Genomic DNA, 72,089 nt, shown 5'->3' with positions numbered 1-72,089 from the left:
GCTGGAGAAGAAGAGAAGGGAGGTGAGGTAGGAGGGGGCGAGGTGATGGACAGCCTTGAATCTGAGAGTGAGGAGTTTTTGCTTGATGCATAGAAATGGCACAGCTACCTTAATGAATGCTTCTGCGGTGAAGGCGCTGGCCAGAGTGTATATCCTTCGTGGTGGTGATGAAGCTATTTATTTTAACAAAGGGGGAAATCTACTTTGAGACTGTAGGTTGATAACCTTGGGCAGCCATTAGGTCTTGTTTCTGTCACTGTTTTAGAGTTACTTACTTGACCTTCTGAAGCTCTGGTTTTCCAGAGACTAAACCCTTCAGAAACCATTCAGAAACCAAGAGGTACCTGAGGCTGAAGCCATCCAATAGTGTGACTACCAGTGTCGTCTAGAAACTACTGGCACCTCAGGGTGAAAATGGGAGATCATTGTAGCTGTCAATCATTTGGGCTATGGCAAGTGGCAAGCAGCAGTCTTAGCTCCACGTAATGAGGCTTGGGTCTTTGAAGTAACTGATTGCACTCCTTCCTCTTAGGTGCCTCCATATTAGGCTATGTTTTGTTGGCTAAAGGTCCAGTTCAGCCATACTAGAGTGTTTGAGTCTTCTGTGTTTAGAGCATGCTTCCTAGAATACAATAAAAGTAACACTCTTGTCTCTGCCCTGGCATCCTGCAGTCTTACAGCTTGAAAGGAGGTTCCATGTCGATTTTTTTTTCTTCTATTCTCTCCCAAGCACATAGCATACGACTCCGAGTACATTAGTTGCTCAGTAAGCACTATAGATTAATAATGGAGAGTGTAGTTACAAAGGTACAAAGCTATGCGATGTGACAGTCTCTGTCCCATGTGTGGCTCACAATGATAATAATAATAGTGATGGCATTTATTAAGCACTTACTACGTGCAAAGCACTGTTTTAAGCGCTGGGCAGGTTACAAGGTGATCAGGTTGTCCCACAGGGAGCTTACAGTATTGATCCCCATTTTACAGTTAAGGTACCTGAGGCACAGAGAAGTTGTGACTTGCCCAAAGTCACACAGCGGACAATTGGCAGACCCGGGATTTGAACCCATGATCTCTGACTCCAAAGCCCATGCCCTTTCCACTGAGTCACGCTGCTTCTCCAATCTGTCATCTATCATCCCCACTCTATAGGTGGGAAAACTCAGTTAAGTAACTTATCCAAGGTCTCACAGCAGACCGTAGCAGAGCTGGGACTTGAACTGATGATTTCCTGACTCCCATTTCCATGCTCTTACTACTAGCCCTCGCACTTTGTTTCCTCACCAATACAAAATGAAGATACTCCCAACTTCAGATCTGTTGCCCTTGATGAATTTAAGGCAGATTGCTTGTTTTCACTAAAATTTTCAAATCCACATTTTCCCCATCTTCCTAAATGGGGAAGACTCTGGTGTATCCAAAATCTCTGCTGTGTTCAAGTTGAAAATTCTGGGGTTGTAGGTGCAGGTGTCCTTAAAGATGGCTACTGTCATGAAAACCTTCCAAACACAGAGACTCATTTTGGGATTTGGTCATCTGTAGTAATTTCACACTTCCTTGGTTATCCAAGCTACTGAGACTGCAGTTCCCAGCAGTCCATGTTTGATTGCACATAATAATAGTGGTATTTGTTATGCACTTACTATGTGCCAAGCACTGTTCTAAGCGCTGGGATAGATACAAGGTAATCAGGTTGTTCCACGTGAGGCTCACATTCTTAATCCTCATTTGATCACTGAGGGAACTGGGGCACAGAGAAGTGAAGTGACTGGCCCAAGGTCATGCAGCAAACAAGTGGCAGAGCTAGGATTAGAATCCCGATCCTCTGACTTCTGGGCCCATTCTCTTTCCACGAGGCTATGCTGCTTCTCTCTTCCAGTCCATTTTTGTTTCAGAGCCCCTCAGGTTGGTTGCCTACAAGTTTAGTCCAGAAATGGCTCTCCCAAGGAGCAAGGAAAGCAGTAAAATGTATGTGTTTTGCCTCAGATTCTTTTTTCTGAATTTTGAGTTGGAGATTTTATGTGCCCCATATCTGTTGCTTTTGCACATTTATTCCAATTTCTAAACTGAAAAAATCCTAAATAGGAACCATTTTGGTGGCCAGCCTGCCTTCAAATCAAGCCCCCAAAAGTGACTGCTGTGAATTTTCCTGACAGTTCCTCAGATATTTTATCCAGCAATGAGGTCTGAAATGTTTTAAAGGAAAATTCTCAGCAGTGGCATTTATCCACCGGTTCTCCATAAAGCTGAGGTAATAGCTTTTCTGACAACAGTCTGCTTATACATTATTCTGTCGGAGATCTAATCCGCATCCACCAGAAAAATACCTGTTCTCCAGTCAGCAATATCCACTCCCTAATAGCTGTAGATCTCCCCTAAATAGTATCAGAACTGTAAAGCCTCTGGGAGACTCTGGAAAGATATGGAAAATAAGCTGTGACATTGGAACCTAGGCTATGCAGCTTAATGTCTTTAAACTATGTTTTTTAAAGCTACTTATTCTGCAGACGGGTGTTCAGCGGCTTTATTTAACTTCTGTCCTTAGATGGTGGCTTTATAGGTGGTCATCCTATAAAGACAGGTAGTGGTGTTGGAGGTAGGGCATGTCAGTTTTGTTTTTTAGTCTTACCATTGCTGGTTTGGGGGGCTTTTTTTGTTTGTTTTGCTTTGTTTTTTGGGGGGAAAGTGGGAGGTATTAGGCCAGTATGATAAACATCAGTGAATGCAATCAGGGCTAAAATACATTCATCAGCTGATTAACAGTAATGGTATTTGTTAATAATAATAATGATGATGGTATTTGTTAAGCACTTACTATTTGCAAAGCACTGTTCTAAGCCCAGGGGGGATACAAGGTGACCAGGTTGTCCCACGTAGGGCTCACAGTCTTAATCCCCATTTTACAGATGAGGGAACTAAGGCACGGAGAAAGTTAAGGGACTTGCCCAGAGTCACACAGCTGATAATTGGCAGAGCCGGGTTTTGAACCCATGACCTCTGACTCCAAAGCCCGGGATCTTTCCACTGAGCCATGCTGCTTCTCTTACTAAGTGCTTACTATGTGCTGAGCATTGTTTATATGGCTTGAGGATCATTGGGTGCCCAGATCATTCAAGTTCAATGATAACCCCAACTCATTTTAGCCAATGGTTCAGTCCTCTCCACAGCAAGGGAGCAAATCCTCAGTAAATAGAATGGGTTGCTTTTCCCCAGCATACCCCTTTGGAGACAGGCAGCCAGTCACTGAAATAACCACAGACTGGAGATGAACGGGACAAAGGAGAAGAAAACTGGCAATGACTAGACTGTAGCCAGTGAAACTCATGTAGAATTGTGTGTTTTGTGTATTTTCACACAGTATTTTGTGATGTGGGGATTGGGTATGAGGCAGCACAGAAGGAAGGATAAGGGAAGATAGGAGTGGATTTGATTAGTTGGTGTAGAAGTGTTGGGAAGCAGTGTGGCATAGTGGAAAGAGCCTGGGCTTGGGAGTCAGAGGTCATGGGTTCTAATCCTGGCTCCACCACTTGATAGCTGTGTGACTTTGGGCAAGTCATTTCACTTCTCTGTGCCTCAGTTCCTTCATCTGTAAAATGGGAATTAAGACTGTGAGCCCCACGTGGGACAACCTGATCACCTTGTATCCCCCCAGTGCTTAGAACAGTGCTTGGCATGTAGTAAGCACTTAACAAACACCAACATTCTTCTTCTTCTTCTTCTTTCTTCTTCTTTCTCCTCCTTCCTCCTTCCTTCTCCTCCTTCCTTCTTCTTCTCCTCCTCCTCATCACTGGAAGGGTAACACACAATGATGTACATTGGTGGAAGGGGAATTAGGGACACCCAAGTAGAGATAATGTAAATAAAGCAACTCACGAATTAAAGACCTGATACCTGTTGGAGAAGGTTATAGAGATCCACTCAATACAGAGACAGTAAGTTCGGCCTGAAGTGCATGGTGATATATAAGGAGACATTTCTGCCACCAGTCTTTCAGGGGATTGTAAAGCCACATATTGCCCGTATGGTTAGGGCATTAATCATTTTGGGAAAAATTAACCTGCAGGTTTCATCCTGTGTCTTTATCATGCTACAAATTGTGTCCAAGAAAAAATTGGAGATGTAAAGAAACAACCATCTCTGATTCTGTTATTTGCAGAACAGTCACCTAAGACTGTTGGGGGACAATGGCCAACAATGGGGTTTTGGGTGCCGTACTCCTAAATGTATCACCGGTACCTATCAAGTACTTACCATGTGCCAAGCCTAGGATAGATTCAAGACAATCAGATCAGACACAGTTCCTTCCCTATACAGCGTTCACAAATTTAAATAGAGACAGCAATTATGCCCACCTTGCAGATGAAAAAACTGAGTCACCAAGAGATTCAGTGATTTGTCCAAGGTCACACCCAGCTGCAGAGCTGGGATTAGAATCCATGTCTCCTGACACCCAATCTCTTCCCCTTCCATTAGTCCATACTGCTTTCCCCACAAGGGTTGAACAATTCAGTCAGGTTATCGAATCCTACAAGCTGATGAGGTTAACTTTTGGCATCACTGCTATACCCGGTGACCTGGTAACTACGCCAACACAGCCTGGCCCAGTCACTGAAGCCCAAATTAGAGGTTGTTCTTAGCTGTGCTACTATCCTGATTCAGTAAAGTGGCATAGGTGAGGTGGGACTGTAAATCCACAACCCGGCAGTTCTTTGATCTAGATAGGTGGAAAGAGGGGAAAAGGCACTTGATTTAATTAGATCTCAGAGGGCCTGCACATATCACTATAAGGGGAAGGAGGGATAGAAGGTGAAGGAATGTGCATAAGAAGGGAAAAGAATTTGTCCTTGGGACAGAATGTGATCTTGTTAAAAACCTAGACTGTCAATGTACAACATGCACTGCTAGATAAAGATCTGCTAAAATATGACTCCCTGCTCCACTTCCTGGCGAACCTAACAGCTAATCAGTTGACTCAGATAATTACTCAGCAATTAGTCTTAAAATAATTTGCCTAAACCATCCAAGAATTCCAGGCCAGTTTTACAGACCATGCCAATTGGGGCTTGGATAAATGCCTGAGGGGTTACAAGTGGAAAGGTTAGGGATTTAGAGTGGAAAACATTGGGAGAGTTAGCTCATCTCTTCCTAACCATGAGGGCTGTTGTCCTGGGTGGCGATTCTCATGTGGTTCATCCAAGCACCTGCCTGTGTGCTGTGTGACCTTGGGCAAGTCACTTCACTTCTCTGTGCCTCAGTTTCCTCATCTGTAAAATGGGGATTAAGACTGTGACCTCCAAGAGGGATAGGGACTGTGTCCAACCTGATTACTTTGTATCTACCTCAGTGCTTAGAACAGTGGTTTGCTGACACTATAGAGTCTGCATTAGCCAGATCATCAGCTCTACAGCACTTAAGTGCATATCTGTTGTTTAATGTGTTTATATTTATGCCTGTCTCCCCTTCTAGACTGTAACTGCCTTCTGGGGCTTAGTGAGGTGCTCTGTACACAGTAAGTGCTCAATAAATATGACGGATTAATTGACTGTCTTGCCCCAGGTTACATAGCTGTCAGGAGGCAGATCTGGGATTAGAACCCAGGTCTCTTGATTCCCAGGCCTGTGCTCTTTCCACTAAGTCATTCATTTATTCAATCATATTTATTGACCGCTTAATGTGTGCAGAGCACTGTACTAAGCCCTTGGAAAGTACAAGTCGGTAACATATAGAGACAGTCCCTATCCAACAACGGGCTTACAGTCTAGAAGGGGGAGACAGACAACAAAATGAAACATGTAGATAGGTGTCAAAGTTGTCAGAACAAATAGAATTAAAGCTATGGGTACATCATTAACAAAATAAATAGTAAATATGTACAAGTAAAATAGAGTAATACATCTGTACAAATATATATATATATATATATATATATATATATACAGGTGCTGAGGGGAGGGGAAGGAGGTAGGGCAAGGGGGATGGGGAGGAGGAGGAGGAGAGGAAAAAGGGGGCTCAGTGTGGGAAGGCCTCTTGGAGGTGGTGAGTTCTCAGTAGGGCTTTGAAGGGAGGAAGAGAGCTAGTTTGGCAGATGGGCGGAGGGAGGGTGTTCCAGGCCAGGGGAGGGACGTGGGCCGGGGGTTGACGGCAGGATGGGCGAGAACGAGGCTGCTTCTCCACTGCCCACACACACTCTTCTGCCTTATTAGAAACAGAGGTCAACTGGGAAGAGGAGCTGGGGTCTTCAGACTGCTGGGGAGGGAGGATCAAGCAGAGGCTTTGCATACCACCCTCCAGAGCCTGGATGCAAAGGCCTGAGGATGACTCCAGTTACAAAAGCCAATGAATAACCAAACCTGCTAGTCATCCATGAATTCAATCTTCCAACTGTTTATTCAGTTAGCACTTATGAAAGCCAGACCCTCAATGATAAAATAATAATGTTGGTATTCATTAATAATAATAATAATAATGGCATTTGTTAAGCACTTACTATGTGCCAAGCACTGTTCTAAGCGCTGGGGAGGTTACAAGGTGATCAGGTTGGCCCACGTGGGACTCACAGTGTTAATCCCCATTTTACAGATGAGGTAACTGAGGCACAGAGAAGTCAAATGACTTGCCTGATGTCACACAGCAGACAAGTGGAAGAGTTGGGGTTCGAACCTGCGACCTCTGACTCCCAAGTCCGGGCTCTTTCCACTAAGCCATGCTGCTTCTCTAATAATGACATTTATTAAGCGCTTACTATGTGTAAAGCACTGTTCTAAGCACTGGGGAGATAACAAGGGGATCAGGTTGTCCCACAGGGGGCTCACAGTCTTAATCCCTATTTCATAGATGAGGTAACTGAGGCAAAGAGAAGTTAAGTGACTTGCCCAAAGTCACACAGCTGACAATTGGCGGAGCTGGGATTTGAACCCACAACCTCTGACTCCAAAGCCCAGGCTCTTTCCACTGAGCCACGCTGCTGCCCCTTACAGCCTCCGTGTACCAGAGTTTGTCAGGGGCACAATGTGCCTTTTCTGTAATTGTACAGGTTTTACATTAAATCCAAATTATCATCAGGGGTACCTTTACCACACACCAAAATCGCTTTAGTGGGTGGTGAATGTACCTGGGTAGGAAGCCTTGGATCAAAACAGCAAAAGATTGCTTCATCAGCTTGTTTAGAAACTGCCTTTCTACAATGGTAGCTGCTTTCTCAGCTCTCCAGCATTTGGTAGTTGAAAAGGTAGCTACTTTCAGCTCTTTTATTGGATTTTTTTAACTCCCCAAGGGCAGGGGCTATCTTCCATGTTTATCATATGCCCCCAAGCATCTAGTACAGTACCCTGCAGCTAGCAGATACTCGGTTCAGTGCCAGATACTCAAGTTCTGATAATGATGATGAAGTAGACTCACCCCCCAAAAGGAAGAATTCAAACAACTAAATCCTTTGCAGCACCACTGGATGTTCAGAGTGTAAGAAGAGAGCAAGCTTTGATTTCAGCCTTTGATTTATGAAGGATCAGGATGGGTGTGTTCCTCAGGGAATCAAGCCATTAAGGAATTGTAGTGAATTATAACAATCCTTTTAGGTCATAGATTATCCAACACTGGAATTAGATGATAGTGTTTTCCCACTCTGCTAATGCTCATGATTCAGAAGCCCCATTCAGCAATGATGGGAAAAATAACTGATTTTTGCTATAGAAGCTTTTGTAACAATTGTATCAAGCACTTACTATGTGGCAAATGCTAGGATAGGTACAAGATAAGTTAGACATGGTCGCTGTCGTGACAAGAGGCAGAACAGGTATTTCATTCCCATTTTACTGATGAGAAAACTGAGACCCAGAGAAATGATTTGCCCCAAATCGCCCAGCGGGTAAGTGGCAGAGACAGGATTAGAGCCCAGTCTTCTGACTTTTAGGGCCCATGTGCTTTCCACTAGGTCACACAAGCTTTGTAAAAGATGTGGAATTCATAAGGTCAAATTTATGTAAAGTTTTGAAAAGCAGTTAATATTCACAGTTACAAGTGAGAAATGATTCTGTTACTGTTTTTTCGCATGTTATGGCAGTTTATATGTCCCTAACTATTTTGTAGATTGAGACTCTCAGAAAGAGCGATTTTACTTGAAATATAGAAATCACTTCATAAAGAGAGAAGGGGGTTTGTCATATGGACCGCCTCAGGTCACTTCAGGAGAAAAGAATTGTCCAGAATGACTGACACCTAAAAGCCAGTCAGAGCCAAACCGATTCCAAAGAATTATCAACCGATTTCAACTCTGCTTTGAATGCTCCCTATTGAGAGCTTTACTGAAGGAACTGTTTTGCTGACCTCGTCGCTATAAAAAGTTTTAGGTTCCCATTTGTTTAATACTAAAACGATGCTGAGAGCTGGAGTCATAAAAATGTGTGCTACAATAGTGGAGAATAGAAGAAAAAAGAGAAAGCGGTAGTAATGAAAACTTTAAAGTAAATATGAAAATGATTACAAGGTTTGGATGCCGTTCTCTGCCCCTTACACTCTTACTAGTTTCTTTTATTTTCTTCTCTCCCCCTGTATCCCCATCGCCCAGAGGGCTGAACCGATAAGATAAGGACCTATTTTCCTTTGGGGAATCAGTTCCAGTAACAGCTAATCAGCTTTACCAGCGGTGAAGAACCAAGGTAAGGAGTTTGTGCCTCTGAGAGAGAACAGTTCGTCCTCACAAGAGGTATGGCTTCCGGGGGACATTTGGAAGCTTATTGATTTCCAGAGAATTGAAATTTTGGAAGTGTAGCTTGTTTTCTCTGAAGAAAGTCCAGCAGGGTGGGTAACCTTTCTCAAGTAATATGTTGCCACTTTCGGTAACTGGAAGAGGTATTTTTCTCTCTATAAAACATGTTTTGTTTTGTTGTCTGTCTCCCCCTTCTAGACTGTGAACCTGTTGTTGGGTAGAGACCATCTCTATATGTTGATGACTTGTACTTCCCAAACGCTTAGTACAGTGCTCTGCACACAGTAGGCGCTCAATAAATATGACTGAATGAATGAAAGTCCCAACCGCTCTGAACCTGGGACTGAAGTCATGGCAGTCCTCTGAGCTGTGATTTGGGTCATAGTAGTCAGCTTATTCCCAATTTTAGAAGCCCTTTTGGTGTGCCAAATTGTTGAAGACATTAGATGCAAGGACTCCTTTTATCTGGGGAAGGACCGTGGAGCACTATCATCCTTAAATCAAAAGTCAGTGGGGTGTATGGGCATGTTGAGTGATTCTGGAATTCTCAGAGATGGAAACCTCCATGTTGTACTTGCATTTATTTGAATTGTGCTGCTTGTTTCTTGCAAATCTTATGAGTTCAGTGTGAGCTCAGTAAAAGCAATTGGCAATGTATTCCTTTATGAGTGTCCCATCCCTCTTTTCATTAGGTGTTTACTATTTTACATTTCTGGTTGAAATATGAACGTTCAAATCTGGAAACGGCATTGATTTTTATTTCCTTTTTGTGGAATACACTCATGAATTTAGTTGGGCTTTACCAGGAAAGAAGTGTAGCGTAGGCATTAATAGTCTCAGTGAAAATAATGGTATATGTCATAGAAACAAGCCAAGAAATGAAATAATAATTTGAGTTGGTACCAATCCCATTTTGTTTTGCAACTCATTTGCAATATGTGGCATCTGGCAATCCGCCTCACCCTCTGAGCCTAGGGTTGTTCATTAAATGTGTTTTGTAATGGTGCCCATTCAATCAGGGTTCTTACAAATAAATTGTATAAATTGTTTACTTGTTTACATTCTTCATGGTAAATGAAATAAAGGGCCTGGATTTTTTTTTTTTTTTTTTTTGGTTAGCCAATCTAATTGAGATCTCTCGTCTATCCACTAAGAGTTCTGAATGTTGCTAAATGTAGGTTCCTTTCCCCTTTCAGGAAACACATAAGTAAAATTTACCCACTATAACATGTCACACCTACCCAAAAGAACTCATCTCTTGTTTTGTGGATGAATTTTAAAAGAAAACATTTCTTCCAAGTACTTCCTTCCCTCTTCTGTGCCTGTTTCAATGTATCAGTATGTCAGGACATTGCCAGATTGCTGTCTGTCCTCTAATGGGCACTTAGTGAAGTTTTTAAACTCCTCTGCTAGACTGTAAGCTCACTGTGGGCAGGGAGCGTATTTACCAACGACATTATATTGTACCCTCTCCAACACTTAATAAAGTGTTCTGCACACAGTGAGTACTCAAATACCATTGATTATTGGAACAGTGGACTTCTGACTAAACTTTGCCTTTTAGTGGTTTTTCCCACCTATCTGGTTTACACCTTGTACCAAGTTTTGATTGATGCTTCCTGTGGGTACATTTTTATTTTTCTATCTGTGCCACAGCTCTAAACAGATGGATGGATTACTCCATCAAGAATGATAGATGGCCCATAATCAATCATATTTTTTGAGCACTTACTATGTGCACAGCACTGTACTATGGGCTTGAGAGAGTATACAATCCAACATAGTTAACAGACATGTTCCCTTCCTGTAATGATCTGGTAGCTGAATCTCTTACCCAGTCTTGCTCTCTGTTTTCAGAGTCATTCCTGAAAGGATATGTGAGGAATTCTAAAAATCCCAGTAGGAATTCTGAGCCAAATTCTCCCCACTTCCATACAGATAGAATGTTTAGTTTGCATGATCTTGAATAAAGGTGAGAGAATGAATCCTCTCTCCTCACCTTCCCTCCCTAGTCACCACAGTCAACTGGTAAAAACATAATTGAACAGTCACATTGGCAGATCCCTTCAGTCAGATTGCAAGCTCCTTGAGACAGGGGCTGTGTATTTTACTTCTGAGATGTACGTTTCCAAATGTCTAGAACTGTGCTCCATACGTAAGCCATTAACCAAAGCTGCTTCGATGAGGGAATAGAGTTGGAATCCACACTAGTGCTGGCCACTCAGGATATGATTTATCAACTTGAAAAGTTGTTAAAGGAGCAGGTGAGGACATATATAATATAAATATATTGCTTCTCCTCAGTTCTTGAACAGTCTTGGCTCTTGGAAACAAGAGATGTTCCAAATGAAAGCTTGTGAACTTTATGCAACTTTCTTGAGATAATTATAAAGCCTGTGAAAATCAGTGAGATAATGCATATAAAGTGATTTGACCCTCAAGAAAGACAATATCAAAATCCATGGTTTTAATCTGTTTTAATTCTCAGGAGATAAGAATATTCAACCCAGGCCTAATCTTTGATATTTGAGTCTGTTCTGAGAAAAATCTTTCTTCCAGCCTGAAAGAAAGAATGCTGAGATCCTGTGCCCAAGCTGCAGCTTGTGAAGTATTAGGTGAAACACAAAGCACCTTCTGGGTTTACGGTTTGATGAACTAAGTGTAAATTAATCAAACTCAATATGGGATAGAACAAGTAATTATTAAAATGAAGGCAGGTACTTTTAAGGGGGAGAAAAGGGTGTATTCCCCAGGTTAATTTTTTTTTCCACTTAAAAATAGGAAAGTTGTGGTAGGCCTTTAAAAAAACATAATACAGCCAGGTGTGTTTATTTACAGACTTAGCTGACCTTTTGTGAAAGCTTTCAGTGCAAAAAGCAACACTTTTCCTGCATAATTTATCTTATAGTTGAGTATTTTGCACATGTAATGTCAAGTTTAAACATTTCCTTCCAACCCTGTAGCTTTGTCGTGTATTTGCAATGCTATACATTCCTGACATGATTGTGGCCGGCTGTTCTTTGTAACATGTATAATTTCACAGATGACTTTTTTTTTTTTAGTGCTGGTTTTGTTGCCATTAGATCAAGCTCCTTTTTCTGTATTAAAATTTCTTGAATCCTACAAAGCTATATCTAATGTATATACGATGCAATTAGGACGGACAGGGACTTATGAAATGGGGAAATGTAATGAATTGGAAGTCGCATGTCTGCCATCTGTCCTTTCTTGCCATTGAAACTGAATTAGCCTAGCCAACAGGGTTTTATCAGACAAAGAATGTTTTTAATTACAACTAGACCTTCCCATACATTCTAATCCCAAACCCAGAAGCCATTTCCAACTAGAAAGCCGATAGATCAATTGGAATTAAAATAAACCATGGGAGAATTTTGCCATCTCAGGGGTGGTTAATCTAGTAGTACAGGTAAGAGACGAGAGGCTACCCACTGAATGGCTCTTCCAGACTCTTGGCTATATGCTGGGAGAAACGATGGGCGCTCAAACTGGAGCAAAGTCTGAAAGTTAGATTTAAAATTAATGTATCTGTTACTGCTGCAAGTACTCCAGAAAGCTCTCTCTATATGAGTTTGGGTACACTCATGAGCAGCTGTTCTCTTCATGTGGAATAAACTGTTACGGTCACAGATACCTGACCCATCAACCTGAGATCTGGCAAATAGATCAATACTAATAATAATGATTGTGGAACGTGTTAAGTACTTACTATGGGTTGGGCACTGGGGTAGATACGAGCTTTGGACTCCGAGTCTTAATCCCCATTTTACGGATGAGGTAACTGAGGCACAGAAAAGTGAGATGACTTGCCCTAAGTCTCTCAGCAGAAAAGTGGCAGAGCTGGAATTAGAATCCAGTTCCTTCTGATTCCCATGCCTGAGCTCTGTCCTCTAAGCCACGCTGCTTATGGATTGTGGGCTGGTGGCCTAGTTATGCCTGGAATGGACTGAGTCGTGGTGTTCTGCAGACTTGAAGCTCTAGACAGTAAGCTTGTTGTGGGCAGGGAATGTGTCTACATACTCTGTTATATTGTACTCTCCCAAGAGCTTAATGCAGTGCCCTGCACACAGGAGGAGCTCAAGAAATACACTTGATTGAAGGCCTTTAGGGTCATCCTCTAAAGGACCTAGCTTTACCTCTGCTCTTGTGTTAGTCTCGGCTTCTGGTTTTGCCTGGGACATCCTGGGCTGGCAGTAAGGTGGACATAGAACAAAGGGGGGTCAAGGAGCTACTGTCTCCTCGGTGTTCGTTGGATCTGATATGACTTAGGTCCGGATAATGGCAGTATATCACTTTGAACAAGGTGGCCTCCATCTCGGGTCAAACAGGACCAGTTTCCAGGACGATGGGAAAAGATTCACCGTATCTGGGACTGCAGCACTTTGTTTGGCAAGAAATCAAAGGCAAGAATAAACACCCTAAAAGTTAAGGTTTCATGCTTCTTGCCACGAGTGTGTTTCCTGGTTGAACTTCCATGGTGAAGTTATCCCATGTGTGTTCAGGTACAAACTCATAGCCAAACTGTTCAGTAATCCCTAAAAAGTCATTCAGCTGCTACGCCACTGAGGTTCTACATATTTCTGCCACCCATGACTTTGTAATAGAAGTGGGGTTGTCAGCTCATGTCTTTTAGGCAAAAAAGAGAAACAGGTGTAGTGGTAATAGCGTGGAGTCAAAGGACGTGGGTTCTAATTCCCTCTTTGCCACTTGTCTGCTGTGTGATCTTGGGCAAGTCATTTAACTTCTCTCTGCCTCCATTACCTCATCTGTAAAATGGGGATTAAAGCTATGAGCCTATGTGGGATATGCACTGTGTCAAATTTGATTGTCTTGTATCTATCCCAGGCTTTAAACAGTACCTTGCACATAATACAAATACCATTTTTCACAGACTGAGCCCCCTTTTTCCTCTCCTCTTCCCCATCCCCCCCGCCCTACCTGCTTCCCCTCCCCACAGCACCTGTATATATGTTTGTACAGATTTGTTACTCTATTTTACTTGTATATCTTTACTATTCTATTTATTTTGTTAATAATGTGCATTTAGCTTTAATTCTGCTTGTTCTGATGACTTGACAACTGTCCACATGTTTTGTTGTCTGTCTCCCCCATCTAGACTGTGAGCCCGTTGTTGGGTAGAGACCGTCTCCATATGTTGCCACCTTGTACTTCACAAGCGCTTAGCACAGTGCTCTGCACACAGTATGTGCTCAATAAATATGATTGAATGAATGAATGGGAGCGGGCCAGGGCAAATGCGTTCGTCCAGACAATGTGTAGGTTGTAAACCCTCTAAACTGTAAGCTCGTTGTGGGTGGGGAATGTGTTTGTTATACTGTAGCCTCCCAAGTGCTTATTATTGTGCTCTGCACACAGTAAGTGAAGTAGCGTGGCTCAGTGGAAAGAGCCTGAGCTTTGGAGTCAGAGGTCATGGGTTCAAATCCCGGCTCCTCCAACTGTCAGCAGTGTGACTTTGGGCAAGTCACTTCACTTCTCTGGGCCTCAGTTACCTCATCTGGAAAATGGGGATTAAAACTGTGAGCCTCCCGTGAGACAACCTGATCACCTTGTAACCTCCCGAGTGCTCAGAACAGTGCTTTGCATGTAGTAAGCGCTTAACAAATACCATCATTATTATTATTAATAAATACAATTGAATGACTGGTCCCAACATATAGCTATAATTCCATTTGTTCTGACACCTGTCTCCATGTTTTGTTTTGTTGTCTGTCTCCCCCGTCTAGACTGTGAGCCCGTTGTTGGGTAGGGACTGTCTCTATATGTTGCTAACTTGTACTTCCCAAGCGCTTGGTACGGTGCTCTGCACACAGTAAGCGCTCAATAAATACGATTGAATGGATGCATGATGGTTGGCAATGGATTCACTTCTCAACCGCTGCCACTTTTCCTCTACTCCAGGGCAGGAAGGAATCCCCTGAGTGTCTACATGAGGGCAGATGGGTGTAATTCTAGGTGCTGGGGTGGATCTTGATGAGCGCAGGAAGTTCTTCGGGGTGAAACATTATGCTTGCCTTTGCGATTTCCTAGAGGTCAGATGCCCTTCCTTTGAGAGCTATCCGTGCTAGCAAATGACTACTCAGGTTGCAAACACGACAAAAGAAATCCTGAGGTGGCAGCAGCATCAGTGACCACTACCTTCCTGTCTATTTTCTGCAGGCAGCTGTGCCGGCTCTATTATTTCTGACCTTTCGTAGGCGTGAGCTGGGTCTCGGACACTTTGAGAACAGCTTCCTCCTGGCTTGAAAATGTTGTTCAGCCTCAGGAAAAATACTCTAATAATGGCTACAGAGACCCCAAAGAGTCGTGGTCCCTTATAATCCAAAAGCCTTGATGTCACCATTGAATTTGGACAGTTAGTTGGAAATGGAAGCGGTAATGTGACAGCTTAATATTGGTGTACTGTTTTAGAATTGATTTCCCTTAAATTCAAGAAAGTATTGAATTTTGGAGCATTTGAGTCTTTTAGGCTTCTAGGTTCTGATCGATAGAAACCCATCTATGAGCCATCTCCCACTATGAACTTAGAACAGTTCTTTGCACATAATAAGTACGTAACAAATGCCATTACTATTGTTATGAACTGTTGAAAAAAACAGATTTTTTTTGATATCTATGTTCCTCCACATGTTTTTTGGGTCGCACATGCTCAATCAGTGGTATTTATTTAAGAGCTTATTGTGTTCAGATCTCTATGCCAAGTGCTTGGGAGATTAAATAGACATCCCTGCCACTCTAGCCAGGGAGATGGACATCAAGATACATTCCAGCAGGGGAAAGCAATCTAATAGAAGAACGTGTATATACTGCTTTCATGGGGCATGGTGGGGTAAGTACCCAAGTGTTTGCTGGTTCTCAATTATATAGGTAACGTGGTAAGGAGGAAGGGTAGGATGGAAAGATGAGAGAATAGTCAGGGAAGGACTCCTGATGGAGCTGTGCTTGAAGTCTGGCTTTGATAATGGGAAGAGCAGTGGCTGGTTGGATGGTTGGATATATACACCCGTATATATGTCTGTACATATTACTCTATTTTACTTGTACATATCTATTCTATTTTATTTTGTTAGTATGTTTGGTTTTGTTCTCTGTCTCCCCCTTTTAGACTGTGAGCCCACTGTTGGGTAGGGACTGTCTCTATATGTTGCTATCTTGTACTTCCCAAGCACTTAGTACAGTGCTCTGCACACAGTAAGCGCTCAATAAATACGATTGATTGATTGATTGATTGAAGGGGGACGGAGCTCCAGCCTGAAGGGAGGGAGTCAGCCAGGGATAACTTCTCCGTGTCAGCTGTCCAATCACTTTCCCTGTGTCTCAGCCCACAGAGGAGGGAACAATGATGACATCCATGGTCAAAGGGAGGAGAAGCGGGTTTCTTCAGATGCGGTAAACTCCACGTGAGGAACCCAAACCTCTCTCCCTCTAGCTTGTAATTTATCTGAAAAAAAGATAGTATTATGCTTACCATTGCTGACATTTATTCGATGAAAGACTACACGGATAGGGAAAGACAGCACCTGTATATATGTATGTATGTTTGTATGTATTTATTACTCTATTTTATTTGTACATATTTATTCTATTTATTTTATTTTGTTAATATGTTTTGCTTTGTTCTCTGTCTCCCCCTTCTAAACTGTGAGCTCGCTCTTGGGACCATCTCTATGTGTTGCTGACTTGTACTTCCCAAGTTCTTAGTACAGTGCTCTGCACACAGTAAGCACTCAATTAATACGATTGAATGAATGAATGAACTACCATCTCTGTTGTACTCTTCTAAGCAGTTAATACAGTGCTAGACTGTAAGCTTGTGGGCAGGAATGTGTCTGACTATTGTACTCTCCCAAGCACTTAGTACGGTGCTCTGCACATAGTATGTGCTCACTGAATATGATTGAATGAATGCTCTGCACACAGTAAACACTCCAGAAGCACTACAGGTGGATAGATACTTATCTAAATTGAAGCATGGCAGTAGTGATATTTCAACTGGTGACAAGCAGGGGGCTGTGGGGTAATAATAATTATGGCATTTATTAAGCACTTACTATGTGCAAAGCACTGTTCTAAGCGCTGGGGAGGTTACAAGGTGATCAGGTTGTCCCACAGGGGGCTCACAGTCTTAATCCCCATTTAAAAGATGAGGTCACTGAGGCACAGAGTAGTTAAGTGACTTGCCCAAAGTCACACATTTTGATTGCTTTTTGAGTCTTTTTGAGTATCATTTTGGCTGCACCCCAGCCTCTCCCCGGTGCCTACATTTCAGGCTTTTCCATGCTTCCAGTCTTTGTTCTCACTGACCATTTGAGTGGCCAAGTCTCCATGAACCAGGTCTGCCATTTTCAAGGCAGGTTGGGCTGACGTGGAAAAGGGTCATAAGCCTAGCACGAGCCCCCTTTCACTGATGTGTGAGGAAGGCTGCCAATATAGCAGCTGGTAATCAGTACTCAAGCATTCCAGGATTCTTGGTAGTTTTTCTTATGGCCACTCGGGTTGCTTTTTGGACACGGGGCCTCTTATGAAGCATACATAATACTAAGAGAAAATGGCAGTGTGAAACTTAAAGAATATTCATTTTTGGTTTTTCTGTGTAGCCTGGGCATTTTTAGTATCCCATTAGAGTGTAACCTCCTTGTAGGCAGGAAGCATTTCTTATTTCTCAAACTTCTCCAAGTTCTTCATTTAAGTCAATTCCACTGAGTGAATCCCCAAGAAATCCACAGATCACCCCCAAAATATATAATAAAAAAAAAAAATAATTGTGGTATTTAAGCACCTACTATGTGCCAGGCACTGTATTAAGCACTGGGGTAGATACAAGCTACTGATCCTGGATACAGCCCCTGTCCCACATGGGGCCCACAGTTTTAATCCCCATTTTACAGATGCGGTAACTGAGACACAGAGAAGTGAAGTGACTTGTCCAAGGTCACACAGTGGACAAATAGTGGAGTCAGGATTAGAACCCAGGTCCTTCTGACTCCCAGGCCCGTACTCCATTCAATCGTATTTATTGAGCGCTTACTGTGTGCAGAGCACTGTACTAAGCACTTGGGAAGTGCAAGTTGGCAACACCTAGAGACGGTCCCTACCCAACAGCGGGCTCACAGTCTAGAAGGGGCAGACAAAACAAAACATTAACAAAATAAAATAAATAGAATAAATATGTACAAATAAAATAGAGTAATAAATACGTACAAACATACATACAGAACTCTATTCACGAGGCCACACTATTTATTTGCTTAAAGTACCGTTCAATTTTTGTATACATCTAAACAATCCGTTTTCAAAGAGGGCTCATGCTACTAATATTCCTGAATTCTGGCAGTGACTGAAAAGCCTCACTTCCACACCGTGCTACTAATATTCCTGAATTCTGGCAGTGGCTGAAAAGCCTCACTTCCACACCGTGAGCAGCCAAAAATTATCCTTTGCCGAGTTTCTCTATCCCAGTGGCTGTCAGGTGTTTTAAATCTTCTTCGTGGTCTTGCAGTCGTTCTGTAGTCCCTGCTAATGGTATTCCGCCAGGCTGGTCTCCCTGCTGTTGTTGTCCACCAACAGTCCCATGGTATCCCACATTGATTGAAATTGTACTCCAATGTGTCTTCCAAGTCCTTGTTCCCACCCTCCCTGCTTCCACAAAACCCACTTCCATCACCATTCAGCAGCTGCTCGGGAATACCCCAAACCATCATTCTTTCCGCCAGTCCAGTCCAGACGAGCTGCCTTGCAGTAAAAGTTACTTCGATGAGGGTGAGCTAACTCCCTCCAGGACCTCAACACAGTTTATCTTTATTTTCGTCTATTCCTGGAGCTGCTGTTGCCAAACTCCAACATTCACTGTTCTAGAGCTCATACATTATTGGAGAGGCCTAGCCAAGGGAAATATCCCATGTATCTTTCTCTCAAAAACAGATAACTCTTTTCCATTATTAATCAGAACTCTCTAGAAACAAGTGTGTGTTTCTTTCCACAATTCAAGAATCTCAGATAGCCCATTTAAAGCTGATATTTGGCCTTAAACAGGCTTCCTGAATGGACATCTTTTTTTTTTAATTCTAGAGATTTAGCTTGTGATAAAATGTGTATAAATTGATTGTGTTGGAAAGATAATGGTCTGGTACATAAGTAATTGCTAAAAGTTAACTAATTTAGAGTTCTTCAGCAAAGAAATAGCTACAGGCGGTGAAAAATGGCTTCATCCACTTCTGTCTCACACAGATGATTATTTCCAGAAACAAATGAACTCCTATTTATTGGCAGTAATACATGAGCCCATAGTGATGACTGGGGCAAAAGTAACTGTGATTAATTTGTCCTCAGCAAAAATTGAGTCTGCATGAGGAAAAACAATCCCTTGAAATTCTCTTCAAACACATTCATTAAGCTAGTTGGGGCCACCAGGATGGTTCAGTGCCCCAGCTATTGTTCCCTCACTTTTCACAGCCATCTTCTAAGTGATCTCCCATAGCCCTCCAAAATCCGATACTTCAACTGCTCACTCTGAGGGCTCCTTTTCCTCTGCCTTCAGACATGCCCACGTTTTCCCTAAAAAGTTACGGTAACCCTGTCTGGGCTCCACTCCACCCTGTAGTTACTATTCAGATGGGTTGTATAAAACCACCACCTCTATCTCGTCTCTCCCAGCTTCCTTTTTTGACTTTTACAATCAGTTTTTTGCCCTCTTCATTCTGCTAAGACTGCTCTCTCCAAGATCACCAGTGACCATTAGCCATGCCAACTCTAACAAACTCCACTCTGTCCTAATCCTCCTTTATCTCTCAAACCTGTGGACAACTTCCTTCTCTTGGGAACACTGTTACCTTAGTTTTAGCAACATAGCTCTCTTGTAGTACTCTTCAGATCTCTTGCCGTGCCTGGCTTCACTACTAATCAGCATTATCCTTGGGCGAGAGAGAGGGAGAGAGAGAGTGCCTCTCTCTCTCTCGCTCACTCTCTCTCATTCAACATGCATATTCAGTCTGTTACCACATCCTGTTGGTTCTGTTTTCCCAACATCACTAGAACCCTCTCCATCTAAAGTGCTACTTCACTGATCTGAGCTCTCATTATATCCCTTTTGACAACTGAATGAGCCTCCTCTATGACCGCACCATGTCCTTTTTCTCATTTCTCCAGTCCATGCTTCATTCTGCTACTCGGATCAGTTTTCTAAAAAAAATTCATCCATGCCTCTCTTTCTCCTCAGAAACTTCCGATAGTTGCCCATCTATCTCCTCATCAAACAGAAACACCTTACCATCAGTTTTAAGGCACTCAATCAGCTCTCCTTCCTGCCTTATCTTGCTGATCTCCTACTGTAACTCAACCTGTAAGCCTTCCTCCTCTGGTGCCAACCTACTCACTGTACCTAACACTCGTTTTCTTGCTTCTGATTCCTTATCCATACCTTCTCTTTGCCTGGAATTTCCTCCCCATTCTTGTCCATGAGGAAATGTCAGCCTATCCTTTATGTTTAGAGCCCTGTATTAAGCCTTGGGAGAGCACAATAATGATGCATGATGGAGAAATGGAAATCCAGCCTGATGTGGTGTATAACAAAATGCAAGCCTGTTAGCTTTGCCCATCTTGGTATTTGAGTGCCTATTTCTGCAAAACATAGAGTAGGTAGACATGATCACTGCTGTCAAGGAGCTTACAATCTAGTGGCATCATACTAGTAGTGTTCTGCTCCAAAGTGAAAATGGCTGAAAATCAACTCCCAGCAGGTGATTCACGGATTCTCCCTTTCCTCCCTACCCTGGTCCCAGCCAACCAATCTATCAGTTGGTAGTATTTATCATGCACCCACTGAGGAATTGTAAGTCAGTTTAGGACCTAGAAGAGTTGGGATTTCAGAAAGGCTTTGAAGATGGAGAGAACTGAGGTCTGTTAAATTTGAAAGAGGAGGAAGTGCTCAATAAATACTTATCAAAGGGGGGTGTTAAAAGAAAATTAATTTGCAAAAGAAATTGCCCACCACCAATAGGTAAATCATTTACATTTATTCAACTCCCAGCCCACGTCCTTCCCCTGGCCTAGAATGCCCTCCCCTCCGCACATCCGCCAAGCTAGCTCTCTTCCTCCCTTCAAAGCCCTACTGAGAGCTCACCTCCTTCAGGAGGCCTTCCCACACTGAGCCCCCTCCTTCCTCTCCTCCTCCTCCCCCTCCCCATCCCCTCACCTTACCTCCTTCCCCTCCCCACAGCCCCTGTGCATATATATATATGTATATATATATATAAGTTTGTACATATTTATTACTCTATTTTACTTGTACATATTTATTCTATTTTGTTAATATGTTTTTTTTTGTTGTTTGTTTTCCCCCTTCTAGACTGTGAGCCCGCTGTTGGGTAGGGACCATCTCTATATGTTGCCAACTTGTACTTCCCAAGCACTTAGTACAGTGCTTTGCACACAGTAAGCACTCAATAAATACGATTGAATGAATGAATTTCAACCCGTGACCTCTGACTCCAAAGCCCATAGTCCTTCCACTGAGCCACACTGCTCCTTAAAGAACCATGTAAAGATGGTTCTTTGTCAGATGTTGTGTTGAATCCTCACTCCACTTTTCAGACATGCTTTTGGCCTCCTAATCTCCCTTCCAGGGTAGATGATGTGCTAGTGTTATGTCCCAACCATCCATTGCCAGATCATGGTGTTTGAGATGGTCATTTATCAGGTCTTTAAAATGTATGTTCTGCCCCATTTCTGCTCATGATACAGCTAGGCAGCTTGGTATACTCCATTCTCTTTGCATGTCCTTCCCAGAAAATCTCTCTTGCTCTGAGGTAACTGCCCTCCTGGGCCTCATTCGAGTTGCAAAATCACCAAATTTAGGAGAGTAAAAATGGATGCTGATGGACTTTTTAATCTGTCATGTATGGCCGAATTGGCCCTGAGGTTCAAGTTTAATTTTCTTTTGTTTCTCTTGTCTCTTTTTGTCTTGGCTTCTGCCAATCAGTGGTACAGATGTGGCCAGAGGCAGGATATGTTTTATAAATAGGAGGAGTTTGTGTAAGACAGGATAGCATGTCTCTCCCTTCTGCAAAACGTGCGAGCTGTAAGAGGGAGTTCACAGTGCGTTCGTTTGAGCTGATTTGTTTGTAAGTTGGAAAGAGCCTAAAGCCACTATTTTGCCAAAGTACCGAGGGCATGTGGGTAGGGAATGTTTAAACCTGTAGAAGGCCCAGAACTCGGGTGATGGTAACACCATTTCTTTGTTTTCAGACTTAGGACAGAGAAGGTTTGTGCTTGTGGCAGTAACAAGCCTGCTGTGTAAGAGGGTAACATCGCTGTGATTCTTTCTTTCCTTATATTTACTGTTTGAGCATCCAGTTCAAAGCCAGGAAAAGGGTCTGACCTTCATCTTCAAGGCATTGCACAGGAGGGAACAGAAAGATCATGGATATTTCTCGTCCTTGTCAGTTTGAAGACAGCACCTATTTGTCTTCAGCATAAAATTCACTGAAAGTAGTGTATGCTAGGTCTCCCCCCTCAGCAGTGGAGTTCATCGTCAGTAGACAGAAAGTCAGAATCCTGGTTTTCATTCAGTCGTATTTATTGAGCGCTTACTGTATGCAGAGCACTGTACTAAGAGCTTAATAATAATGGCATTTTCTAAGTGCTTACTATGTGCAAAGCACTGTTCTAAGTCCTGGGGAGGTTACAAGGTGATCAGGTTGTCCCACGGGGGCTCACAGGGGGGCTCACAGTCTTAATCCTCATTTTACAGACGAGGTAACTGAGGCACAGAGAAGTTAAGTGACTTGCCCAAAGTCACACAGCTGACAGTTGGCAGAGCTGGGATTTAAACTCATGACCTCCGACTCCAAAGTCTGTGCTCTTTCCATTGAGCCACTGAAATGACGTGACTGTTTGTAACTAAGGGAAGAGTGCAGAGCCCGGAAAGCGCTTAGTACAGTGCTCTGCACACTGCAAGTGCCCAATAAATACGATTGAATGAATGACTCAGTCCATTTTGTGGCATGTTCTAGCCTGTTAACTTCTGTGAGCAGGGAGCATGTCTACCAACTCTGTTAGACTGTGCGCTCAAGAGCTTGGTAGAGTGCTCCGCACGCAGTAAGTGCTCAATAATACGATTGATTTACTGGTCCGGTTAGGATGTTGCTAAACCGGTTCCATTTTACTCAGTTGGACTGATCTTTTCAATTAGGTCTGTGTGTTGAAAGAATGAATATCACCTAAGTGTTTGGTTGAAATGTCATCTTCATTAACATCATCATGTTAAAGTTGAAAGTTGAAAGTTTTAAGAGACTCATATGTGGTAGGCGATACGTAAAGCAAGTTAAACAGAGAGGGCCTCTAGGAATGTGGAATCAATGACAGACAGCACTGATGCAGATGTATAATCAAATGAAGGATCAGTAAACAAATCCTCCCTTCCAGTCAGCCATAACTGCATATCTGAAAACCACATAAGGAATTTAACTACCTGCTAATCTGCTGTTTCATTTCTTTTTTCTAGTTATCAGAGGATGAGCAATTTATAAATACACACCCCTGGGGCACTGGGTGCAAATTGTGCTTCTCTTTATGAATATCTGAATTCAACTGTGGCCATTTTTTTTTGTGGTATTAAAGTGTCTACTTACTATGTGTCAACTATTTCTCTAAGCCCTGGGGTACATACAAGTTAATCATCATGGCAAATATAGTCCCTGCCCCACATGGTGCTCAGAGTTTAAGTAGGAAGGAGATTAAGTATTGACTCCCCATTTTGCAGTTGAGAAAACTGAGGCACAGAGAAGCTGAGAGGTGCCCAAGGTCACAGAGAAGGCAAGTGGCGGAGGCAAGATTAGAATCCAGGTCCTCTGACTCATCTCCTTGAATGGACTGATATTTCCTTCCTTGGTGATACCCACCACCCAAAGTGCTGGCTTTTGTTTGCTTTGAAACTACCATTTTCAAGCTTAAACCATTGTGCTGTTCTCATCACACCCTTCTGGCACAGTGAACTGGTGTCCCCTCTCACCCTTCCACATTCCAGATGGAAGAGGCCCAATCATGCATAGAATTCATTCAATCTCATTTGAGTGCTTACTGTGGGTAGAGCACTGTACTGCGCGATTGGAAGAGTGCAGTACGACAATAAATAGTTACATTTCTTGCCTACAACGAGCAAGGGACTGTTCCGTAAGGGGAATAATTATTTTCTTTTGAGAGGACCTCCAGTAAAATAAACTGAGTTGTAAAAACCAAGTATGAAACTTTTTTCTCTTTTCAAAAAGTTATAACTTTCTTCTTACTTTCTGACCATTCAGGCCCGTTAGTGGGCAGAGTGTGGTGCAAGAAATATTTCTCTCATTTCCTCCCTTTCTCCTCTCCCTTCCCAGTCACTCTTAATTCCAGTGGGGAAGAGTGTCAGCTTCTACTGGCCTGAGTATTTTTTGTTTTGTTTTAGGTAAGACATTAAATATCTCCTTTGTTGACTTGAAAATTGCAGCTACTTGAGAACCATCAAGCTATACAAACACAGGAGCATGTGATCCCATAAAGCACAAAGACTTGACCCCAGTTTCTGTTTTTTCCCCTATCTGTTCGCTAATGGCTCGGTAATCCATGATGGATAGCTCTATTGTGTGAGGGAAGACGGTTGCTTGTCCTTCAGCCGTGGTTACTGCTTCTCACAGGTCGGAAGAGCACAAAACTGCCTGTGAGTCAAAGGCCATAGAGTCTAATCCTAGCTCTGCCACTTCGCTGTGTGACCTTGAGCAAGTCACTTGAGTTCTATGTGCCTCACTTATCCATAAAATGGGGATTGAAACTGTGAGCCCTATGTGGTATAAGGAATGCAGCCAATCCAATTCTCTTGCATCTACCCCAGCACTTAGTACAGTGCCTGGTACATAGTAAGCGCTTACAAAGCCCTACTGAGAGCTCACCTCCTCCAGGAGGCCTTCCCAGACTGAGCTCCCTTTTTTCTCCCCTCCTCCCCATCTGCCCCTCTGCCCTACCTCCTTCCCCTCCCCACAGCACTTGTATATATCTGTACAGATTTATTACTCTATTTTACTTGTACGTATTTACTATTCTATTTTGTTAGTCATGCACATATAGCTATAATTCTATTTATTCTAACAATTTTGACACTTGTCTCCATGTTTTGTTTTGTTGTCTGTCTCCCCCTTCTAGACTGTGAGCCCGTTGTTGGGTAGGGACCGTCTCTATATGTTGCCGACTTGTACAGCGTGGCTCGGTGGAAAGAGCACGGGCTTTGGAGTCAGGGGTCATGGGTTCAAATCCCGGCTCTGCCAACTGTCAGCTGTGTGACTTTGGGCAAGTCATTTCACTTCCTCTGTGCCTGTTACCTCATCTGTAAAATGGAGATTAAAACTGTGAGCCCCCCCGGACAACCTGATCACCTTGTAACCTCCCCAGTGCTTAGAACAGTGCTTTGCACGTAGTAAGCGCTTAACAAATACAATTATTGTTATTACTTCCCATGCGCTTAGTACAGTGCTCTGCACACAGTAAGCGCTCAATAAATGCGATTGAATGAATGAACAAACATAAAAACCACCAGAAAAAAAGCTTCAAGCAGGCATTCATCACCTTGGCCGTTGTAACTGCTGTGTCCACCCTAACCTTGTGTGCCTTCCTCAGTGAAAATGTGGACGTTTTGACTCGGCATTGTAGGCTTCTCCTGTTATTCCCATCTCATTCCAATTAAAGGGGAGAGGGATGCAATGTTGTGAAGTGACCTGGGAAATCGGGCAGCATGGATTTGTGGAGGGAGCACAGGCTTCGGAGTCAGAGGTCATGGGTTCTAATCCCGATTCCGCTGCTTGTCAGCTGTGTGACTTTGGGCAAGTTGCTTAACTTCCCTGTGCCTCAGTCACCTCATCTGTAAAATGGGGCTTAAGACTGTGAGCCCCCCATGGACAACCCGATGACCTTGTATCTAACCCAGCTCTTAGAACAGTGCTCTGCAAATAAGTGCTTCCCAAGGACCATCATTATCCATAGTGTGGCAGTTGTTTGGAGAGAGAAGTGGGAAAATGGCTAATAATTAAGTTGAAAGCGTATGGTGCTTTTACTGGTAGCTGGCAGCTAGTAAAAAATAAAAGGGACAAACACACACGTTATTTACTAGCATTGCACTGCAGATTAGTGGTTCCACTTCTGCCGTATTCATTGTAAATGCTCTCACACACATAGGCAGGAAGAGATAGATTCATGTTTTCTATTGGCCTCTTGAGGTTCAAGCAACTCAAAAGTTTGCCTAGTAGAGAAAACACTTCAAGTTTAATGTCAGCGTGAAAGATAGATACAGAAGACGGGGGTCAGATGGCTCATGAGTAGCATCCACCTCTAAATAATGTTATTTGAGGTTTCTAGGAACTCTACATAGTCTATTGATGTTGTCTTTCTAACTTTTATTCAATAAGCTCTAATGTTTGAACTAACCTTGGCCTTGCACGTTTTGATTTTCTCTGAATTATAAAGCGATGGCATGAGTTCAGTCTCTTTTCTCAATGTTAAGTCCTTTACCAGAGCTCTGAAAGAAATAACTGCTGTCCCCTCCCAAACCCAAAGCCTAATTTTTCCTGAGGACAAATGAACATTCACCTTTTTATCCAGGTCTCAAGCAATAAAAAGGAATTGGGGGGATGAAAGGATGGAGGAGAAGAAAGATAGAGATGAGAAAAATGAGAAGAAAAGGCTGTAAGAGAAAGATGTCTAAGGGAGAAGTCAATAGACGCTAGGGCTATTAGAAGCAGAGCCCATTTGACAAATGCAAACCATAATGGGGGCATTAGCATATGGATGAGGATTTCAGGGGGAAATTGAGAGCTAATGAAAAGAGAATCTAAATGAATTAACTCCTTCTGCTCAAGTGAGAAGTGTAACTACAGTTATGCCATCGACTCCACTGGGATGAGCTTAAATAATAGATGCAGACTGGTAAGATGTCCATTTTTATAGCAGACCGCCTGGTTTATTCAGCTCAGAAGGAGTGCCTCTGTGTAGACAGACCGTAGAGGCTCAGAAGTCGTGGTGGGAGGGCTGGTGGAGAAGGACAGGGGATAGGGGTGGGAGCAGGGATCCCCTTGGAAAAATGCTTTGGCTTTAGGTCCCCTCTAATGGACTTACACCAACTGGGGCATAGGATGCCTCGGTTCATTCATTCATTCATTCAATCGTATTTATTGAGCGCTTACTGTGTGCAGAGCACTGTACTAAGCGCTTGGGATTGCCTGCCTGATGTAGCTCACGGCACATCACATGCAGCACCGCCTAGTGAATACACGGGCCTTAGAGTCATAAGAACATGGGTTCTAATTCTGGCTCTGCCATTTAATAATAATGATAGTAATAATAAAAATAATAATGGCATTTATTAAGTGCTTACTATGTGCAATCGTATTTATTGAGTGCTTACTGTGTGCAGAGCACTGTACTAAGCACTTGGGAAATACAAGTTGGCAACATATAGAGACGGTCCCTACCCAACAACGGGCTCACAGTCTTGAAGGGGGAGAGCATTTGTTGAGCACTGACTATGTGCAAAGTACTGTTCTAAGCACCGGGGAGGTTACAAGGTGATCGGGTTGTCCCCCGGGGAGGCTCACAGTCTTAATCCCCATTTTACAGATGAGGGAACTGAGGCCCAGAGAAATGAAGGGACATGCCCAAAGTCACACAGCTGACAATTGGCGGAGCCGGGGTTTGAACCCGTGACCTCTGACTCCAAAGCCAGTGCTCTTTCCACTGAGCCACGCTGCTTCTCTTAGCCATGCTGCCATTTGTCTGCAGTGTGACCTTGGGCGAGTCACTTAACTTCTCTGTGTCTGCTACCTCACCTGTAAAATGGAGATTAAGACTGTAAACCCCAGTGGGACAGGGACTTTGTCCAACCTGGTTTGCTTGTACCTACCCCAGGGCTTAATACAGGACCTAGTAAAGAGCAGGTGCTTGCCAAATACCATTATTATTATTATTATACATCTAATAATGAGAAGCAGCACAGGCTTGGGAGTCAGAAGATGTGGGTTCTAATCCTGACTCCACCCGGAGAAGCAGCATGGCTCAACTGAAAGACCTTGGGAGTCAGAGGCCGTGGGTCCTAATTCCGGCTCCGCTGCTTGTCAGCTGTGTGACTTTTGGCAAGTCACTTAACGTCTCTGGGCCTCAGTGCCCTCATCTGTAAAATGGGGATTAAGACTGTGAGCCCCACGTGGGACAACCTGATCACCTTGTATCCTCTCCAGCGCTTAGAACAGTGCTTTGCACATAGTAAGTGCTTAACAAATGTTCTCCCCCTTCTAGACTATGAGCCCGCTGTTGGGTAGGGACTGTCTCTATATGTTGCCAACTTGTACTTCTCAAGTGCTTAGTACAGTGCTCTGCACACAGTAATCGCTCAATAAATACGATTGAATGAACAAATGCCATTATTGTGGTCTGCTGTGTGACCTTGAGCAAGTCACTTCACTTCTATGTGCCTCAGTTCCCTCATCTTTAAAATGGGGATTAGGACTGTGAACCCCATGTGGGACAGGGACTGTGTCCAACCTGATTACTTTGTATCTACCCCAGCACTCTGAACAGTGCTTGGCACGTAGTACACAAATACCATCATATCCTCAGGTCAGTGGCTATTTTTCCAACAAAGCTGAGCGCAAGGGGCAGTAGAATCTATCCCTGTTATGAACCTGGGGAAGCGGTGCATTGTCCCAACTCCATAAAGATACCCCTCTGCTACAGTAACTGGAATTAATCCTCTACCTCTAGTGGCTTTTAAAGAACCTTAGGCTGTACGTTAGAATAGAGGTGATTAGGGACCGGCATGGCAGTAATAATAAGGAAGTTGGTATGCACTTACTACGTGCCAAACACTATGTGTAGTATTGGGATCAAGATCATCAGACCGGATGCAAACTCTGACCCTCCTGTGGGGTTCAGACTACGAGGGAGAGAGAATCAGGGTTTTATCTCCACTTTGCAGAAGAGGAGACTAAAGTACAGGGAATTTAAGTGACTTGCCCAAAGTGATGCAGGTGGCAGGTTGCAGAGTCAGGATTAGAATCAGTTTCTCCTGACTCTCCTGACTAGGCCACAATGTTTCTTTGAAGCAACAGACTGATGGATGAAAGAGAAGGATGATGTTCATTCACTCAGTCATATTTATTGAGTAATTACTGTATGCAGAGCAGTGTACTAAACGCTTGGGAGAGTACAACAAAACAAACAGGCAATTCCCTCTTGGAATTCGTAGAGACAGTCCCTAGGGAGAAGAGAAGTACACTTACAGAGTTTTCTTTGATATTCAAAAGAAGTCCCTGTTGTTGATAAGGTACTATTCATGTATGCAGTGATGTCTGAAAGAGCCAATGTCCACATGTGTGCATGTGAAAATGCCACAAAATGCGCATTTGCCTGTAGAAGCTTCCCATTTTTCAATCTGCCTCTGTCTCCTGCTCCCTAAGGGTCTTTGCTGTAGAAGAGCAACTCCATTTTCTATTACCACACTCTGAGCAGGTCAGCCTGCTTGCATTGTTTGAGATGGGTATGGATTGAGACCTTTTAAATGACGATTCACCTTTCCCTTTCATATATGACCTATTTCAACTCTCCCTCCCACCGCTTCCTTTGGAAAAGTTATTTTTATCCTGTTATGATCCATTTTCTTCACGGGTCCCATCCAGCAAAGCCAAGTAGCAAAGAACGTTTCTTGAAACCTGGTAAGGTGACTGTACTCCAGGACCGCAGCGTGGTCAGCCCGTCCCGGCGTTTGCTGCTGAGCATGGTCATAGCTTGAATTAGTGGAAATGCCTAAGAAATCAGCTGTACCTTCCCCGCGAGGTCCAGGGCTTGAATTCACCGTTACAGCTTTGTAAACCATGGGTGTGATATGAAGCTTGATGCGCTATTGTCATAGAGTAACCTGAGACCTTTGATTAGTTTCTGAGATCAACAAACTCTGCTTAATAGTTGCAAAAGCCCTAGTAATGATGATAAGAATAAGAACTGTGGGATTTGGTAAGCACTTACTCCATGCCAGACACTAAATGCTGGTGAAGATACAAGATAATCAGGTTGGACGCAGCCTGGGTCCCACATGGGGCTTACAGTCTTCATCCTGATTTTGCAGATGGGGTAATCGAGGCCCAGAGAAGTTAACTGACTTGTCCAAGGTCACACAGCAGACAAATGGTGGAGGCAGGATTAGAACCCACGTCCTCCTGACTCCCAGCCTGTGATCTATCCAGTAGGCCATGCTGCTTCGCTAGTATAGTGTCAGTGTTTTTCTAAAAGTTAAAAATACCGACTTTATCAGTCAATCAGTGGTATTTTTTGAGCCCTTTTGTTGTGCAGAGCACTGTACTCAGCACTCCCCTTCTAGACTGCGAGCCCACTGTTGGGTAGGGACCGTCTCTATATGTTGCCAACTTGAACTTCCCAAGCGCTTAGTACAGTGCTCTGCACACAGTAAGCGCTCAATAAATGAGTGAATGAATGAATGAATCACTCAAGAAAGTATTGTCCTACAGTTGCCATTCTACAAAGATTGTAATTGCTGCGATTTAGTCTGAGACCACATTGAGGTTAAGGGAAGTGCTTATTTTCATCAGTACCATGTCCAGGGAGATTTTTTCCCCAACTTCGGAGAAAACTAAAATGCTGTAACAATTTCCACGGTCAGCTCTCTCCTCTCTATTCTTGAAATAGGCATTGAAATGGAATCTCTGAAATTCTGTGGCCTTCTTTCAGTGTCCTGCTATTGAGATTGACCACATATGATCTGGGCAGAAGGCTCTTTCTTGCTCATAGGTTTCTGTAGACCCCAGTGGAAGTATTCTACTTCCAACATTTTGACCTCCAAAAAAGCATTCAATATAGATGATCTGCACTGCTGGCATTTTTACAAGAATAGAACTGTGGAGTTTAGAACAAATGAACTACAGCCCTGTCATCATTCATCTTCAAACTGAAATCTTGAGAATTAGAAAATATCGCTAAGACTTTTCCCATCATTCCACAAGTTCTGTAGAGGTTGTGTAAGGTCTCTGAATATCTCAGGTGGAACACAAAAACCCCATGTTAAACATATCACCGGATATCTAAAATGTTGAAATGACTCCCCAGTAAAAAAGTTAAATATTGATTTTTTTTTAAATTATTGTCTATTCCGAAAGGTAGCAGACTATATTATACCATATTTGTGAGTGACACTCATCTGGGAGAAAAGAGATCTCATTAGTGTTCTAACTGATAAATTTTGATTTTACTGACAAAATAATAATAATAATGGTGATTTATTAAGCGCTTTCTATGTGCAAAGCACTGTTCTAAATGCTGGGGAGGTTACAAGGTGATCAGGTTGTCCCACGGGGGTTCACAGTCTTCATCCCCATTTTACAGATGAGGTAACTGAGGCCCAGAGAAGTGAAGTGACTTGCCCAAAGTCACACAGCTGACAAGTGGCAGAGCCGGGATTAGAACCCATGACCTCTGGCTCCCAAGCCCGGGCTCTTTCCACTGAGCCACGCCAGCAGTAGGTCAGCTGCCACACATTGCTTTCCTGGGTGTAGCCATGCAATATTTTTATAGCACTTCTGTGGTGTGTTTCAGTGATTTGTACTAGATGTACTAGAAGAAACAGCGTGGCTCAGTGGAAAGAGCATGGGCTTTGGAGGCAGAGGTCGTGGGTTCAAATTCCGCCTCCGCCAGTTGTCAGCTGTGTGACTTTGGGAAGGTCACTTCTCGGTGCCTCAGTTCCCTCTTCTGTAAAATGGGGATTAAGACTGTGAGCCCCACGTGGGACAACCTGATCACCTTGTATCACCCCAGCGCTTAGAACAGTGCTTTGCACATAGTAAGCACTTAACAAATACCATTATTATTATTATTATTATTACTACATGGAGTCTTGTAACAGTAGAATTTTGATACTATGGTGTGCCTTATCTCAATCATTTTTATTGAGTGCTTACTCTTTGCAAAGCTCAATACTAAGCAGTTGGGAAAGTACAGATACAAATACATTATATACAGGGTAGAAGTGATCCCTGTTTCAAGGAGGTTACAGTCTAGGGTATCACACAATTACCATCATTATTATTATTACTACATGGAGTCTTGTAACAGTAGAATTTTGATACTATGGTGTGCCTTATCTCAATCATTTTTATTGAGTGCTTACTCTTTGCAAAGCTCAATACAAAGCACTTAGGAAAGTACAGTATGATACATTATATACAGGGTAGAAGTGATCCCTGTTTCAAGGAGGTTACAGTCTAGGGTATCACACCAATTTAATCTATAACATAAATCAGAAGAAATATGAAAGTAGGCATTCCTCCACCTCTTTGGGGCCCAAATATGGTGTGTTTTTTTTAAACTGGGAAATAGGATGCCACAAGGAATGGCAACAAGAATTTCTATTCTAACAACAATCTGTCAATGGTATTTTTTGAGCACTTGCTGTGTGCAGAGCTGTGTACAAGTTGCTTTGGAGAATATGGTACAATAGAGTAGATAGACATGCCCAGTGCCCTCCATGGAGCTTACAGTCTATTTAGAGAAGCAGTGTGGCTCAGTGGAAAGAGCCCGGGCTTTGGAATCAGAGGTCATGGATTCAAATCCCAGCGCCGCCAATTGTCAGCTGTGTGGCTTTGGGCAAGTCACTTCACTTCTCTGGGCCTTAGTTCCCTCATCTGTAAAATGGGGATTAAGACTGTGAGTCCCCTGTGGGACAACCTGATCACCTTGTAACCTCCCTAGCGCTTAGAACAGTGCTTTGCACATAGTGTGTAATAAATGTTATTATTATTATTATTATTATTTACGAAGCACTGGCCCTAGAGTAAAGCACAGTCTACCTCATAATCTCTCATTTTGAAAAACAAGCCTGAAAACATTAAAATGTGGAAGTGATATTTTATATCGAGGTATTGATTTTTTTTTTTTCTCCCCCCCCTTGTATTGTTGCTGTAAATGACTGCTAGGCACAGATTCTGCAGCAGGGATTTGGGTAATATCTTGCTTGCAGTGTTTCAAGCAGAAAATTCTACATCTATCATTTCTGCCTCCGTTATTTTAGAGCATTCAAAGACTGTCATTTTATCCAGAGTTGAAATCACCGAATGCATAACTGTATGTGTCAAGGTCACAGTTTTGGTGGGCACTGCACAAGCTCTTCAGAGTTTCCCCTCTTTGTCCTTTTCGAGAATCAAAAAATCACTTGGAAATAAAATTGTCACATAATCCCTCCCTGGGTGCCCCACAGGTGATCTTTTAAAGCAGTGCTTGGCACGTAGTGAGCGCTTAACACATACCATAATTATTAGAGCAGCCCTAACTGCTTTCTCCTCATGCTTCTCTTGTGTCACCTCTCTTCCCTCCCTCCTCACACTTATCTTCTCCCACTGCGGCTTTTATAATTGCTTCCCCTTGGATAATAATAATGTTGGCATTTGTTAAGCGCTTACTATGTGCAAAGCACTGTTCTAAGCGCTGGGAGGGTACAAGGTGATCAGGTTGTCCCACGTGGGGCTCACAGTCTTCATCCCCATTTTACAGATGAGGTAACTGAGGCTCAGAGAAGTTAAGTGACTTACCCAAGGTCACGCAGCAGACATGTGGCAGAGCCGGGATTCGAACCCATGACCTCTGACTCCAAAGCCCGGGCTCTTTCCACTGAGCCACGCTGCTTCTTGGATGCCATACACAGTGATTCAATCAATAACTGGAATTTATCGAGCACCTACGGTATGCAGAGCACTGTAGGAAATGCTTGGGAGAGTCCAGTGCACTAGAGTAGATAGACCTATTCCCTGCCCTCTAGGAGCTTCCAGAGAAAGTCATTTAACTTCTCTGTGCCTCAGTTTCCTCATCTGAAAAATAGGGATTAAATACATCTTCTTCTTGTCCCGTAAACTGTGAGCCCCGGGTAAGACAGGGACTGTGTCTCATCTGCTAATTGTATATCTACTCCGGGGCTTAGTACATTGCTTGGCAATTCATCAATCAGTGGTATTTATTGAATGCTTACTGTGTGCAGAGCACTGTACTAAGTGCTTGAGAAAATACAGTACAACAATAAACAGTGACATTCCCTGCCCACAATGAGCTTAGAGTCTAGAGGGGGCAAAGAGTAAACACTTAACAAATACAATTACAATTATTCATCATTATTACCATCATTATTATTATGTTACCTAAGAGAACTGGAACCCTCGATAATTATCATTCTGCTACTGTCAATAATAGACTCCTGAGCCAGATAGACAGGCCATGGATAATAATAATAATAATGGCATTTATTAAGCGCTTACTATGTGCAAAGCACTGTTCTAAGTGCTGGGGAGGTTACAAGGTGATCAGGTTGTCCCACGGGGGGCTCACAGTCTTAATCCCCATTTTACAGATGAGGGAACTGAGGCCCAGAGAAGTTAAGTGACTTGCCCAAAGTCACACAGCCGACAATTGGTGGAGCCGGGATTTGAACCCCTGACCTCTGACTCCAAAGCCCGGGCTCTTTCCACTGAGCCACGCTGCTTCTCATGGATATTACCTAGTAGTGGCCTCCATTGCTTGTGGGCTTAATGTTCTGTTGACAGCAGTGGCAACTCATTTCTCATGGAAGCAACAACGGCAGTGATAAGAGATCTCCAGTCCTGCCACTGTACTGCTATAATCAGTGAGATCAAAGGGGTAGAGAGTTTCTGGTGTATTGATTCATTCATTCAATAGTATTTATTGAGGGATTACTATGTACGGAGCACTGTACTAAGCAGTTGTGAGAGTATCAATAGACAGACACATTCCCTGTCCACAGTGAGCTTAACGTCTAGAGGATGTGCCTAGGTAGTTGCCACAGCCTCTCTGAGCACACTGCCTGTGGGACTCTAAGAAGATCTGCCCCGATCTCATCTATTTTGCTGCCAACCCCTTTCCCACATCCTCCCTCTGGCCTGGAATTCCCTCCCCCTCCATATACAACAGACCATCACTCTCTCTGCCTTCAAAGGCTTATTAAGTTCGTCAGCTGTGTGACTTTGGGCAAGTCACTTCAATCAATCAATCAATCGTATTTATTGAGCACTCACTGTGTGCAGAGCACTGTACTAAGTGCTTGGGAAGTACAAGTTGGCAACATACAGAGACCGTCCCTACCCAACCCACAGTCTAAAAGGGGGAGAGGGAGAACAAAACCAAATATACTAACAAAATAAAATAAATAGAATAGATATGTACAAGTAAAATAAATAGAGTAATAAATATGTACAAACATATTTACGGGTGCTGTGGGGAAGGGAAAGAGGTAAGATTGGGGGATGGAGAGGGGGAGAGGAAGGAAGGGGCTCAGTCCGGGAAGGCCTCCTGGAGGAGGTGAGCTCTCAGTAGGGCCTTGAAGGGAGTACTTCACTTCTCTGTGCCTTAGTTACCTCATCTACAAAATGGGGATGAAGACTGTGAGCCCCACGTGGGACAACCTGATTACCTGGTATCTACCCCAGCGCTTAGAACAGTGCTTGGCACAGAGTGCTTAACAAATACCAACATTATTATTCCCTGATTAAACCCTCTCCCTTCTGCATCATGTTTGCACCTGAATCCGCGCCCTTTGGGCATCTGTTTTTCACCCCAACCTCAGCCCCACAGCACTTATGCATTATTTATTTAATGTTCATCTCCCCCGCTAGACTGTAAGCTTGTTGCAAGCAGGGGATGTGTCCACCGTCTCTGATGCATCATACCCTCCCAAGCACTAAATACAATGCTTTGCACACAGTAAGCACTAAATGAGCAAAACTGATTGATTTGCTTTTTCACACCTCAGTTTGCTCTGGGTTCTTTGGGCCATGTTGTTACATCAATCACTGTGCTGTTCAGAGGGTTAATGAGGTAATCTTTAAAAACTAGAGTGGGCTATCGGAGATACGTGCTTTGTAAATATGCAGTATTCCATTAAATGCTCAAAACCTCCAGAGAGCGTGGGAAAACTTCATTTATAAGGTGGAGCCAAAAATGTTGATAATTACCCAGAAATCAGGATTTGGGACCGACTACTGGACATCCGCTATGCATCACTTTAGAAAAATGATACCACAGATCTTTTCCCTAGTCCCAACGTTGCTTATTATATGAACCAGATAATTTAATCCTAAATAAGGCCATGGTTATAGTCTCTCAATGTATCACTGCTGGCTGCTTAAAAAAGGATGATATAAAACCGTAGTCAGAAACTATCCCAAATGCAGATAATTGGATACTAGATTCAAAGAACACCACTCAATTAGAAGGAGCGAGTTAAAGTGCCAAAAATAAAGACTCCTTCTTCGAGGATGAGTTCTGTAATACTCCTTTATTCTAAAAATGTATTTTACCTTCTTCCCAGGCATTACACCCTGTACCATTGGGAACCTAGGTGTTCTGGAACATTGGAACTTATCTCACAAGATGCTACTTATTTTAATATGACCTCAGTTGATTGTTCCGAAGTTTGTTATCCAGGATGATTAGTTAGCCTTTTTTTTCAGCAGGTAGATTTACAATGCCCACTTCTTCAACATCTTTTTTTCCTCTCTCATCCCCAACGACAGGGTGTAGAGATTTGTCGAGGACACGGCTGGGAGTTAGATATCCCTAAATGATGTCCTTGACCCTCTTGGGCCACCAGTAACAAAGTGGATCATCAGCAATGTAGTCAGAATAGTGGCTCTTACTTTCAATGCCAGCTAATATGACAGAGAAGCAGCGTGGCTCAGTGGAAAGAGCACGGGCTTTGGAATCAGTGGTCAATATAGGAGCAATTTCCTATAAGGCTTATTCCCTAGAAATGGAAATTATTACCCCTAATATCACAATTTTCTTCCCTTTTGAGGCCATCGATCTTTCCCTATGACAGACGCTTAGGCTGGCCATTCATACCAGTCTCCCCATCTTCAAAGCCCTACTAAAAATCAGATGGCCTACAAGAGACCTTCCCTCACTGAGCCACCGCTTTTCCTATTTGCCTTCCTTTCTGTGTCACCCATCAATTCTGGAATTCTGGTTCAAATTCTGGCTCCACCGATTGTCAGCTGTGTGACTGTGGCCAAGTCACTTAACTTCTCTGGGCCTCAGTTACCTCATCTGGAAAATGCGGATTGAGACTGTGAGGCCCCGTGGGACAACCTGATCATGTTGTAACCTCCCCAGTCCTTAGAACAGTGCTTTGCACATAGTAAGCACTTAATAAATGCCATCATTATTATAATTATTATTATTAGAAGCAGGAGGAGGAAGCCAGGCGAGTCACTCGAAGGTGCTCCACCATGAGGGCAGTGTAAAGATTTAGCCGAGCCCATCAGAGACGAGGACTGGGGAGGAAGTGGGGGGCTGGATTGTTGAGAGAACACTCTCGGTTGTCTTAAAGGCTTAGTACAGTGCTCTGCACATAGTAAGCACTCAATAAATGCGATTGATTGATTAAAGGCGAGAGGTTTTAAACTGAGGGCCTGAATGGGTGAAAGGCGCAGGGAAGATTAGTAATAGTACTTATCAAATGCTTACTGAGTACAGAGCACTTTACTAAACACTGGGAGAGAATCCACAGGTGGAAATTAGACAAGGTCCCTGTCTCTCATGGGTTTTACAATCTAAGAGTTCAAGTGGTGAGAAGGGATTGGAGTCAGGCATGTCAAGAATGATGAAATATTAAAACACAACACAGATACTAAATGGGCTCAAAGTCTCACTGGCATAGGAGAAGTCTCAAAGCATACAGGAGCGGATCGTATCCTCTGCCAGATGCGCATGGAGCGTGCCAAGAGCCGGGAACTTGGGTAGTGGGAGGGAAGGTGATGCTTGCTTCACAATGCTTCCCACTGTCTGTGGGAATGCAGGAATCTGAGAATGTGTGGGAGCAGCTTTTATCCCCATACCCTCGAGGTTTGGGGTCCAGAATTAGGAGTCCAGAGGACCGAGACTCCCGATTCCCTGCTTTTGAAGAACTTGGAGCGGGTGAGACTGGAACCCGGGATGCCCTGAGTGAAGAGAAGGGCCAGAGGAACGAGAGCTCTGGCACGCATACGAGTTGGTGTATCAGATCTAGGGAACATCGTGCAGGTGATTAACTGGCTGGCCCCTCTGGGGTGGTAATAATTAAAACGATGGTATTTCTTAAGTGCTTACTATGTGTCAAGTACCGTTTGAAGTGCTGGGTGGACACAAGATAATTAGGTTAGATCCAGTCCTTGTCCCACATAGGGTTTACAGTCTTAATCCCCATTTTCCAGATGAGGTAACTGAGGCTCAGAGAAGTGAAGTGATTTGCCCAAGGTCACACAGCAGACAAATGGCGGAGGCAGGGTTAGAACCGGGGACTTTCCAATTCCCAGGTCTGTGCTCTATCTACTAGTCCACACACGCTGCTTCTAGGACTGTGACTTCCCAGTGCACCTCTCTATTTCCAAAGCATTTGATGCAAAGATAGAATTTGGTTTTTTTCAGGGTAACCCCCTAGCCCTGGAAGTTTGTGCAAAGGTTATGGCTGCCGTAGAATGACACTGTGAGAGGGAGAAGACTTGGAAAACCCTTTCTCAAATCTTTTTTCGATGAGACAAATATAATGCTGCTGTAAGTCTCACTCAGGAGCCCGGTTCTTAGCTCCAAGACCATAAACATGTCCAGATCCTATTACCTCAGAGATTGAGTGGCATTCTGTCCTTCCCCTCTTGACTCATGTCACTTTACTAGTTCCCGGGAATGACATCACCCAAGGTGGAATGTCAAGAACTGACCCGAGAGCCATCAGATTGAGGCTTAAGTGGAAAAGATCCGGTTTTCCTTTGGTCCTCCCCATCATCTCAGTGTCCCAGTGTTTGATCCGTGCCTTTCTGTTAATGCCGATCGCTTAATGCAATGAAGCAGCCCAGCGTTCGACTCCATTTCATCAATAATTGCATTGGTATTTCAGTGCGTATTACATGCCAAGCAACATACTAAGCGCTGGCTTGATAGAGGATCATCAGGTCAGGCGCAGTCCCTGTCCCACATATTTTTCACGCAAATTCTTTCTGGAGCCCTGGCTTCTGTACGTGAAATGTTTCAGGAGGTTGGTTTGATTTAATAGCAAAATTTTAAAACCCAGAAAACAATCTGGGATCACAGGGGCTGATGGACTTCTAAACCTATTGCCACAAGGATTGTAGCTACTAATTCTATTGTACTCTACTCTCCCAAGTGCTTAGTACAGTGTTCTGCGCACACTAAAGGCTGAATAATTACACTGATTGCCTCTGCTTTGGTGTAAAAGATCACTAGGAAAAACATATTCCAGGCCTGTCGGGACAGAGGATTTAGGGTCAGCTTTGCTTTGAGAAGCAGCATGGCCAGTGGAAAGAGTACGGGCTTCGGAGCCAGCGGTCACGGGTTCTAATTCCGGCTCCGCCGCTTGTCAGCTGTGTGACTTTGGGCAAGTCACTTAACCTCTCTGGGCCTCAGTTTCCTCATCTGTAAAATGGGGATTAAGACTGTGAGCCCCCCATGGGACAAACTGACACTTTGTATCCTTCCAGCGCTTAGAACAGTGCTTTGCACATAGTAAGCTCTTAACAAATGCCATCATTATTATTTTCCCCTTGGACTAAGTCCTCGTTTTCCCTATTCCTTCTCCCTTCTGTGGGCCCTTGCACTTGGATTTGTATTCTTTAAATACTTGATATTAACCCTACTTCATTTCCATAGCACTTTGCTGCATATCCCTATTTTTATTTTAATATCTGTCTCCTCCTCTAGATTTCAAGCTCCTTGTGGGCAGGGAAGGTGTTTACGAACTCTCTTATACTCTCACACGTGCATAGGACAATGTTCTATGCACACAACGCTCAATTGATACCACTGATTGATCATTCTCTAGGTTTTGGTCTACATTCCACTTAGCATTTTTATTCTAATAAATACATTCCACTTAGTATTTTTATTCTAACAATAATGATAATGATGGTATTTGTTAAGCACTTCCTATGTGCCAGGCACTGTACTGAGTGCTGGGGTGAATATAAGCGAATCAGTTTGGACACAGTCCCTGTCTCGCATAGGGCTCAGTCTTATTCCCCGTTTTACATCCAAGGTAACTGAGGTACAGAGGAATGAAGTGACTTGCCTAAGGTCACACAGCAAACAAGTGGCAGAGCTGGAATTAGAACCCGTGACCTCTCCCTTCCCTCAAACCATAAGGCATAAGGTTGGATGTAGTATTTCCTGTTGTTACTGTCAGAGAAGGAAAATGGGTTGGGTTAAATCTGGACTGGTAATAATAATTAGATTCCCAGGCCTGTGCTCTACCCACTACGCCATGCTGCTTCCCTAGCTGGTCAAGACCCATGTGGAGAATAACTCTTTGAAGCAATAGAACATCTCCCTTGTAGAAAGGACTTGGAGGGGATTATTTACATCACTGAATTGGGGTACTGACAAAAATGCTGCCCTGTGTTCTACCAGGACATGATGTTCCCGGTGTCAGAGGGTTTGGAGATTAAAGACCTTTCTCTTGTAGAATTGGGTGAGCGGATAAACCCTTCAGCAGTGACCTCCTGTTTCAGTTCTACCACTTCCCGACTCCATAACCTTGGGCCAATTGCTCAGTCTCTCTGAACCGGTTTCCTCATTTGTTCCAGTGAGGCGCCTGAACAACTCTACCTTACAAGAGGGAGGTAGGGAGAAAATGAATACAAATGACTTAAGAGCGTTTTTCAAATCGAGAGTGAGCTAGTAATTACTTATAATTGTATCTGAAGGTGAACATAAGGACCTTTAGAACACCAGCTTTCTACATTTTTACATTTTTTAAAACCAATTTCAGTTCCGGCCTAGTAACCCTTTTGAATTGTAAGGATAAATTGACACATTATGAAATAATATGAGAAGATACAGTTTCTCTAAGGGGTGACAAATTCTACCTGATTTTCCTCTCCCCCCCCGCCCAACCCAATGAAGGTGACATGCCCCAGTAGTCGGTGATACTATTTACTAGATTATTCCTTTGTAGAGAAAAGTAAAATGTCTCTCAGGTTTTGGGAGCTCGGAGATGTAGAACAAGGTCAGTGTTGATTGATTGTAAATGGTTTGGGGTGTGCTTTAAGGTAGTATGTCCTGTATCGCAAATGATTTTAAGTGGAATTTGACTTCTAGGAGAAAATCAGTACTATGGAAATGTGGTGTACTTATTTTAATGAGCTTATAATTAAGCAGAATGCAGGTTGTTTTCTTCTGAGGTTCCCCCCCACTGTAATTCTATTGATTTACTGTTTCATTATATGAAATAGCATGTCACGGTGAAGGTAAAGCAGAAAACAAATTATGATCTAATCTAAGTTGTTGATCTATACTGGAGTTAGACTGCTGACCTGTGAAATGCACTCAAGGACTGTTTGCAAAAGTCATTCCCTTTGTCCTAATAAAATGAAGGGCTTCTCATTGACGCGAGGTCCATAAAGTATTCTTTGAGGAATAGTTAGGGATGGAAAAGGAAAAGTTAGAGGCATAAGGTTGGATGTAGTATCTCTTGTTGTCACTGTCGGAGAAGGAAAATTGGTTGCGTTAAATCTGGACTGGTAATAATAATAATGATGATGATAGCATTTGTTAAGCACTTACTATGTGCAGAGCACTGTAGTGGTTATTACTAATGGTTTTAGATTTCACAATGCTTAGGAAGGTATCCACTAAACTGGATTGCATGGATTGCATTCCCCCACTCCCCCCACCCCCTAGACTATGAGTTTGTTGTGGGCAGGGATTTTCACTCTTTATTGCTGTACTGTACTTTCTCAAATGTTTAGTACAGTGTTTTGCACACAATAGCGCTTATTAAATAAGTGAATGAGTGAATGAGTGAATGGATGAACACGTACTCATTTTATTGGAGTAGAGAGCCCCTCATTTAGCTTAGTATGGAAGAAAAATCAGAGCTCTGGGGAGCGGAAAAATGGAAGAGATCAAAGGCAACCTTGCTGATCTCTTTGGTTGAGTTGTGATTAATTCAATCGTGGGCACCAATGCCACACTCCCGGGTGTATGACATTTCCAAAGATGAGGGAATTGTCACCTTAGCTTGCCTTGGCAACAGCTAAACCCAAAGAACTATTTTCAATGGTAGCCTTCATCTGTCTTTTCCAGGTACTGTATAATAGGGTCAGCTTTTAATCTAGCTGTGCTCCTGGTTTGAACTGATAAGTTTTCTGCCTCCCAAGTGACTCTCCCTCCCTTCTTTTATTAACCTTCCCCCATCATCTGGAATTCAGTAATAACACTGGTGGTATTTAAGAGTTTGCTATGTGTCAAGGACTGTACTAAATAGATACAAGATTTTCCGGTTGGACATAGCCACTGTCCCTCACTGGGTTCACAGTCTAAATGAGAGGGAGAACAAGCATTTCATTCTCACTTTACAGAGGAGAAAACTGAGGCACAGAGGTCACATTGCTGGCAAGTGAGAGAGCTGGGATTAGAATCCAGGTCCTCTGGCCCTGTGGCCTGTGCTCTTTCCACTAGACTATGCCACAGGACTACTTACGTTCATCTTTGTAGTGGTAGAGGCTGGGGATATTTCTTCAGTCACCTGCAGCAGTGTCAATATGCTCTGATGATGATGGACAGCTGAATCTCAATCCTGAAACTTCAGGACCGAGAAACTGAACGAAGGATTTGATACTAAAGGTCTGGTTGTTTGCTTGGGGTTTGCCCAGCTAGTGGCTTAAACACACTTTCTCTCATCTCTGTCAGTCACGCCCTCCCTCCGGTACAAAACACAACCACAAAGTAAGCAAGCAGGAGAGAAGTCCATTTTTAGGTGTTTTTTTTACCTGCAGAACCAATCTTTGGTCAAAATAACCAGGACATAGCGTTGATGTTGGCCTTAATATCATCACCCACCAGGCAGTTTCCTTGGTAGCCTTCCATGTTAGCCAGGTATTTTTTTTTCTTTCATTTAGGATTTCTGCTGGTCTGTCCACCTTACTGAATGCCTTAGAAGTCATTCTGGAAGATTTCTGCTCTGACGTTTAGCATAAGCCAATGCATTGCTTATACAGGGTTAAAAAAGAAGTGTCACGTTTAAAAGAAAAATAGCAGAACTTTCATTAGGACATAGGACAACTCTGGAAAGAATCTGAAAAATGTGTTGATATTAGAAGAGCAATAGATTTCATGAAGCAGGATTTTAGATGAGAAATTGTGTTCTAGGCCGTCTGATCTTCCAGTTAATTACACCAACATCTTAACCTTGCTTTAACTGAAAGCATCGCTGAGCAACAAAACCATCAGGGATTTTATTTAAACAGCTTATTTTTCTAGAATCTATCATGAGTACTAATCAACAGTCATATTTTAATCATGTCTTTAGAGCAGTTTTCTGATGCAGCTTGAATAATTGCATACCATCTGTATCTTTCTACTTCTGTAACAAACCTCAGTTATTGAACTGAAAGCTAAACTTGCTGATCTTTTCACAGCATTGAATTCATGCATGAAATGTGAGGGCTTGTCAAAGAATGTGCACATTTTCTCCGTCTGCCCCTTTAAAGTGTGGTTTATTTCTTCTTTTGGGCATGTTTTATGGTATCTGTTCAACACAGTGTCAGGCACTGAATAATAATAATATTAGTATTTGTTCAGCGCTTACTATGTGCAAAGCACTGTTCTAAGCACTGGGGGGGGATACAAGGCAATCAGATTGTCCCATGTGGGGCTCATGTCTCGATCCCCATTTAACAGATGAAGTAACGGAGGCACAGAGAAGTGAAGTGACTTGCCCAAAGTCAAACAGCTGATAGTGGCCGAGCCGGGATTAGAACCCGTGACCTCTGGCTCCCAAGCCCGGGCTCTTTCTACTGAGTCACGCTGCTTCTCTAACTGAACTAGAACTAACTGAACTAAGCGCTGGGGTAAATACAAGCTAATCAGGTTGCACACAATCCATGCCCCACATAGGGTTGACGGTCTTAATCCTTATTTTACAGGTGAAGTAACTGAGGCACAGAGAAGTGAAGTGATTTGCCCAAGGTCACACAGCAGACAAGTGGCAAATTAGAACTCGGGTCTTTTTGACTCCTGGACCCGTGCTTGGTTTTCTTTGCAAACTCTTACCCAGTTAACCACTAAGGTGGCACTAAAGAAGGCTGTTGTGAAACAGCAGCAGTAATAATAATAATAATAATGATAATATTAAGTGCTTACTATGTGCAAAGCACTGTTCTAAGCGCTGGGGAGGTTACAAGGAGATCGGGTTGTCCCACGGGGGGCTCACAGTCTTAATCCCCATTTTACAGATGAGGTAACTGAGGCACAGAGAAGTTAAGTGACTTGCCCAAAGTCACACAGCTGACAAGTGGCGGAGCCAGGATTTGAACCCATGAACTCTGACTCCAAAGCCCAGGCTCTTTCCACTGAGCCATAATGCTGCTTCTAGTAGACAGAACAGCCCAATACATAGCAATCAAGAGAGAGGATATTCTCCTTGGTGGGGAGGCCGTGGGAAGATCCAGAGACTAGGAGATCTCCTGTTAGGCTCTAAGGCACTTGAGGACAGGAATCATTTCAAACAGCCATGTCTTACTCTCCCAAGTGCTTAGTACAGTGCTCTGCACCCAATAAATACAGTAAATACAACTGATTGATCTGAAAATAATAATAATAATGATGGCATTTGTTAAGCGCTTACTATGTGCGAAGCACTGTTCTTAGCTCTGGGGGATACAAGATGATCAGGTTGCCCCACCTGGGGCCCACAGTTTTCATCCCCATTTTACAGATGAGGTAACTGAAGCCCAGAGAATCAATCAATCAATCATATTTATTGAGCACTTACTGTGTGCAGAGCACTGTACTAAGCGCTTGGGAAGTACAAGTTGGCAACATAGAAGTGAAGTGACTTGCCCAAAGTCACACAGCTGACAAGCGGCGGAGCCGAGATTAGAACCCATGACCTCTGACTCCCAAGCCCACGCTTGAAAACAGTAGAAAGTCCCGCATGCAGCAAACACATAGCAAGGCTGTAGTCAGTATATGATGATGATGATGATGGCATTTATTAAGTGCTTACTATGTGCAGAGCACTGTTCTAAGCACTGGGGAGGTTACAAGGTGATCAAGTTGTCCCACATGGGGCTCACAGTCTTCATCCCCCATTTTACAGATGAGGAAACTGAGGCCCAGAGAAGTTAAGTGACTTGCCCAAAGTCACACAGCTGACAATTGGAGGAGCTGGGATTTGAACCCATGACCTCTGATTCCAAGGCCCGTGCTCTTTCCACTGAGCCACACTGCTTCTCTTGTATATGTACAGTACAGGTGTGGAATGGACAACAGTTGTGCATTGGCCCTTTCAGCCAAATTCATGAAGGATATCACTGTCAGAGGAGTCATTGCCAAAGATAAGAGGAGTTCTTCAACTCTGATGGTGGAATTGTGATATTTAAGTGCTTATATCACTGTCAGAGGAGTCATTGCCAAAGATAGGAGGAGTTCTTCAACTCTGATGGTGGAATTGTGATATTTAAGTGCTTATTATGTGCCAGGCACTGTACTGAGCTCCAGGCTAATGACAAGACAGTCAGCTCATACACTGTCCCTGTCTCACATGGGGCTCCCCCAGTCTTAAGGGGAGAAAGAGAGGTGGAAACTAAGACACAGAGAAATCAAGTGACTTGGTCAAGATCACACAACAGGCAAGTGGAAGAGCCAGGGCTAGAGAACAGGGCTCCAGGCTTCCATCCCCTGCACTCTTTCCGGTAGGTTTAGTGATTGCTGGAAATGCTAAATAAAATAATAATAATACTCATTATTATTATTATGGTACTCAAGTGCTTACCATGTACCAGGCACTGTTCTAAGCACTGGGGTAGATACAAATTAATCAGGTTGGACACAGTCCCTGTCCCACATGGGGCTCACATTCTTCATCCCCATTTTATAGATGAGGTAACTGAGGCCCAGAGAAGTTGAGACTTCAGTGACAAGGATGCACAGGAGACATGAGGCAGAGCCAGGATTGGAACCCAGATCCTTCTGAATCCCAGGCCCGTGCTCTATCCACCGAGCCATGCCGCTTCTCTGAGTTACAATGGAAGGAATCAAACCTTAGTGGTTCATTTTACCATTTGGCTTACAGGGAGGGAGAAAGGGGTTTCAGAGATTTTAAGCTCCCTGAGGAGAGAAACTGTCTTCTTTCTCCATTTCAGTCTCCCAAATTGTGAATATTGTGCTTTATACGCACGCTGAGCACTCAAGAAATCCTGCTTTAATTAAGCTTTTACTGGCATCGCTGATGAGTTCTGAATCATGTGAAATTAATCAACGGTTTAAATAAAAGAATGCAATACCGGAAAAATTAATCATAAACAGATATTTGGTCACTTTGTAAAATGTCACTACTGGCGGTGATACCAATTCAATTTAGCTAATGAACAAGCAAGGGAATGGTTTGGAAGGATCCAAAGGTAATTTTCACTTTGTGTTGCTGTGTTTCACCCTAACCACCCATACCTCAATCGTAAATATATTTTAGAGTCCATAGAAGAATCTGCTGAAGGGTCTTTACCACCCTCCAGAGCTCATATTTTACTGCCACGTGGAGGACTAAATGGAATTCTCTAGCTTAAAAAAAAAATCTATGGCCAACACCGAGGATTATTTTTAGTCAATTCCTCCTCATGTTATTTTGAAAGCATAAAGAAAGTTTATTGTGTGGTAAAATTGGAAATCACAAGATGTGCATTATGCCAGAAAAGGATGGCAGATAAACTTCTGATAAGAGTATCTATTATAAGGAAAGATAGAACTGGCCTGTAATCGAGGAGTCATTTTTAGGAAATAAATTACATCTTATTCAACATCCTCGCCATCTACCGCTTTGCCTCAGATATTATACACTCAATTCCTGTTCATAAAATGTTATTTAATGCAGTTTAAAGGTACGCATTTAAAGGTACACATTTACTAGCTCATTTTTTTTTTTTTTTTTTTGCATCGGAGCACAGTAGTAACTGGGAACTCTCTAGTGGTAAGACAGCATACCCACTGGATTTTTCAATAAATTGTATTTTCTTTCAGCAGTCAGCATGATGATGAAAGGGGCGATATTTGTCCTGTTATCCCTTTGAGCCATGGGAACAGTCACCAAGTCATTACGAAGCTGTAGCCGGGATGTGTGTGTCAAGTCAGAGAAACAAAGTGGCCTAGTGGATAATAATAATAATAATGATGGCATTTGTTAAGCGCTTACAGCGTGGCTCAGTGGAAAAGAGCACAGGCTTTGGAGTCCAGAGGTCATGGGTTCAAATTCCGGCTCTGCCAATTGTCAGCTGTGTGAGTTTGGGCAAGTCACTTAACTTCTCTGGGCCTCAGTTCCCTCATCTGTAAAATGGGGATTAGGACTGTGAGCTCCCCCGTGGAACAACCTGATCACCTTGTAACCTCCCCAGTACTTAGAACAGTGCTTTGCACATAGTAAGCACTTAATAAGCGCCATTATTATTATTATTATTATTAAGTGTCTGCCGTGTGACTTTGGGCAAGTCACTTAACCTCTCTGTGTCTGTTACCTCATCTGCAAAATGAGGATTAAGACTGTGAGCCGCATGTGGGGCATGGACTGTGTCCAACCTGGTTACCTCTTGTCTACTCCAGCGTTTAGTACAGTGCCTGGCAAACAGTAAGCGATTGAAAAAACACTACAAAACAGTCACGTTAGGAAGAGTTAGTGGGGAAGGCAAAGAAGAGGCTTCAGATGCCCCCTGGTAGTCGGTGCAAGACATCATTGATTAATAAATTTATTAGTCAATGAGTGGTATTTATTGAGTGCCAACTGTGTGCATACTTCATAACTAGAGATAGAAACTCCACGAAGAACCTTGAAAGAACCAGGTTCTCCAGACCAGTGCTCCTCAGCCAGGAGTTCCTTCACATCAACTTCATGGCTCAGTGGAAAGAGCCCGGGCTTCGGAGTCAGAGGTCATAGGTTCAAATCCCGGCTCTGCCAATTGACAGCTGGGTGACTTTGGTCAAGTCACTTTACTTCTCTGTGCCTCAGTGCCCTCATCCGTAAAATGGGAATTAAGACCGTGAGCCCACTGTGGGACAAACTGATCACCTTGTAACCTCCCCAGCGCTTAGAACAGTGCTTTGCACATGGTAAGTGCTTAATAAATGCCATTATTATTATTATTATTACTTGGAGAACCTGGTTCTTTCAAGGTTCTTCGTGGAGTTTCTATCTCTAGTTATGAAGTATGCACACAGTATGCACTCAATAAATGCAATTGAATGAATGAATTGCATGAGGTGGTATTTTGTCCAAGCCTCTTTGGAAAAATTGGCTTTTGTCAGGCTTGCATGCCTGAAGGCGGTTGATCCTTTCACTCACTTCTCTCCTTTACACAGCTGCTGAGCCTCTAAAGGTGGTGTTTCAAGTTTGCTTTGTCCACGGAATGTAGCTGGCATTCCCCAGTCCCTGTTTTTGCCATTTGATGGTAAAGAGCGAACTTCACGCACTACTAAGGAGAGCCAGATAGAGGGGTAGGCTTTGACAGAAGAGAATAGATAGAGATTTATGTATAATAATAATAACAATGATGGCATTTATTAAGCGCTTACTATGTGCAAAGCACTGTTCTAAGCACTGGGGAGGTTACAAGGTGATCAGGTTGTCCCGCTGGGGGCTCACAGTCTTAATCCCCATTTTACAGATGAGGTAACTGAGGCCCAGAGCAGTGAAGTGACTTGCCCAAAGTCACACAGCTGACAGTTGGCGGAGCCAGGATTTGAACCCATGACCTCTGACTCCAAAGCCCAGGTTCTTTCCACCGAGCCACGCTGCTTCTCCTATGTACGTACTGTAAAAGCTTAGGAAATACCAAAGGATTTAAGGTGGAAATCCAGCTTTACTTAAGGATGTAAGGTGGAATGCCAGAAATGCTGATACGATGTAAGACGGAAGTCAGGTGCGAGATGAAGAGCTAGGTTTGTGAATTACAGACCACCCAAAGACACAGAAGTAGGAACAAATCAGAAATCGGTTGAGACCAATTAGAGAAGTAGTGTAGCCTAGTGGATAGAGCCAGTGACAGGGAGTCAGAAGCACCTGGCTTCTAATCCTGGCTCCACCACTTGTCTGCTGTGTGTCTTCGGGAAGGTCACTTAACTTCTCTTTGCCCCAGTTTCTCATCTGTAAAATGAGAGTTAAGATTCGGAGCCCCATATGCAACATGGACTGTGTCCAGTCTGGTTAATTTACCATCACACCTGACCAACTAATCACAGACGGACACACCTGGAGAGGAGGACCAACGGCAGAGAACACCGGCAATCAATGGATCTGAGGGAGGGAATGCATAAGCTGGTAGATTATGATGATTGGTGTGATTCTCCTTCATTCAGTCGTGTTTATTGAGCGCTTACTGTGTGCAGAGCACTGTACTAAGCCCTTGAAAAGTACAATTCAGCAACAAATACAGATAATCCCTGCCCACAATGGGTTTACAGGAAAGAGTTCAAGGGTCACAGTGGATAAAGTTGCAGTTTGCTGCATCTGAGTTCCTCCGTGTTGTAGCATCGAGGTGTCCTCCCCTGCTAGAGGATAAACCTGTAGTTTGCTGGACAAACTATTATATTATTATTATTATTATTATTGTATTATTATTACAATTCTATTTATTCTGACAGTTTTGACACCTATCTACATGTTCTGATGTCTGTCTCCCCCTTCTAGACTGTGAGCCCGTAGTTGGATAGGGACCGTCTCTATATATTGCTGACTTGTACTTCCCAAGTGCTTAGTACAGTGCTGTGCACACAGTAAGCGCTCAATAAATACGATTGAATGAATGAATTAAGCATTCAATAAATACAATTGAATGAATGAGTGAATGGACAATTGACTTAATTTTGCCTCAGTTTTCCCACCTGTAAAATGGGGATTAAGTACTTGTTCTCTTTCCCCTCTGGCCTGTGATTCCCATGTAGGACAGGACTGCGTCTGATCTGACTCCTGAAAACGTAGCTACCCTGTTGCTTAGTTTAATCAATCAATCAATCGTATTTATTGAGCACTTACTGTGTGCAGAGCACTGTACTAAGCACTTGGGAAGTACAAGTTGGCAACATATAGAGACGGCCCTTACCCAACAGTGGGCTTACAGTCTAGAAATGCTTAGTTTAATGCTTGGCACATAGAAAGCACTTAACAAATACCACTATTTTTTCATATGTTGTTGTTTTCACAAATAAAGGTTGAAAAACTGTAGTCAGGCATACAAGTGATGGACATAGATGCCGCAAACAGAAACTTACTCTTTTGTATGTTTTCATTTAAGTAGTAAATAACAAAAGGATCATATTCCTACAAACACTGTTCTACATGTCAATTCATTTTTATCCCTCCTTTTTCCATAAGATCATTTTATGAGCCCCATACATCTATTACTCTACATTTCAATAAGGAACCGTATCTCTGCAGCTGTGTTCTCTGGGGCCCCATCTAAAAATAATGAGAAGAAAATGCAGTGCTCTTCTGTTAATGAGTGTGTCAAAATATAGCCTTGTAATGTGTCACTGGTCTATCAGCAGAGGGCAGGGACAGAAAGAGCCAACTCATTTCTCACTAGCCTGAAGCAGAGAGAGCTGCAGAAAATATCCATCTAAGGTCAGCGATATCAAAAAAAGTTAAAAATTTAGATTTTGTCAAATGAAGTTTCCACTCCCCATCCAACCAAACTTTCACGATCCATTCCCAAGGCACATTACAATGTGGGATCGTATTATTCGAAATAGGCGATGCTGTCCACTGGGGTTCAAAGACGACATTCACGATGAACAGAAGCAGCGTGGCTCGGTGGAAAGAGCCCGGGCTTTGGAGTCAGAGGTCATAGGTTCAAGTCCCGGCTCCGCCACTTGTCAGCTGTGTGACTTGGGGCAAGTCACTTAACTTCTCTGTGCCTGTTACCTCATCTGTAAAATGGGGATGAAGACTATGAGCCCCATGTGGGACAACCTGATCACACTGTAACCTCCCCAGTGCTTAGAACAGAGCTTTGCACATAGTAAGCGCTTAATAAACGCTATCATTATTATAATTTTATCTGTGTGTGTGCAGTTGCGACTGGTAAAACCATTGTGCATCTATCATTCCAGCCAATATTCGGTGCATGTGAAGGTCAGTCCTCACTTCAGTGTTGGATTTGCTTCCCAGAATCAGGAGTTATTTTGATTCTCCCCATCCATATGGCTGTTTCGCATCTGCTGCTATTAGAATGACCTGATTTCTGACTGCCGTCCCCAAGAGTGCCTGCTCCGATTTCCCCAATATCCCCAGGAATGCCTCTTGGTTTAGTCCCTGTGTCTTGGAATCCATTCTGAACGCCATGATAAAATCTTTACATTTCAGCTCACCGTAGAGCAGCAGTTTGGGCATCCTGCTATCAGGGGTGAAGGTAAAAAGAAAAAGGTCTTCTGGAAAAGCACAGGGCAGGCGATGGACATGGGGCTCAGTCCATAGCCAGGAAAAGGCCCAGGTTGCCCCCACAGCCCCTGGGTCCAGGCCAAAGGCCTCATCCTCCCAGAAGAAAAGGAGCGAACTCCCCCATGCTAGACTGTGAGCCCATTGTTGAGTAGGGATTGTCTCTCTTTGTTGCTAAATTGTACTTCCCAAATGCTTAGTATAGTGCTTTGCATAGAATAAGTGCGCAATAAATATGATTGAATGAACTCCTTGTGGGCATAGAATGTGCCAGTTTATTGTTTTGTTGTACTCTCCCAAGTGCTTAGAAGAGTGCTTTGCACAACAGTAAGTGCTCAATAAATATGATGGAATGAATGATTGAAAAAGAGTGGAGCCACCCTCTTGGTTCTAGTTTTAAAAACTGCCCTTCGGTACCCAAGAACATGCAATCCAGCTCCTTGTGGAGGGAGTGAAAATGGGGGAGGTGTGTCTGGAAACCAAGAGACAACAGGATTTGGGAAGGGCTGGGCATGGCAGACTCTCTCTACCCTGGGCCCCTGTGGGTAGGGATATCGCCTTCTCCTCCCCATTCATTCATTCATTCAATCGTATTGAGCGCATACTGTGTGCAGAGCACTGTACTAAGCGCTTGGGAAGTCCAAGTTGGCAACATATAGAGACAGTCCCTACCCAACAGCGGGCTCACAGTCTAGAAGGGGGAGACAGACAACAAAACAAAACATATTAACAAAATAAAATAAATAGAATAAATGTGTACAAATAAAATAGAGTAATAAATACATACAAACATATATACATATATACAGGTGCTGTGGGGAGGGGAAGGAGGTAAGGCAGGGGGGATGGAGAGAGGGAGGAGGGGGAGAGGAAGGAGGGGGCTCAGTCTGGGAAGGCCTCCTGGAGGAGGTGAGCTCTCAGTCCCTGGAGGGCTGAAGCAATTTCTGTACCAGAACAGAAGTTCTGGGACGTTTTGTTTTTTCATCAGAGCTGCCTCTTTGTCCATTGCAGTTTGTATTCCTGATTGGTTAGGGGGAAGGTGGCTTAGGTACCCTTCACGTAATAATGCATTGCTTCTGTCACAACTGAGGAAATTCAAGAAAGTTATGCGAGATCAAAGTGTCCTCTAAAGCATGATGCAAACTTCAGTCAGCTACACCTTGAAGTGAACTATTATAATTATAATTTTGGTATTAAGCACTTACTATGTGCAAAGCACCATTCTAAGCACCGGGGAGGATACGAGGTGATCAGGTTGTCCCATGTGGGGCTTATAATCGTAATCCCCATTTTCCAGATGAGGTAACTGAGGCACAGAGAAGTTAAGTGACTTTCCCAAAGTCACACAACTGACAAGCGGCAGAGCCAGGATTTGAACCCATGATCTCTGACTCCCAAGCCTGGGCTCTTTCCACTGAGCAACTATTGAGGGCAGAGATAGTGTCTACCAACTCTATTGAATTGCACTCTTCTAAGTGCTAGTACAGTGTTCTCCACACAATAAATGGTCAGTAAATACCATAGATGGATTTATTATTGTTCACTTGTTGCTCTTACATATAACATTTTTCAGTGGCAATGAGCAGCTCAGGGGAACCACAGTGCCCTATTAAATCCTTTCAATCCGTTCCCTTGGAAGTGATAATGAAGGGCAGAGTGCTTGTTGTTTGCCGAGCACTGTATATTAAGATCTTGGGAGAATACAAATCAGCAGAGTTGGTAGACAGTCATTCATACATTAACTAAATCATATTTACTGAGAACTTATTGTGTGTAGAGCACTGTACTAAGCGCTTGGGAAGTACAAGTCAGCATGTTCCCTGCCCACGGTGATTTGACATTCTAGAAGGGGAGACAGACATTGGTAGAAATCAATATATTATGGATATATACTCAAGTTCTGTGGGGCTGAGTGGGGTGAATATTAAGTTTCCAAAGGTACACAGATACCCAGTGCATAGATGAGGTGGAAGGGAGGGGGAGTTGGAAAAAAAAAAGGCCTCTTGAAGGAGTTGTGACCTTAATAAGCCTTGGGGAGATTGGTGGTCTGGTGCAAAAGGAGAGAGTACCAGGCCAGAGGGAGAATGTGAGAAAGGGCTCAGTGGTGAGATAGATGAGAACCGGGAACAGTGAACTAGCAGGCACTAGAGATGCAAACTGTGTGGGCTTAGGCTTTAGTAGATCAACCGGATCACATAGAAGGGGGAGAGCTGATTGAGTACTATAAAGCTGATGGTAAGGAGCTTCTGTTTCAGCCAGTTTGTGTGCTCTGCTAGCAACCAGCTCCTTCAGGGAAGAAGGTATGCACTGTCCAAAATGACATTACTCTGACATTTCAATCATTCAGTCATGTTTATAGAGCATTTTGTACGGTATTTAAATGCTTACTACGTGCCAGACTGTATTGGAGACTGTAATAATAATAATAATAATAATGATGGCATTTGTTAAGCGCTTACTATGTGCAAAGCACTGTTCTAAACACTGGGGAGGATACAAGGTGATCAGGTTGTCCCACTTGGGGCTCACAGTCTTAATCCCCATTTTACAGGTGAGGTAACTGAGGCCCAGAGAAGTTAAGTGACTTGCCCAAAGTCCCACAGCTGACAATTGGTGGAGCCAGGATTTGAACCCATGACCTCTGACTGCAAAGCCTGTGCTCTTTACAATGAGCCATGCTGCTTCTCTTTTCTCTTCTCTAAGCTGGACTGTAGACTGTAAGCTCCTTGTGGGCAGGGAATGCGTTTACCAACTATACTTTATTGTACTCGCCAAAGCACTGAGTACAGTGTTCCGCACACAGTAAGCACTCAGTAAATACAGTTGATTAATTGCCAGGAACCGTACTAAGTGCTGGGGTATATATCAGCTAATTAGGTTGGACACAGACCATGTATGATATGATCAATCATATTTATTGAGTTCCTACTATGTGCAGAATACTGTGTATACTAAGCACTTGGGAAAGTACAGTGCAACAGAATTAGCAGACATGTTTCCTGCTCTTAATGAGCCCAGAGAGGGTTCACAGTCTTAACCCCCATTTTACAGATGAGGTAATTGAAGCACAGAGAAGTCAAGTGGCTTCCACAAGATTACACAGCAGGTACATGGCAGACCTGGGATTAGAACCCAGGTCCTTCTAAATCCCAGTCCCGGGGTTTTACTGTGTTCAGAGCCCCATACTAAGTGCTTGGGAGAGTATAATATGGAAGAATTGGTAGGCATATTCCCTGCCCCGAGGGAAGCTTTTCACTGATCAACCTTGGGAATTTTAGCTATATGGAGGCTTCAAAATTTGGCACGAATTAGGATTAGTGCTCAGGACTGTCTCAATAACTACTTTTTTGGACAATGTTGTCCCACTCCTATATTGCCAATTGTGCGTGGTGTGTTTCCCAAGCGCTTAGTACAGTGCTCTGAACACAGTAAGTGCTCAATAAATGCGATTGAATGAATGAAGAATGTTAATTTTCTCCATTTAGTACAAAGTAGGAATAGATCAAAAGTAGTGGATGCGATGGGTGGAATGGAATCCCTTTTCCTCTAGAGGCTGCAAAGTTAAGCTTCAGCAACTGATCAGACTTTAGGTGATTAATTAAACATTCTTCCTATGTTAATTTTTGCACTGCCATAGCTTTTGACTTCATTTTCTTTAAAGGAATCATTTATTTTAAAGTAGCTAGCTAGCATGCAGATTAATATCAAAGGTTATTCCTTTTTCAATCGGCTACAAGGAAGATTTAATCATTTGGAGAATTATGAATGAATCTCCCCAACTCTCCAGATGTAAGGAAAAAATAAAAAAGAGCAGACTATCCACACCTGGGCAGAGTTTGCCTTTGATTACCGTACATTTACTTTCTTGTTTTAAAATGTTACCTTCCCAAACCATTTCTTCTTGAAAGTCAAGTAATGTGTATGATGAAAGCTTCCAGAAAAGTTGCGTGATGCATCCTTTAAAATAGCAGCCAGGTTGGAAATCTAGATGTCAGTTCATTTTAGACCATCATGTCTCTGATTTTTATACAAACTTACAAGTCCTATGGCTATTCCCCACTGACCAGATGGATCGTTAACAACCTTGAAAATGCACATCTCACCACATCGCCCTGTCCACGTTATTGTCCCCAATCGGTGAAATAAAGTTCCCTTTCTTGTATCTGTGCTTTGTTCCCTATGAACTACATTGCCTGAGCAGAGAATAATAATAACGATAATGACATTTCTTAAGTGCTTACTATGTGCAAAGCACTGTTCTAAGCACTGGGGAGGTTACAAGGTGATCAGATTGTCCCACAGGGGGCTCACAGTCTTAATCCCCATTTTCCAGATGAGGGAACTGAGGCCCAGAGAAGTGAAGTGACTTGCCCAAAGTCACGCAGCTGACAATTGGCGGAGCCAGGATTTGAACCCACAACCTCCGACTCCAAAGCCCGTGCTCTTTCCACTGAGCCACGCTGCTTCTCCAACCTTGTGTGGGTTCATTTCTGTTGTCTGCTTACCTCGTGTCTATATTGCTACCGTGTCTGAATACAGATGAAGTGCGTTTTAAAGTAAAATTCCCACTGTAGGCCCCAAGTACGTTTCTTCCCATTGTCACGATCTTTAGACCCCTTTGTAATACCCTATCAATCAATTAATGGTAGTTATTGAGCGAATACTGCATTCAGCGTGCTCCCCCGCTACCCAACCCTCCACCCTCCTGGCAGGAGGTGACCCCTGACTCATCATCATCATCAATCATCTTTATTGAGCGCTTACTGTGTGCAGAGCACTGTACTAAGTGCTTGGGAAGTACAAATTGGCAACATGTAGAGACAGTCCCTACCCAACAGTGGGCTCACAGTCTAAAAGTCTCCTGACCCCAGGTTGCCCTCCCTGCAGACAAGCAAGTCTCCTCCTTCATCTGCTCCTCCCATCTGGTCATTCCCCAGTTCTCTCCCCTCTAAACTGTAACCTTGTTGCGGACAGGGAATGTGTCTGTTTTATTGTTATGTTGTAATCTCCCAAGCATTTGTAATCTTTTTGGCTCGGATTTCATGAGCTCTAAAAGGACGTACGGTGAAATCTTGTTCATTCAAAATACAAGTAATGGGAATAAAAATGTTTCAGTGCCTGATATTTTCATGCAAAATATCCCCTCTGAATTGTATGCTACTCCAGCTAAACCAGTACGGGTTTGGGTTAGGTTTTACCAAATACCATCTAGTTTTATTGTAGATTGTACAATCTTTATTAACGTGAGAATGTTTTTGGTCTGTAAAGTCACAAGAACTTTGCCGTCTCTTTCTGAAATCTGGTTCACTAACTGTGAATGACGCTAACGAAATCACTGTAAGCTATTGGGTAATCAGTCATAGTTATTGAGCACTTACCGTGTGCAGAGCCCTGTAAATAATCAACTATTTTGTCCTGAAAGAGACAATTTACTTTTTTGTTTGTGTACAGTTTTGTTTGTTCCATGTAACAATAATAACAATAATAGTGGTATCTAAGTGCTTACTAGCAAAACTTTGTTTTAAGCAATGGGGTAGATATAAGATAATCAGGTCAGTCAGTGTAAGTAGTAGGTTGCCGACTCATACTTCCCAAGTGCTTAGTACAGTGCTCTGCACACAGTAAGTGCTCAGTAAATACGATTGAATGAATGAATTGAGTTCACTGCTCTGTACACAGTAAGCGCTCAATAAATACGATTGAATGAATGAATGAATTTAGTTCATTGCTCCGTACACAGTAGGCACTCAATAACTACAACTGACGGACAGCACTTGGGAGAGTGTAATATAAACAGACACATTCCCTACCCACAATGAGCTTACAGTCTAGAGCGGGAGACAGACACTGATGTAAATAAACAATTTACAGATATGTGCGTAGGTGGTAAAGTGCAGAGGGTAGGGCAAATACCAACTGTCCTAAGGGCACAGATCCAAATGCACAATCTGGGAGTCTGGCCAGATCACTAACATAAATGCACATATTGCCTTGTTGCAGTTCCTCCTGCCGCATTAGAACGTGTCTGGTTAAGTCTGCTGTCCCGATCTTTCTATCGCCTGTTAAGCTGAGAAAAGTTGCGTACGTAACCATTCACGTGTAAAGGACAGAAGGGGTGGGATTGTCTGTGTAAGGACATCGTGACTCGTTTGAAATGTTTCACTTTCCATACATAAAGCCAGTTTCGCTCCTCGTAGCCAAGTGTGATCAACTGAAGAATTGAAATATTTTACTGAGCTATATACCAATTTCCAACTTCCAGGACCTTTATTGTTGTAGAAAGTGTTTCTCTGTGGCAGCAAATATGGTGTAATTCGTAGAGCTAAATTGCATCCCTAAATGATGTGCAACCGTGCATTGATGTAAGATGACATTCAGAATGAGTGAGGCTACAGTTGCTGTTTCATAGTGAGATTTACCTCTATATATGGCAAATAATTAGCATTATCCATAGGAAAACTTGGTTTTTCCTATCACAGCTCCCTGCTCTCTCTGTTTACTATTGCAGTGATAGAAACTTGTGAAATAAAACCCTTTAATTATAGTCAAGTTTGATGGTACTTCAAATCCCACAGGACATTTGCTTGTGGTTTGTCAGGAAGATCAAAGCTTAATTATCTGGATAAAAGTGATAAAATTTATAGTTATATCGTATATTTCTGCTTTTCCAAAAATGCACAGGTTTTTGCACCATTTGATGTTTCATAATGAATTGGTTTCCACATGAAATGCTCTATATAGTGTGATAAATTTATTGCTGCTGTGTATTGGTTTGTGTTGATAATATATTGGATTGACTGAATAATAAATCTTTTTATGACAATTACTTTTATTGGTGTGGGTAAATCATATTGGTTTCCTTGTGAACCATACTGTTTTGCATTTATATTATACTGGCGTGGTCAGTTGATGTGCATTGTACATTTGATTTATTAGCGAAAAATGTATGTATTTAAATGAGGAGTACATATTTTCTGATAATTAATTGCGCCAGTTTGTGCAAATTATATTGGTTCATTTGAGGGTCTCTCATCATGCTTTAAATAGAGTTTCTCACAGGGGACTTTCCAGCTGACCGCAGGGACAGATTGGATGGATCACATTTTCAATAGCACTGTCTTTGAGTATAGAAGAGGAAAAGGGGAAGAGAGACAGCCTAAGAAGGTTTTGTTTCAAACAATCAATTGATGCTATTTATTGAGCACTTACGGGGTGCCGAACACACTTGGGAGAGACCAGTACAACAGAGTGGGCAGTCATGTTCCCTGTCCATGAGGGGAAATAGTGTGTCCTAGTGAAAGAGCATGGGCCTGGGTGACGGAAACACCTGGGTTCTAATTCCAGCTCCACCACTTGTCTGCTGTATAACCTTGGACAAGTCACTTGCCATCTCTGTGTCTCAACTGCTTCATCTGTAGAAATGGGGTTTAAGAGTGTGAGCCCCATGTGGGACATGGACTGCGTTCAACCTGCTTAGCTTGTATCCATCCCAACGCTTCGTTCAGTGTCTGGCACATAATAAGCCCTTAACAAATACCGTTAAAAAATAAGAACTTCCAGCCTTCAGGATATTTAGTGATTTTTTTTTTTTAATTTAGCTCATGAGCTACCATAGTTTGAGGAACATGTTCACTGAATTAACTGGTAGCTATCAATCAGTCAGTGGCATTTCTTGAGCGCTTTTCTAGACTGTGAGCCCGTTGTTGGGTAGGGACCGCCTCTGTATGTTGCCAACTTGTACTTCCCAAGCTCTTAGTACAGTGTTCTGCACACAGTAAGTGCTCAATAAATATGATTGAATGAATGAATATGCAGAGAACTGTATTAAGCACTTGGAAGAGTACAGTATAGTTGGTATATGTGGTTCCTGCTTTCAAGGAGCTTACAGTCTAGTGGGGAAGCTTTGATAGCCTCTTAGTTCTCCCTTTTTCCCTATATCCTAAATGACAGCCATAGTTAAAGGTTTGGGTGCAGAACTAATACAAACAGGAACTTGGAATAATAGTGGTTATCATAACTGAGGTATTTGAAGTGTTTACTCTGTACCAAGCACAGTGGTAAGCATTGGGTTGGGCGTAAGATAATCAGAGCAGACACAGCCCTGTCCCTCATGGGGCTTACGGTCTAAGGAAGCCAGAGTTCAATAAGACCCTGGACAGCGTTCCTGAAAATGAAACATGATTTACCAAGAAATTAGCAGGTGTCCCAAATGTCCCTAAACTCCCTTCCTCATGTCATCATTCTAGTAGCTCTTGCTATCCCAGCAAGAGTTAGGGAAAAGCAGTCTCAAACACTCCAAAACTCCATATCTATGAATGAATAGTAAATCCTTGACTGAATGATTACAATCTAGAACAGTGTGTTTGGCCTGAATTAGCGAGGAACGCTCTGTGACACATTATGGATTTTTTTAATGCTGTTTTTAGGAAGGTTTATATACTCAGTGAGAGTTGTACTAATGTTCTGAAAAATTCCATTACTGAGTGAGTGGCACACTTCTAATTTATCGCAGCAATTAAACAGCAGTTATGGATTATGAGGATATAAAAAGCATTTCATGCCAATCGTGCTGTATTACTCTCCACCCAAAAAAACACATCTTCTGTTTGTCAGAGGTGTTCTTTTGGAATGAGAATGGCAAAGAGTAAAAGTGTCCTTTGTTTCCCAACATTAACATTAATGAAGGAATAACCACACAACCAGATTGTTCATGAAAAAATCCTGGACCTAGTCTTTATCCTTTTAACTCTTATCTTCTTGTGGCAAAATCAAGGGAGCGGAGTAACCTTCACATGAACAGAAGATGAAGAGAGTAAAGATTCTTCAAAAGATGAAGGCTGAGAGGCAGATAGGATTACATTTTACAAAATTATGACCTTGTCTAATTATTTTATTGTCCATAACACTTAGTAAGAGCTCTGCGCGTAGGAAGTGTTCAATTAATGACACATTGATAGACAGGGTCACTTATCTGATCTCACAATGCCAGGAAGAAGGGCAATTGTTGAAATCTACAGATGGAAGGTTTAGGAAAAATGAAAAGAAAACCTTCTAACAGTGGTGTCACAAATATATGGAATTAATTACCATAAATATATGTGCAAGAAAGAAATATCAGGAAACTATAGGCATGGATGATTTCCACCAGATTCCTAGAAGGAAAGCTAAGGATGAGAAGGAAACAATTCTCTGGACTTGCTAAAACCATTTTGGAAGAATGTAGTGCTCCTTCTGAACTACTCAACTAAATCAACAGGAGACACACATTTCTGAGCATATTTGCATAATTTCAAAATGGAGAGTGAAGTTGTGCTCTGCCAGAAGATCTAAGAAACACAAATTTGATGAAAATGGCATTGGGGAAATTCACCGGGAGAAACGGAAGATGCTCTCAAAAAAAAAAGTAAATACTTCTTTCAAACAATAGATTTTTACTTTAACTTTATGAGAGGACCACAGTTGAAACCTCTCTATTAACCTGAAAAACCAATTATCATATGAAGTTACTTTGGAGGCCAAAAAAAAGCTACTAGTCTGCAGTTTGCTACAAGTCAATTAAAATCAGGTTCGCCTGGATATGTAGTTCAATTAGTTACCCCTAAGCTTGGCTATTTTCATGTGTGAGGTGACATAACTAGATGACAATACTTTAAAGAGCAAAAATGAATGGGGCAGTCATCCTCCTTTTGATACCTGGGCTAGTCACCACTAAATATAAACCTTATGATCATCAATACAAATAATCAAAATACATTTCATTTGGATTGTGTTGGTAAATGGATGTAGAATTCCACAAAAACATTTTTTTCTGGGTATTTGAGAGTTTGTCATCGTTTTACTCATAGTATCCAGAATATGCATATATAATATCCTTCATTTTTGGACCATGTGGATGGTAAAATCCTACTCAAGTGGGAAAGTGCGGTACTCACCCTGTGGAATTGTTTGCAATTGTTTGTAGAGAAGCCGCATGGCTTAGTGGAAAGAGCACCAGCCTAGGAGCCAGAAGACTTGGTTTTCTAATCCCAGCTCTACCACTTATTTTTTTTTTTTTTGAGGTTTTCACGCTGGAGAAGCAGTGTGGCCCAGTGGAAAGAGCCCAGACTTCAGAGTCAGAGGTCATGGATTTTAATCCCGGCTCCACCACGTGTCAGCTGTGTGACTTTAGGCAAGTCACTTAACTTCTCTGTGCCTCAGTTACCTCATCTGTGAAGTGGGGATTTAGACTGTAAGGCCCATGTGGGACAACCTGATCACCTTGCATCCCTCAGTGCTTAGAACAGTGCATTGCACATAGTAAGCGCTTAACAAATACCATTATTATTATTATTATTAAGCATTTACTACGTGCCAGGCACTGTACTAAGTGCTGGGTTAGATACAAGTTAATGAGATTGGACAGAATCCCTTAATCCCCATTTTACAGGTGAGGTAACTGAGGCACAGAGAAGTTAAGGGCCTTGTCCGAAGTCACACGGCAGATAAGTGGTGGAACTGGGATTAGAACCCAGATCCTTCCAACTCCCGGGCCCATGCTCACTTCACTTGTCTGCTGCGTGACCTTGAGCAAGTCACTCAACTTCTCTGTGCCTCAGTTCCCTCAACTGCAAAATGGGGGTTCAATACCTGTTCTCCCTCCTACTTAGACTGTGAGCTCCACGTGGAACCTGATTATCTCGTACTCACCTCAGTGCTCAGTGCAGTGCTTGCCTCGTAGCGCTTAAAAAATACCACAATTATTATTATTACTACTTAAAGGTGGTTCCCTGCTGCATTAGTGGGTGTATCCAGTTCAGAGCCTGTCTCTGTTTTTGAGCTTTCCACTTGGTGTCCCAACCTTTGTGAAGTCTTTGCTCAAGAAGAACAACATTCTTCCAATTGCTGTCTGCAGTGGTCTCCAAACAGACCTTGTTATGTTGCATTTTTTGAGATTAAGCTTCACTGCGCTGTTATTTCTAGACTGTGAGTCCATTGTGGGCAGGGACTGTCTCTATTAATTGCTGAATTGTACTTCCCAAGTGCTTAGTACAGTGCTCTGCACACAGTCAGTGCTCAATAAATACGAGTGAATGAGTGTTGTTCATTTTCTCCTTCTAGCTTGAACATGCTTCTTTTCAGTTCATTACAGAGTTGCTGATTAGGTATCCTGCTGTTGTCCATTCTTCTGCCATGTCATCATAATCATCAATCGCATTTATTGAGCGCTTACTATGTGCAGAGCACTGTACTAAGCGCTTGGGAAGTACAAATTGGCAACACATAGAGACAGTCCGTACCCAACAGTGGGCTCACAGTCTAAAAGGGGGAGACAGAGAACAAAACCAAACATACCAACAAAATAAAATAAATAGGATAGATATGTACAAGTAAAATAAATAAATAGAGTAATAAATATGTACAACCATATATACATATATACAGGTGCTGTGGGGAAGGGAAGGAGCTGTGTTGCTCCTATCCAATCCTATCCAATAGAGCTGTGTTGCTGTTATCCAGGAAGCTAGAACAAGATTCCACACACAGTGAGTGCTAAGTCAACGCTGCTGATATTGGTAGATATTCCTCTCACCTCCCAAGAAGCCTGCACAGCCTCAGGTCTCCCCAAAATTGCTTATTCCTGGGCCATGTTACTTAGGGTAGAATATTTGTTTTAATGTTATTCAAGTACTTACAATGTGTCAAACAATTTTTTAAGCACTGGGTAGATAGAAGTTAGGTCAGGCACAGTCCTTGTCCCACATGGGGCTCACAGTCCAAGTTGGAGGGAGAATGGGTATTGAATCCCCATTTTACAATTGAGGAAACTGAGGCACAGAGAAGTTAAGCGACTTGCCCAAAGTCACGCAGTAAACAAGTGGTGGAGTTGGGATTAAAATCCAGGCCCTCTAACACCCAGGCCTATGTTCTTTCACTCAATCGTATTTATTGAGCGCTTACTGTTTTCAGAGCACTGAACTAAGTGCTTGAGAAGTACAATTTAGCAACAAATAGAGACAATCCCAGCCCACAACAGGCTCACAATGCTGCTTCCAAGATAGTTTCACCTTCGATGCCCGATTTATTATGGATGGATTGGAGTACAGTGGTTAAAGCCACAACTTCCATTCAGGATAGAGAAATTAGTTGACAATTGGTAATTTAATCAATATCACCACCATTAAATAGTATTTATTCAGCGGATCCTTGTATGTGGAATGGTGTGGGGAGATTGGAATTGGGAGAATTGCAATCTATCTTGCAAGACTATCTAAACCTTTCAGTCCTTTTTTTCTACGTAACTACCGGCTGGTTGCTAATTAATGTGTCTCCTGACATTTCGTAGGCAGATATGAAGTATAACAGTTCTGTGATGGGGATGAAATTATACTGTGTGTGTTATAGTCTTCACTGCTTTCAATATGACTTGATTTAGTGATGTTCTCTTTATTCTGTATGATGTGCACAGGAGACATTCCTCAGCATTATATATATATACACACACGCACAAACACACACACTGTAATCTTTTCCTTTCTACCTCTAGAGAATTTCTTCATTCCTGTCTCAGTTCACAGATGAAAATCAATTTTATGATTTCATCCCAGGCACTAATGGAAATTTGTTCAAATCACGAAATGGCCACCCAATTTTGCCCGTTTCAGCAGCAATATTTGCCTCGGTTCAGTCAGTTCAAGAGAAGCCCAGCTGGGAATGTCCGTGGAGTTCTAGGTCGGGAAAGGAGTGAGTCAAGAAAGTGCATAAAGCATTTGCATATGTTGTGATTATTCATACCAGTCCTGTTAACTCACCCCTGGAACTGCCTTCCTCTGTATTTTTAACCGTTTGGCATATAAAATCTTAAAGGACTCGGGTTTCACCCTGGTAGCCCTTTAAATTCCCTCTGTAAGAAAGCATCTGCAAGAAATTTCTCTGGTTAAGAATATACTGCAGTGCAGACAAGTCCACGATGGCCAGTTATTGGGATTTATATTGGGTGATCTAGTTTTTAGATCACCTGACCCTGGTCAAGTGCAAATATCTATCAATCAGTCAATCAGTGGTATGTATTGAGCGCTTGTTATGTGCAGAGCACTGTACTAAGTGCTTGGTAGAGTACAAGAATTAGCAGACATGTTCCATGTCCATGACGGGCTTATAGTCTAGGTATGGCAAAGGAGACCTTTTTTTCATTTTAATTTTTATTATTTTTATTTTATGTACCCAGTTTCCCTCCATCTCACTGAATGTTTGTGTTCCAGGGAACGAGAAAGGGTCCCAGAGAGATTCTAAGTGGAAAGGAGTCCCCCCAACCCCAAAACTGGAGAAGCCCTTGAAACTGGGAGACACCTGGGCAGGCTTTTGCAAAACCTCGGTAGGGAAATAGCATGGGCAGGTGGAAAGACAACCTGATCACCTTGTAACCTCCCCAGTGCTTAGAACAGTGCTTTGCACACAGTAAGCGCTTAATAAATGCCATTATTATTATTATTATTATTGTTATCTGTACCAGACAGGGGACAAACCATCCTCCAGTGTAGACAGGAGATCTGGCCACCCTAGAAACAGCAGTTCTCATTCTCCCCCACTCCCTAGCAGTTAACGACGATGATGGTAATAGGAACGTGTTCTGAGAAATAAGAAGCATGAACAGAAAGTCTTCCCAATAGCTACATTCAAATTAAGAGTACAGAGTGAGAAGGGGGATCACATTTTCAAAGGCGGCCTCTAAATCTCTCCTTATAACACTTCAGAGAAAGTCCATTTTCGCATCTCAAAAAGACACTTCCAGAGTTTTTCCATCTTATTTATGAGAGGCTGTTCCCAGAGTGATATGTGTAAATGCTTCTTGGGGCAAGATAATTTTCAAAGAATTGAGTGTTGAAGTGAACACCAACATATAATTTATTTTCAGATCCACACTCAATTTCCTCTTAAATATTTTTAACCTTTTTTTTTTTTTTTTGAAGTCATCATGTATCCTTTTGAGTGACGGTAACATTTGGGAAGGTTTTTCAAGTAGTCTCACTCACACTGCCTTGATATAAGACCCTAATTCAGGGTTTACATCAAAGTTAAAAGCCAGTATTGCGCACAGGAGAATTTATATAGCAGATGGTCATTACATGAAACAGTTTAAAACGCAGAGTAATTGGAATTTCTTCCTTTCTTAAAACTTCTTTTCACACTGAGCATCCTAATAACAATATGGCCCAATTGGAAAGATTACATTTTGAAACCTATAGCTTCTTTAATCACTCGAAGCTAATTATAGTGCGCTTATGAGAGCGTCTATTCTTTTTATACTTCAGTTCCTAAGTTCCTATTGATTGAAAACTTTAAAGGGCTAGAAATTCTTGTTGAACACTGAATTAAATGAATTGCTCCATTGCTGCACCTCCATAAAGAGAAGATGAGTTGTGAAAGAGAAATAAATCTCCCTTTCAACTCCAGAGATCTAAATTAATAGAAAATGAAGCCGGGGGAAAGGAAATTGACCCAAGATGCACTATTTCTTCGTTTATCCAGCATTTGAAAGCAGCACTTTCTGTAAGTGCCTGAATTGTGTGAATCTCAGACCCACACAGAAAATGAAGGAGCTTGTTAATTATTGTGCAGCTCTGACACAGCATAAGTCTCCCTCGGTAAGGGGGATGGCTTACACAACCAAGTGTCAATAGTTTGATATTATGCACTCCCTTGTCTCGTTTAAATCAAAATTCAAGCATAGAATAGGAAGCTGGGGATCATCTTATTTTACAGAATCAGAAACTCCAACAAATGGAACACTTATTTTCATTCTTCCAGAATCAACCTGAACAAATTTTCACATCCTTTTCTAAGAAAATGGCCAGTTCTCCCCTACTACATAGAGCCCTAGGGGAATATGATCACAATTCTTGAAGAACCAGCCTACCCATCATCCAAACAGAATTTTACTATCTCCTCCACACCTTTGCCCTGATGACCAGAAATCAGTTAACTAACAACTGACTGATTCTTTTTTTGACAAATCAGACTATGGACCCTAAGAGAGTCCAAATGAAGGTAGCTTTTTCTGAGTTTGTGGAATGTTTTAATAGGTAATGAAAACGGAGCACAAAAAACTGTTGTGTTTCCTGTTCAAAAGGGATGCAGTCATTTGCTGGTGCGTGGAAAGAATGAATATAGTTCACTATCCTTAGCATAATCTGCAAAACACAAAGAATAACAATGCCTGTATGGGAGACTGGTGGTTTTGGTAGAGACCTGTCTGCATTGTTCTTTAATAATAATAATAAGAAGAAGAATTATGGTATCTGTTAAGCTCTTACTATGTGCCAGGCACTGTGCTAAGCACTGGGAAAGATACAAGATAATTGGGTTGGGCACAGTCCCTGTCCCAAATAGGGTTCACAGTCTTCATCCCCATTTTATATTTGAGGGAACTGAGGCACAAAGAAGTTAAATGACTTGTCCAAGTACACATAGTAGACAAGTGCTGGAGCAGGATTAGAACCCATGACCTTCTGACGCTCAGGCCAGTGCTCTATCCACTAGGCTATGCTGCTTCCAATTTTACTAACCTGTCCCACAGTAGCATGGCCTAGTGGAAAGATCCTGGGCGTGGAAATTAGAAGATACAGGTTCTAGTCCTGGATTTGCCATTTGCCTGCTGGGTGACCTTAGTCAAGTCACTTAACTGCTGGTTAGTGTCTGTTGTTGTTGTTATTATAATTATTTTATTATATGAAGCACTTAATGTGTGTCAAAGACCACCCTAAGTGCTGGGATAGATACCAGAGAAGCAGTGTGGCTCAGTGGAAAGAGCCCGGGCTTTGGAGTCAGAAGTCATGGGTTCATATCCCGACTCCACCAACTGTCAGCTGTGTGACTTTGAGCAAGTCACTTCACTTCTCTGTTCCTCAGTTACCTCATCTGTAAAATGGGGATTAAGACTGGGAGCCCCCCGTGGGACAACCTAATCACCTTGTAACCTCCCCAGCGCTTCGAACAGTCCTTTGCATATAGTAAGCGCTTAATAAATGCTATCATTATTATACCAATTAATCAGGTTGGTCACAGTCCCTGTCTCACATGGGGCTTGCAATCTAAGTTGGAAGGAGAACAAGTTTTGAATACCCATTTTGCAGTTGAAGCAACTGAGACACAGAGAAGTTAAAAGTCGAGGTCACAGCTTAGAACGGTGCTTTTGCACATAGTAAGCACTTAACAAATACCATCATTATTATTATTATAACAGGCAAGTGGCAGAGATGCAGCGTGGCTCAGTGGAAAGAGCCCGGGCTTTGGAGTCAGAGGTCATGGGTTCAAATCCCGGCTCCGCCACTTGCCAGCTGTGTGACTTTGGGAAAGTCACTTCACTTCTCTGGGTCTCAGTCACCTCATCTGTAAAATGGGAATGAAGACTGTGAGCCCCATGTGGGACAACCTGATCGCCTTGTAACCTCCCCAGTGCTTAGAACAGTGCTTTGCACATAGTAAGTGCTTAATAAATGCCATCATTACAATTATTATTAGAGCTGGGATTAGAACCCAGGGCCTCTGAGTCCCAGGCCTGTAGTTTTCCCACTAGATCATGCTGCTTCCTCAGTTGTAGAATATGGATTTTGACTATGAACCCCATGTGGGACTGTGCCTGGTCTGATTCTTTTTTCAACTGCTCTAGTGCTTAGCACATTGCTTGGCATGTAAATATCAAACCACTATCATCTACCTGTCCTCACCTACCCCACGTACAAGGAGAGTCTGCTTACCCACCCCAATCTACATCTTTTTCCTCTCCTCCTCCCCATCACCCCCCGCCCTACCTCCTTCCCCTTCCCACAGCACTTGTGTGTGTATATATATATATATATATATATATATATATATATATATATTTGTACAGATTTATTACTCCATTATACTTGTACATATTTATTATTCTATTTATTCTGTTAATGATGTGCATATAGCTTTAATTATGTTTGTTCTGATAACTTTGACACCTGTCTCCGTGTTTTGTTTTGTTCATTCATTCATTCATTCAATCGTATTTATTGAGCACTTACTGTGTGCAGAGCATCTGTACTAAGCGCTTGGGAAGTCCAAGTTGGCAACATATACAGACGGTCCCTACCCAACAGTGGGCTCACTGTTTAGAAATTCTGCTCTCTCAAATGAAACACTGTACACCTGCAGTCATTTTCAAAGGAAAGCCGAAGAAAGAGTCAAATATGAGGGCAAATATTCCGTAAACAAGGGGTCGGGTTTTCATTCACAAGGGCTACCCTTTTCATTGCCATCCTTAAAATCTCCAAAACTCAGTGTTTCAACCAATCTAGAAAGCACTGCTTAAATACTATGAAATAGCTTAGGTGGGGTTTTACCTTTTTTTCTTCTTGCAGAGCTATTACTTTATAATACCAGGGCAGGAAAGGGCCATCTTTCATTTTCTCTTCCTTCTTGATGTTGACATTCTCGTAATGTACAGTACCTTCCTGCATTACGCCTCCTGTGTGACCTTGGGCAAGTCACTTCACTTCTCTGTGCCTCGGTTACTCATCTGTAAAATGGGGTTTCATTCAATCGTATTTATTGAGCGCTTACTGTGTGCAGAGCATTGTACTAAGCACTTGGGAAGTACAAGTTGGCAACCTATAGAGACGGTCCCTACCCAACAGCAGGCTCACAGTCTAGGGTTTGAAACGTGAGCCGCATGTGGGACGGGGACTGTGTCCAACCTGATTTGGTTGTATCCACCCCTGCGCTTAGTACAGTGCTTGGCACATAGTAAGTGCTTAACAAATACTATAATTATTATTATTATTATGATTACATACCTATCCATAATTCATTTTGATGTCTCCCTCCCCTTTTAAATTGTAAAACCCTTCTGGGCAATGAACATTTGTGCCCACTCTGTTGTGTCATACTTTTCCAAGGGCAGATACAGTAAGCACTCACTGAATACCATTGTTTGATTATTCAATGTAGTCTGCAGAGCAAATGTAATTATTACTGTACTAAGTACTTGGGAAAATAGAGTTAATAGGCATGATAAACTGTGAGCCCCATGTGGGACAGGAATTGTATTCAACCTTATTAACTTGTATCTACCCCGGTGCTTGACACATAGTAAACAATTAACAAATACCATAATAATACCATAAGGAGCTTGCAATCTAGCAGGATTCCCAGGCATTGTATGTGCTTAACAGTCCCTAATTTGTGACTACAGATATTGCTTCCCCTGTGGATTTCTGTGTGCAGCTTTTGGTTTCCCCTTGTTGAGGGTCTGATGTAATAATAATAATAATAATAACAGTGGCATTTATTAAGCTCTTACTATGTGCAAAGCACTGTTCTATAGCTCTGACTCAAGAAATAACTTGTTTCGTGCCTGCTGCACAATGACCTTCTAGACCGTGAGCCCGTTGTTGGGTAGGGACCGTCTCTATATGTTGCCAACTTGTACTTCCCAAGCGCTTAGTGCAGTGCTCTGCACACAGTAAGCGCTCAATAAATACATTTGAATGAATGAATTCAGCATGGAATTGCATGTCTACCAACTCAGTTGTACTGTACATTTCCAAGTGCTTAGTACAGTGCTCTGCACATAGAAAGCACTCAAATAGGCGGAGCAGTGTGTCCTAGTGGAAAGAGCTTGGGCCTGGGTGTCGGAGGGCCTGGGTTCTAATTCCGGCTCTGCCAAATGCCCGCTGTATGACCTTGGGCAAGTCATTGAACTTTTCTGTGCCTCAGTTACCTCCTCTGTAAAATGGATATTCAGTACCTGTTCTCTCCTACTTAGCTTGCGACCCTGGTGTAGGACAGGAACTCTGCCCAACCTGATTATATCCCGTCTTCCCCAGCATTTAGAAAAGTGTTTGACACAAAATAAGTGCTTAGCAAATACCACAATTATCATTGTTATTATTGATGGATTGTTTCAGGATTTCTTGAGCTACTCAGTTTAGAGTCCCACAGAGCAGTGACTGGGCATTCTGTTCTTAGATGTCCTCTTTCCAATCCAGACCATTTATGAATCAGTCAATCAGTGATTTACTGAGTGTTTATTGTGTGTAGAATAATAGCACTGTACTAAGCACTTGGGAGAGCAAGTCAGAGTTAGGACAGCTGACTCCTATCCTCAAGGAGTTTTACAATCTGGCCGGATAAATAGGCTTTTTATATAGAGAAGCAGCATGGCTTAGTGGAAAGAGCCCGGGCTTGGGAATCAGAGAATGTGGGTTCTAACCCCAGCCCTGCCACTAATGAGCTGTATGACCTTGGGCAAGTCACTTAACTTCTCTGTGCCTCAGTTACCTCATCCATAAAATGGAGATTTAGACTGTAAGCCCCACGTGGGACAACCTGATTACCTTGTATCTACTCCAGCGCTTAGAACAGTGCTTGGCACATAGTAAGGACTTAACAAATACCATAATAATAATAATAATGGCATTTAGTAAGCGCTTACTATGTGCCAAGCACTGTTCTAAGTGCTGGGGCGGTTACAAGGTGATCAGGTTGTCTCACAGGGGGCTCACAGTCTTAATCCCCATTTTACAGATGAGTTAACTGAGGCACAGAGAAGTGAAGTGACTTACCCAAAGTCACACAGCTGACAAGTGGCGGAGTCAGGATTTGAACCCCTGACTTCTTTCCACTGAGCCATGCTGCTTCTCTGATATCATTTCTATTTCTATTATAAGTTTTTAAAGATATGCTCCCAGGAAGGGGTTGGGTTGAGTAGCCGAAAGTCAAGAGGATTCAAGAGTGTAGAGATGGTGCAGTATTCATTCATTCATTCAATCGTATTTATTGAGCGCTTACTGTGTGCAGAGCACTGTACTAAGCGCTTGTAGGGAGCAGAGTAGGGTCAGGAAATGAGAGATTAGTCTGGAGGGGTGCTTTTAGTTGGGCTAACATGTTAGAGACACTAAATGCTTTGAAGACCATTACCTTTGTTCTTCACTGATCCTGGAGAGACAAGGATTTTGAAGTTTGTGTGGATCGTAACATGGCAAGAAAGGTTGTGTTTCTCTGTGGTGCTTGAATGATACCGAAAATATCTAGAAAAGGATTGCAGTAAAAACATTTTCCTTCTGGGCCTCCCCAGCACATTTTAACCCTTGTTGTTAAAGGCTTTTGGCAGTCATCACTTAGCTGAGTGGTATTTTAAGGTTCAAATGACCCTGTGGGGAAAATGTTTTGTAGATAAACAGTTTGATTTACAGAACAAATGAGCTTAAGGAGACCACTAAAAAGTATGCGCTTCCTGGCAAACATTCCCCTCAACTATAAGCCTTAGAAAATTAAAATTATATGTTTGCTTTAGAAATCACAGGAAGGAAAATGATGTATCTCTTTCTCATAATGTTTCCCTTGTGAATCCCCTAGAGCTATTCGATCCAATATACACTGGCGGCCAAATCTAAATGCTATTACCATGATGATATTTACTCTGTTCCATGCCCCAATCCAAGCTCAGATTTCAAAGTGAAAGCCTGATGTAGTGGATAGAAATGATCATCATTCTCTCCTAGCAACTCTTCTGAGAGAAAAAAAAAACTCAATGGAAATGGTTATTCTGCTTTTCTCGGTGATGTTTGCTACCAGAGGCAAGTTACTCCCCACAAGTTGTCCTACCCAACTCCTGGAACTCCAGAGCAAGTAAAGCCTGTGAGTAGATTCATTTTATGGCCTGGCACATATATAGAATATGAGCCAACCTTTAATTGCCACCTCATTTACTTTCCATTCTTCGACCAGTCCCTGTTCCTGATGTCACCCGGAGTGGGGTCCAGTGAAAAAAATCTACTGAGAAGGAGCATGGCGCAGTGGAAAGAGCACAGGCCTTAGAGTTGGAGGATGTGGTTTCTAATCCTGGCTCTGCCACCTGCC

The sequence above is a fragment of the Tachyglossus aculeatus genome, chromosome 10 (assembly GCF_015852505.1).
Source record: "Tachyglossus aculeatus isolate mTacAcu1 chromosome 10, mTacAcu1.pri, whole genome shotgun sequence".
NCBI classification, from domain to species: domain Eukaryota; kingdom Metazoa; phylum Chordata; class Mammalia; order Monotremata; family Tachyglossidae; genus Tachyglossus; species Tachyglossus aculeatus.
This window is presented reverse-complemented; position numbering follows the sequence as displayed.